The sequence below is a fragment of the Eumetopias jubatus genome, unplaced genomic scaffold (assembly GCF_037043125.1).
Source record: "Eumetopias jubatus isolate StellerSeaLion01/CBP00866 unplaced genomic scaffold, mEumJub1_p1.0 scaffold_2, whole genome shotgun sequence".
Classification (NCBI taxonomy): domain Eukaryota; kingdom Metazoa; phylum Chordata; class Mammalia; order Carnivora; family Otariidae; genus Eumetopias; species Eumetopias jubatus.
The window spans coordinates 199,438,623-199,491,370 of record NW_028274808.1 but is presented as its reverse complement, the minus strand read 5'-3'; the positions used below and the strand labels follow the sequence as shown (position 1 = coordinate 199,491,370).

The 52,748-nt window shown below is 54.4% G+C and overlaps 1 protein-coding gene across 3 annotated transcripts; it reads left to right on the top strand.

Moving 5' to 3' along the window:
* Positions 1 to 9,518: 9,518 nt before the first annotated feature.
* Positions 9,519 to 50,583, top strand: ACOX3 (acyl-CoA oxidase 3, pristanoyl). Of its 3 annotated transcripts, XM_028089097.2 has the most exons (19): positions 9,519 to 9,662; positions 14,768 to 14,925; positions 15,257 to 15,490; positions 16,335 to 16,409; positions 16,824 to 16,913; positions 19,322 to 19,465; positions 23,474 to 23,562; positions 26,063 to 26,159; positions 27,612 to 27,794; positions 29,707 to 29,829; positions 31,358 to 31,478; positions 34,056 to 34,178; positions 34,343 to 34,456; positions 39,675 to 39,790; positions 43,188 to 43,362; positions 45,181 to 45,248; positions 47,211 to 47,297; positions 50,024 to 50,170; positions 50,407 to 50,583. In XM_028089097.2, exons 2-18 carry the CDS (start codon positions 14,782 to 14,784, stop codon positions 50,141 to 50,143), a joined length of 2,103 nt encoding a protein of 700 aa, XP_027944898.2. In that variant the 5' UTR covers positions 9,519 to 9,662; positions 14,768 to 14,781; the 3' UTR covers positions 50,144 to 50,170; positions 50,407 to 50,583. The 3 variants fall into 3 exon arrangements, with proteins under 3 accessions (XP_027944898.2, XP_027944907.2, XP_087877391.1); XM_088021265.1 differs by lacking the exon at positions 9,519 to 9,662 and having other exon boundaries at positions 14,847 to 14,930; XM_028089106.2 differs by lacking the exons at positions 43,188 to 43,362; positions 45,181 to 45,248.
* The last annotated feature ends 2,165 nt before the right edge of the window (positions 50,584 to 52,748 follow it).

Sequence of the window (52,748 nt, the reverse complement as noted above, 5' to 3'; positions counted from 1 at the left end):
AAGGTCTCTGAGCAAAGGGAGTGTATGTCGGGGGTGTGTGTGGGGTGCTGTGTAGCTGGCTCCACTCTTCTGTAGGTTCTGAACCAGTGAGACAGGTGGTCGTGGGCAAGAAAGGAAGAATGGGGATAGAGACAAATGGCCAGAGTGGGAGAGGAAACTTTAGTATTAACAATGTGTTCAAATAATTTTATTTACCGGGGCGCCTGGGTGGCTCAGTTGGTTAAGCGACTGCCTTCGGCTCAGGTCATGATCCCGGGGTCCTGGGATTGAGCCCTGCCTCAGGCTCCCTGCTCGGCTGGAAGCCTGCTTTTCCCTCTCCCACTCCCCCTGCTTGTGTTCCCTCTCAACGCTGTCTCTCTCTCTCTCTGTCAAATAAATAAATAAATAAAATCTTAAAAAAAAACACAAATAATTGTACTTACCAATGATGGTCAATAGAGCAAATGGCTAAAGATGAGCAAGGCATGGGCAGGCCAAATGGGGTGGAGTGAAGAGATATCAAAATGATCAAGAATGGGCGGGTGGGGACTGCAGCAGAAGATGGCCAGCTCCAACAGACACATGAAAAAGTGCTCAACATCGCTTGGCATCAGGGAAATCCAAATCAAAACCTCAATGAGACACCACCTCACACCCGTCAGAATGGCTAAAATGAACAAGTCAGGAAACGACAGATGTTGGCGGGGATGCGGAGAAAGGGGAACCCTCTTACACTGTTGGTGGGAATGCAAGCTGGTGCAGCCACTCTGGAAAACAGTATGGAGGTTCCTCAAACAGTTGAAAATAGAGCTGCCCTATGATCCAGCAATTGCACTACTGGGTATTTACCCCAAAGATACAAATGTAGGGATCTGAAGGGGTACGTGCACCCCAATGTTTATAGCAGCAATGTCCACAATAGCCAAACTGTGGAAAGAGCCAATCTTGGCTCCATCGACAGATGAAAGGATAAAGAAGAAGTGGTATATATACACAATGGAATATTATGCAGCCATCAAAAGGAATGAGATCTTGCCATTTGCAACGACGTGGATGGAACTGGAGGGTGTTATGCTGAGTGAAATAAGTCAATCAGAGAAAGACATGTATCCTATGACCTCACTGATATGAGGAATTCTTAATCTCAGGAAACAAACTGAGGGTTGCTGGATTGGTGGGGGGGTGGGAGGGATGGGGTGGCTGGGTGATAGACAGTGGGGAGGGTATGTGCTGTGGTGAGTGCTGTGAATTGTGCAAGACTGTTGAATCACAGATCTGTACTTCTGAAACAAATAATGCAATATATGTTAAGAAAAAAAAAGAAGAAGATAGCAGGAGGGGAAGAATGAAGGGGAGTAAGTCAGAGGGGGAGACGAATCATGAGAGACGATGGACTCTGAAAAACAAACTGAGGGTTCTAGAGGGGAGGGGGGTGGGGGAATGGGTTAGCCTGGTGATGGGTATTAAAGAGGGCACATTCTGCGTAGAGCACTGGGTGTTACGCATGAACAATGAATCATGGAACACTACATCAAAAACTAATGATGTAATGTAATAAAAAAAATTAAAAAAAAAAAAAAAGAAGAAGACGGCCAGCTCATTGTCAGCCACATCACTGCAAGAGCTCTTGGCCTCCTCTGCTGTTTTTACCAACTTCACCTCCACTCCTGGAAGTCTTACCAGGAACTAGCTCACAAAACCTGCACAAAACCAAAATCGCTTTCTTTCCCCCCAAAGTTGTTCCCCCTATGCTGATCTCAGAGGCGTCTCCATCCACCCAGGTCCCAGCAGGACAACCCAGACTCGTGTGTGACCCCCCTTCCTCTCCCCCTACCTCACCACCATCCAAGAAGTTTCAGGGTCCACCTAGTTCTACCCAGAGATGTCCAAAGCACAGTCCCTGTCAGACTCAGGTCAAGCAGTGTCCTCAGGCCAAGGAGGGGACCGAATGTGGGGTGCTGGAGGGCTGGCAACCAGAGGCCAGAAGGTGGGGTGTGCAGGAAAGCCGGGGTCAGAGCTAGGAACAGTAGTCCTGAACCCAATCACCCGTGCAGGGACCTAGGTGGAGAGATGAAGTAATGAGACCGAAGCTGGCTGCGAGCCAGCCTTGAGCAGCCTGGGGGGATGCAGGTTGCACTGACCTGAGAAGCAGAGGGGTGGAGAGAGAGAGAGAGAGAGAGAGAGAGAGAGAGAGAGGCAGAGAAGGGCGAGGAGCCTGCTGACATTCCAAAGGCTGGGAGCCTCTGCTTCATGCGTGCTCACCACCCCATGAGATATAGAACCAACTGTACAAAGTCATCCCCCACCCCTGCACCAGCTGCCTCTCCCCTGTACCAGTTCACCTGTTCCTCCGTCCTCACTTCTAGCCTGCCCACCAGTACATGCTCTCTCCCTGTCACTCTACACTGGACTCCAATTATTTCCATGTAGAAAGACGTTTATCTGATATCAATAAAACATGTGAACCCAACTTATTTTCCAGTAGTTGTAATTTTGGAAGAAACTGATCTAAACATGTGAATTATTACTCTATATTTTATTACTCTCAAAAATATATCCATTTGCAAAACAGTGGCATGTTTTTTATTAGGCATTAATTTTTATAAAGATTTAGTTACTTATCTGAGAGAGAGAGAGAGAGAGAGAGAATGAGCAGGACGGCAGAGTGAGAGGGACGGCAGAGTGAGAGGGAGAGAAAATCTTGAGCAGACTCTGCGCTGAGCATGGAGCCAGACGTGGGGCTGGATCTCATGACACTGAAATCACAACCCGACCCAAAACCAAGAGTTGGTTGCTCAACCGACTGTGCCACCCAGGTGCCCCTTTATTAGACCTTTATTTTTTATTTGATTTACAGGCACTCCTGGGTGCTTCTGTGGACTCAGGGACCCCTTGTAATGATGCCACAGACCCATGGCTGGAAACATTGCCTGGGTGGAGAATTAATTCTGATGGCTTAGCATGGTAGGTTCAAGGCCCTAGCCAGTCATTCAGACTCCTCCTTCTGCTTTTGTAACAGGAAGAGGGCCCTGATACTGATGTAGGCAGGCTGAGTCTGAGAACACAGGGGATGGTCCTATGGGACCAGCCAAGTGGGTCCTTGTCTTCACGCAGGACAGAAATCAAAGACAAGCCAGAGAAAGTGAAAACAGAGTTTATTGAATAACATGAGTGACAGAGAATAGCAGACGGAGTGTCTGGGAGACTCAGAAAGGAAATAAGAATGAGTCTCTTTCTCACGTCGGGTAAGGGGTTTATATTGGAAAAGGGTATAGGGTACCTGTTCCTCCAGGAATCCAGGGCAGAGTCCAATCAAAGATGAGTGTTGTGTGAACAACAGGTGTAATTCCTTACATTACAGAAGGTGGGAGTATTGATGCCAGCATCGGCTTAAGCTTGTTCAAAGCTAACGTCCTGGGACATGTTTGGGATCTGACTCTTCTTAGATGTTATCAGGTGTTTGGGGGCCTAAGACAAAACTCAGAGAAAGATTCACTTTCTTGCTTCCCCCCTTGAAGTGGGAACATAGCTTTGTTGGCTTATTCAGAGGCAAAATATGGAACGTGAGTAAACAGGGCCTGGCAGAGAAACAGCAGAGAGGAAGCCTTTCTGAAATGGAGTCCCATCAGCTCCCCTACCTCCATATTCCCAAAGATGAGTCTGTTTTCAATGAGAATCACAACTGTGAAAAAGGCAATGTCATGGAAAAAGGAGAAGGTACTTCAGAGTGGAATGGGAGCCAAGAGAGACTTCCCGAATATCAGCTGAGCATCTCCACACAATTCTCCCACCTGGTGTTGAGGGGGCAAAAGGCAAACTGAGGGCAAAGCACAACCTAACACCCCCAAACCTCCCCAGGTGGGAGATGTGTGACATTCCTCAGGTACTCCTCGCTGCCCAAGAACAAAGGAAGAGGAAAAACCCAAATGGTTAACTGATACAGATCACAGTCATGCAGGACATGAGTCTCCATGAGTTTGCAGCTGTCTCAATGATTTACAAGAAAAAAAGCAATCTTTTCCATAGCCAGACCTCCAGAAACCTATAGACTCAATTTCCTGGGACCCTAACATCCCCCTCCCCTCCATAAATCTTATATAATCATCCACTCCTCACAACCCCAGTGCAGCTCTTTCTGCACACAGGTCCTGTGCCCCTGCTTTAATAAAAACACCTTTTTGGGGCACCTAGGTGGCTCAGTTGGTTAAGCGACTGCCTTCGGCTCAGGTCATGATCCTGGAGTCCCTGGATCGAGTCCCGCATCGGGCTCCCTGCTCGGCGGGGAGTCTGCTTCTCCCTCTGACCCTCCCCCCATCTCATGTGCTTTCTCTCTCATTCTCTCTCTCTCTCTCAAATAAATAAATAAAATCTTTAAAAAAATAAAAATAAAAACACCTTTTTGCATCAAAAACATCTCAAGAATTCTTTCTTGACCATTTGCTCCAAACCCCAACTCTCCCAAATTACTTGGCGTACAACATGGGGCTTTGAGTCTTTTCATCTGTACTCTGAGCCAGGGTGCAAACTTGGTGAGTACTTCCTCGGCTCTCCCTTACTCTCATTCCAGGGGCTTTTCAGGGAGTACAGCCTTATTGGAACACTTTCATGTCGATTGCTCAGGCTCCAATCCTCTAGCCCCTGGCTACTCCACGGGGAGGAGAAAGCCTGCCTTTTGGCTGGAAGTTAGTACCTTGGCCAGAATGTTAGTAAGACCCAGAAACTTGATGCCCTCTCTTTATTCCTGTCCTTATACTAAGATGTCTGTCTTGGGCACAGGACAACCACCTAAGTCACCCGGGTGGCTGCTAATCTTAAGACTCCTGTGTGAGGTTTCCTCCTCATTGGTCTAATGTGATCCCCTTCACATCTCTGGTCTAGTTGCTTCTGGCCACGGGACCGCAACTGGGAGCTGGCCAAAACCAGTAATCGATGGAATTAAAACCCAACTGGGACCATTTCCTAGAGAAGCTGACATGTAAGTTGACTACATGTGTTGGAATGTCGCGTAGACCATGATGAATTTCTGTCTTTACTGTTTTCTTTCAATGTCCTCTACTAACTACCTAAATTACAAAAATGGGTAATTTCCCCTTGTAAAACCTTTCTAGGGCTCTCCATGGGTTAACAACAGCAGGTTCTTCAAGGCAAGGCAAAATAAGGCATGGCCTTCAAGACAAGGCATGGAATCTTGATCCAAGCACCAGCACCCATTTTGCAATCTAGGTTGTGATTGGGAACCAGGGGGAGGCTAGCATTCCTCCTCCATGGCCTTTGAAGGCAGGTGGTGATCATAGCCATTTCGTTCGAGGCAGGTCACTTTGACACCAGGAATCTCTGACATATCTTGTGTGGGATGCCACCTCGGAGTCAGGGGGAGGGTTTTCTTGGTAATGGACCTTCTCTCTTCTTCATTTCCCAGGGACTCTCCCTTGGAATGCCTTTTAACACACTGGAAAGATTTCAGTTTGCAAAATTTAAGAGAGGACTGATCTCCTGTAACACTGCATGGCCTCAGTAGGACCTATCCAATAGATCTCTCCTGCAGGGAGGAAACAGGGCAGATGGATGGAGGTATCCCAGGTCCAGGCCTTCAGGGCCCTAACTCAGGACCCCGACCTAAGGGCCTCTTGCAGAACATGTTTGCTCACTTAACCAGGCCAGTAAACTCTCTCCTGACAGACTGGATGATAATTATCGAAATAGGCTTCCTGATAGAACCCAGGTTGGAGGAAACACAGACCATCCCTGAGGAAGGGGATGCTGACTCTCTCACTGTTCCTCCTCCTAATAGATATGGGGGCTTCTCCCTCATCCATCTCCTGGGTTAATGCCTATAACTGGAGCCACATAGAACGAGTTTAGAAGTTTTCCTTCCATTTCTATTTTTTGAAACAGCTTCAGTAAAATAGGTATTATTTCTTCTTTAAATGGTAGAATAAATAAAAAAAATCTGATGGGATGCCATCTGGCCCTCAACTCTCGTTTTTGGGGAGGGTTTTGATTACTGCTTCAATTTCCTTGCTGGTTTTTGGTCTGTTCAGATGTTCTACCTCTTTCTGTTTCAGTCTTGGGAGTTTACAAGTTTCCAGGAATGCATCCATTTCTTCCAGATTGCCTAATTTGTTGATGTATAGCTGCTGCTAATACGTTTTCATGATTGTCTCTATTTCCTTGGTACCAGTCTTGATCTCTCCCCTTTCATTCATGATTGTATTAATTTGGGTCCTTTCTCTTTTGGATCAGTCTGGCCAGAGGTTTATCAAAGCTTATTCTTTCAAAGAACCAGCTTCTACTTTTGTTGATCTGTTCTACTGTTCTTCTGGTTTCTATTTCATTGATTCCTGCTCTAATCTTTATTATTTCTCTTTTTCTGCTTGGTTTAGTCTTTATTTGCTGTTCTTTCTCCATCTCCTTTAGGTGTAAGGTTAGCTTGTGCATTTGGGATTTTTCTAATTTTTTAAGAGAGCCTTGTATGGCTATGTACTTCTCTCTGAGGACCGCCTTTGCAGTATCCCATAGGTTTTGAACTGATGTTTTCATTCTCATTAATTCAGTATGTAAACTAACTTGAGTTTGTTGTTTTAATTAAGATAGACAGGTCTTTAGAGTTATCAGCATTAAATAGGAAACTTTTATTCTACCAAGATTTACTGAAGGTCCAATAAGCTTGTGTTATCTCTGTTGCAATTTGTTAGCAACAAGATGACTTAAAATGGTGGTTAATTTTGTCTGTCTCAAAATTTTCATGGGTCATTGTTAAGATAGCTGTCAATAACTCTGGTAACCTGAAACCTTAAAGTTTTGCTTGGATGATAAAGGAGATTGAATTGTTGGACATCTAGGTCTTTTCTAAATAGGATGGAGTGCTAAAACATTGATTACTGGATGTAGGTTTGTGCTTTTGACTGCTTATTGCAGAGAAGCTGATATTTGGGTCTGTTGGTAAATATGCTTTGTGCCTTATTTAAAAGATTGTACTATGAAAAAACATGTTTTTAAATTATAAAATATATTTATACATTTCAGATCTAAATAATTATGGTGTAACAGACAGTTCACAATTGGTTACTACTTAGTTTTCATGGGAGACTAAGGCTTCTAAGAGTTAAAATTCTGCTAAATGTAAATGAAGAGTGATTTTTTTTTAAAGGGCCTAGGTCAGTATCTGAATAAATAAAAAAGTTGTAGAAGGCTTATGAAGGAAAATCTTTGGAAATGAATTTTATATGTGGTCAGGACTAAGATCGAAATGAATGGATTTTAAAAGTTTACTGGTAGAAGACTGAAATTCTGCTTTTCTCTCTGTTAAAAAGACAAAGTTTTCTTGGATTTTGTCTGTTCTTGATAAGAAAATATAAACAAAGTTTTTTTTTCTCTTCTGTCTGCCCAGAAAACCAAGGTTTCTATATTTTGTCTTTATCAGGTCTTTAATTACTTAATTAAAACTCCTCAATATTAAAGGAGCTGAGTTTTGCTAACAACTATATAACCCAACATATTTGCCTTTGGAATCTCTTGTTGCCACCTTGGTTAAATAGATACTTAAATTTTAAGTTTTATAATGATCTGTTAATCCTATGTAGGATTTTTTTTTTTTTTTGTAACTTTCGGGGGGTTTTAACAAACTCACCCCATTCAGTGCCATAACAGATGATCCTTTCTGCTCAAGGAGACTCCCATATGTTATCAGCTCTAGATAGAGCTGCCTCAGCCTTTCCTAACTCCTCTTAAATTCTCAACTGACCAACCTTGACCCATACGTAGGGACACATCGGCGCCCCTATCCAGCAGGACGCAGTTTCAGAAGATGAGACCTTCCCCGCCTCAGCAACCTTAACGATTTAAGGGTCAAAGTTGTCCAGGAGTGAAAATGATGAGGGACACAAAGGTGAGAGAAATGTAGCTTAAATTAATCTCCTTACAGCTTGCAGCCCACAGATACCTGAAGCCTGCAGGGCATGAGCCTCCCCAAGGAACGCACAGCTGCCTTAGTACCTTCATGTTTATGTCTTATTAAAGACTAAAAGTAACCTGATCTTAACAGCAGCTAGCCTCTCAAGATCCTGAAAGCCTTGCTCCCGAATTCCTTACGCTCTCCCTAACCCCCACTAATTAAAAAGTACATAATGAGCCCGTCCTCATGACCCCAGGGCAGCAGCTCTTTCTGCCCACGGGTCCTGTCCTCATGCCTTAATAAAAACACCTTTTTGCACCAAAGACCCCTCAAGAATTCTCTTAGCTGTTTGTTCACGAACCCTAAACTTCCAAATTTCAAGAGCCATCTTAAACTTCACGCATCTCAAAAACTGAACTTGTCTTCCCGCGACCACAGTGTCCAACTCTCAGTTCCCTTTAAACGGAAACCTTCTGACTTGTCCTTCTTCCTTGGTCTTCACGTGGTAAATTGCCAAATCCAGTTGCTTCTGATGTGGTTTGATGCGATGTGGGGTCCGGGAGCGAGCGGTCGAGAAAGAGTTCTTGAGATGTTTTGGGTTTAAAAAAAAAAAAAGTGGCTTTATTAAAGCACGGGGCTTTAATAAAGCGCGGCCCCGGGGTAGTGAAGAGCGACTGATTATAAAGCTTTAGGTTGGGAGGGGCAGACATGAAGCAAGTTTCCAACAGGATTTTCACATGTGAGAGAAGAGTGTCGGGGGCGCCTGGGTGGCTCAGTCCCTTAAGCGTCTGCCTTCTGCTCAGGTCATGATCCCAGCGTCCTGGGATCGAGTCCCTCATCCAGCTCCTTGCTCAACAGGGAGCCCGCTTCTTCCTCTGCCTGCCGCCGCTCCCCCGTTTGTGCTCTCTCTCTGTCTCTCTTTCTCTGACATTTAAATACATAAAATCTTAAAAAAAAAAAAAAAAGAAGAAGACTGTCGGGGTTCCCCAGGCCGGGCTCTGGTCAAGCTAAGGTTGTTTATCCCTCTAGCAGGCCTTAACCTTAAGATCGGGAGCTCCTGGAGGAAGGTGTACCCTGCCTGCTTCAAGGATCTGCAAGGGGCTGTAGGCGGTTAAGGACGTTTACTTCCACCTACATTTCCTTTGATCTCCGTACATTTCACAGGAGGGGCGCGCTCAGTCTGCAGCACCCCGCCCCCCCAGCCTGAGACAGGGTTTGGGAGCAGGTGTTTAGGTATATGCAGCTGCCCGCGGAGGCGGGAGCGCGGCAGCGGGCAGTTCCTCCAGTCCGGGCTGGACTGCGGGGTCGGTGACTGCCGGGCGGGGGGCGGGGGAGGGCCGGGGCGCTGCCCTGGGGGCCTGGGCGAAACTGGGTAGGAGCCTGGTTCGCAAACCTTACTGAGCACGCGGGGCAGCTGATCAACTGGAAGCTGCCCAGGCTCCGACCCGGGGTTCCGATGCCCTGGCTCTGGAGGGGGCCCCAGGAATCTGCATATTAAGCAAGCATCCCGATACACCGACACACGGTCCTCGCGGAGACCCACCCGGAGGACCAAGGAGGGTTCCCCTCCGGCGCGCCTCGCGTCTCCCAGGCAACGGGCCCGCGGCGCGGGGTGATGACGTCAGGGACGGACGGTGGCCGAGAAGCCGTGCAGAGCTGCCAGCCTGCCTAGAAGGGCTGCGCTGGCCTTTGGCTGTGTGCCGCGCCGCAGAGGACATTGGTTGGGCGCCCGCTGTGTGTGCTGGACGCTGTGGGGCCCCAGCAACCAGGAGGGCCGGCGAAATCCAAGGTCGTGTCCAAGGGGCCGTGGGCGCGGGCGGCGCGGGTGGCGCGGGGACGGAGCACCTGGCAAGAGGGGGGATGGCTTGTGCAAAGGCCCCGGGGCACACCCGTTCCCCGCGCAGAGTTGCTGGGGGCGAGACTGCGAGCGCGGGACCCGCAGGTCATCTGGAGAGGCAGTTTGAGGAGTTTGGACCTTGTCCCCTGAGGTCGCCGCACAGCTGTCTCCTAAAGAGAGAATATCAGTCTGCATTTTAAGGGTCACCTCTCTGCTGCTGAGAGGAAAACTGACAGAAGGCGGCTGTTGCTATTGTAATGATGGCCTGCGGGGGACCACTCCAGTGCCCCCTGTGAATTGCAGCAGCCTAGACACTAGACACTAGACTAGCATTACCATGTGGTCTCACGGAGAGGTGCAGTGACGGGCTAGGTTCACCCAACTCGGAAGTGCTAATGTTGGTGTGTCACGCCAGGCATCTGGCTTCAGAATCCTTGGTCGCCGCAGCTGCACCATCGTGCAGTCTTGTGGGTGAACTCGGGTGGCATGGGGTCCTAGGGATTTCCCTGGGTGCTTAGGATCATGGGATTTGAGGTTGGGTGTGCTAACAGCTGTAGATCTCGGGCGACTTCTTCCCTCTAGAAAGCCTCCGGTTCGCTTACCTGCTGAGAATACTTGGGGTTGCAAGCACCACTCACGTAGTTGCTTAACATTCACCTGCACTCAGGGGTTGCTCGATGACTGGACAGTCTTGTGATCGATTTAGTAGTTGCGGAGAGAAGAAGGGATTTAGTAGGTCTTAAAAGAGCTGCAGTGGGGGTTTGGTAACCAACCAGGTTTTGGGGCAGAGAAGGGAATTCCAGCACGGCACTCAGGCTTGTCACTCCAGTAACTCAGGGGAACTGGCAGTGTGGGCCTGGGCCTGTGGGAGGAAAGGCTGGGCCAGGGAGCCCTGGGTTTGAGCATTCAGAGCTTGAGGACCTCTAGATTGTGAGAGAGGGAGGGATGTCCAGGAAACTGCAGGTCTGCAGGGTCCAGTCTGGGAGCCCTCCACGCATCGGAGACAATTTCAGGTTATGAAGAGTGAGTGTGGCCAAGGCTGAGTCTGCAAGGAGCCAGAGGGGAGCAGGAAGGGATGCACGGTGTGGTGTCCTGGACCGCAGGGAGGGAGCATGAGGAGTGACAGGGATGCATCGAGGGCACACAAGTCCAGAAAGATAAGAGTTCCCCTGAGACGTTATAGTTTGCATTTTTTTCACTTCTAAGTTTTTTTTAAATTTTTTATTTTTATGTTAATCACCGTACATTACATCATTAGTTTTTGATGTAGTGTCCCATGATTCATTGTTTGTGCATAACACCCAGTGTTCCCTGCAGAACGTGCCCTCTTTAATACCCATCACCAGGCTAACCCATCCCCCCCCAAACCCTCAGTTTGTTTCTCAGAGTCCATAGTCTCTCATGGTTCGCCTCCCCCTTCAAGCACTTGGATTCTGCCAAGAGCTGTGGCTTACCTTTAAAAAAAGTCTTGTTTTGTTGAGGTGTAACTCACCATACGATCCATCCACAACCACTGGTGGGTGCAACCACCAGTGCTGTTTATTCCCAGAATGTTTTCATCACTCCGGAAGAAATCTTGGCCCCATTAGGAGTCACTCCCCAGCTGCTGGCAGCTGCCAGTCTACTTTCGATCTCTATGTATTTGCCCACATTGCACATTTCGTGTAAGTAGGATCATGCAACATGTGATCTTTTGTGTCTTGACTTCTGTCACTTAAGGTAACACTGTCAAGGTTCATCCAACGATATTTCACTGTATGGATAGTCTACATTGTGTTTACACATTCATCAGTTGATGGACATATGGGTTGTTTCCACTTTTGGGGGGTTATAAATAATGCCACTATGAACATTCGTGCACACATTTTTGTGTGGATATTTCTTTCCATTTCTCTTGGGTGTATACCTGGGAGTGCAGTTGCCGGGTCACATGGTGGCTGTGTATTTAAACGTTTTAAGAACCATCAGACTTTCCCAAAATGACTGTGCCATTCTGCATTCCCACCAGCAAGGCATGAGGGCATGAGGGTTCCACTCTGCACGTTTAATCAGTGCATGTTATTGTCTGTCAGTTTGATCCTGGCCATCGTAGTGGAGGTATCTCATTGTGGTTTCAGTTTGCACTCCGGATGGCGAATGATGCGGAGCATCTCTTCACCTCCTCCTTGGCCCTCTGCGTATCTTTGGAGAAACCTCTATTTGAGGCTTTTAAATTGGGTTATTTGGCTTTGTTATTAAGATTCTTCACATAGTCCGGGTGCAAGTCCCTTATCAATACGTGATTTGCAAATATCTTCCGTTCTCTGGTTTGCCTTTTCACTCACTCATTGGTGTTCTTTGCAGCAAAAGTTTTTGAGTTTGATGAAGTTGAATTAATCTACTTTTATTGCTTGTGCTTCCGATGCCGTGTCTAGGAAGGCGTGGCCTCACCTAAGGTTGTGAAGGTTTACTCCTACCTTTCCTTCTTCGAGGTTTTAGTGTCAGCTCCTACATCCAGGTCTGTGTCCCTTCTGAATTAAGTGTTTTGTGTGTGTGTGTGTGTGTGTGTGTGTAGAGTGGGCCCTCATTCCATTGCTTGTGGACATCAGGGGGGTGGGGAGCCCGACGCCACTTGAGAAAACTGCTCCTTCCCCAGGATGTTGTCCAGGCACGTTGGCCAAAGGCAGTTGACCCTACATACCAGGGTTTACTGCCGGTCTCTCAGCTCTGTCCCGTCAGTCTACATGCATCTGTCTTCATGTGCTGCCATATCAGTCCCCTTTGCGGCAAGTTTTGAAATCAGGCAGAACAGATTTTCCAACTTTGTTCTTTTTCAAGGTGGTTTTGTCTATCCTGGGTTCCTTACACTTCCAGATAAATTTTAGGATCAGCTTTTTAATTCCTGCAAAAAAAAAAAAAAAAAGCCAGCGGAGATTTTGATGGGGACCACACTGGCTCTGTAGATGAGTTGGCAAATAGCGATATTTTAACAATATTGAGTCCTTCTGACTCGTGAACAAGCGGTGTCTCTCCATTTACTGAGACCTCAGATTTCTTTCAAAAATGCTTTGTAGTTTTCAGAGTGTAAGTTTTGAATTTATTTCTCTATATTTTATTATTTTTGATGCTGTCGTGAATTGAATTTTTCTTCATTTCATTTTTGAGTTGTTCACTGTTAGTGCATAGAAATTCAGTTGAGTTTTGCATATTGATTTTGTACCCTGTAAACTGGCTGAGCTAACTGATTCTAATCGTTTTTTAGTGGATTCCTTAGGATTTTCTATATACATAATCATGTCATCTGCAGATAAGAGATAGGTTTCTGATCAGGATGCCTTTGATTTCATTTTCTTGCGTGACGGCACTGGCTGGAGTGTCCAGTAGTGTGTTGATGAAAAGAGGCCTAGTGGACACCTTTATCTTGTTGCTGGTGTTCGGAGAAGGGCATTCAGTCTTCTCTATTAACGTATGATGAGAGCTGTGGGCATTTCATAGACGCCCTTTATCAGGTGGAGGAAGTTCCCTCCTGTTCCCAGTTTGTTCAGAATTTCTGTCACGAGAGGGTGTGGGATTTTGTCGAATGCTTTTTCTGTATCCGCTGACACGATCATATATTTTTGTCCTTTATCGTGTTGGCATGGCATATTACATTGATTGACTATTTTCTATTCTTTTTTTTGTTTTTTGTTTTTTAGAGAGAGAGGGGGAGAGGTAGAGAACCCCAATCAGACTCCACACTCAGCTGGGGCCCAACATGGGGCTCAATCCCACGACCATAAGATCATGACCTGAGCTGAAATCAAGAGTCAGACGCTTAACCGACTGTACCAGCCAGGCGCCCCCTAATTGACTTTCACATGTTGAGCCGCCCGTAGTTTCCTGCGGGCACGGGTCCCTTGTCCTGGTGTGTGATCTTTCTCCTGTGGGACTGGATTCAGTCTGCAGGACTTACTGAGGAGTTGTTCACCTGTGTTCATAAGGGATGTTGGTCTGTAGCCCTCCTTTCTCGAGATGTCTTTGGTTTGGGATTCAAGGTGCTGCTGGCTTTATGGGACACCCTATGGAGGTGTTCCCTGTGCCTCTGTTTTTTGGGAGACTTTGTGGATAATTGGTATGTTTCTTTAAATGTTTGGTAGACATCACAGTGGAAGCCCCATGGCTTGTCTTTGTGGGCAGTTTGTTGATGTTTACCCAGCGTCCGTGTCCACTGTAGGTCTGTTCAGATTTCCTACCCCCTCCCATTCGCCTGTGGGGGGGGCGTGTCCCCTCCGTGCCTTTCCCCTCTTACACACACACACACACACACACACACACACACACACACACACACACACGTTCTTTTGTCACGAGATCACGCTCCCATTGCTTCTCAGTATTAAGCAGCCATACTCAGAGCCCCGCGTCCTAGACTGTTTCCACACTCAGTGGGTCCATGCTTGGGACCCCACTCTCCTGCTGTTCCTCTAAGTCTGGGTTCACCAACCCCTCCTGTCCTGGGCCTTGATGAGCTGGGGCACCGTGGAAAAGGAGCCAGTCCTCTCAGAAAATTCCAGAATGATTCTTTGATCAAGGGGCTGGGCTGCAGGGTGCCTGCTTTGTTGGTGGGAAGCCATGTGTCTGTTTGCCAAGAGAGTTCAGGACAGAAGTCTGTGTTCAAAGGCTCTCTGGCAGATGTCCCATGTCCAGGCAGGCTTGTAGGACCTTTGGTCCTGTTCTGTGTGGTCAAAGTGGACTGGCCAGTGTTATCCAGACTCCAGAGGGAGGCTTCCTGGGCTGTGAGGCCTGGCTGGGCCTCGGGGGGACGGGCCTGGTGGCCCTGAGAGGGCAAGGTGTCCTTGGGCCAGGCTGTAGCCCACGGAGCCTCTAGCCTCAGCTGCCCAGGGCTGCCCACTGCGATTGGCCGCCTCCTCACCTTGTCTTTGGGGAAGGTAGACATGAGGTCTTGTACGGTCATTCTCTTTTGCCAGCCCTTTGGGAGTCTGTTTGTTTCTCTCCTACTTGCCACACGGCGCGCCCGCACTATGCCTCGGGTGGGTGAATGGGCCAGCTCGCTGGCTCAGGTCGTCTGTCTCCTGCAGGCTGATGCCCAGCAATGGCGCCCGTGTCAGAAGGCGGCACTGATGCCCTGCTCCCGGATCTCCCCAAGGGGCCCCTGCAGGCCTACCGCGCCCGCGCCTCCTTCTGCTGGCGGGAGCTGGTGCTGTTCCTGGAAGGCGAGGACGTGCTGCGCCTGAAGGTGAGGTGAGCCAGCAGTGGGCTGGGCTGAGCCCCGTGGCTATGCTGGGTGTCTGGTTCGTGGGCACTGGCGGGCCGTCTGGCCCCTGAAGGCCCCAGCAAGTGCCCGGTGTGGCCTGGGTCCTGGGAGCCCTCTAGGGGAGCGTCACTGCTGCCCGGGAAGAAGCTCAGGCTGATTCAGCTTCTGAGGCCTTGGGTCCCTGTGCTTGTGACTGGAACGACTTCCGTCTGCCCCTGGGTCTCTGGGCTGGACCGTGCCTCGTGGAGCAGATTGTAGTGAGGGTCCGTCCTTGGCCTCCAAGTGGGCCACTCCCCGTCTCCTCCGTTTCCAGAAGGCCATCTTCTCAGCTTTGGAGAATGACCCGCTCTTTGCTCGTTCGCACGGGGAAGATCTCTCCCTGGAGAAGTACCGAGAGCTGAGCTTCCTTCGCTGCAAGCGGGTCATGGAGTACAGCCTCCTCCCCGTGGAAGAGATGGTGGCCAGGCCTCTGTCGGTCCAGACACTCATCGCCTGCCTGGGCATGTATGACTGGTCCCTGGCTGTCAAGTTCTCGCTGCACATGCTGGTGAGTGGGCAGGGAGGAGGGCGGAGGAGGCGCCGCCCGGGCCCAGGCAGGAGGCCGAGACACGGACGGAGCAGGTCCTCGTTTATGTAAATGACACACAGCCCGTACGATGTAGCCAGGGCCCGCGGGGTGTGCTGCTGGCCAGTGTTTGCTGGCTGGTAGAGTTTTGTGGGGATGCGAGCATTTGGGGAAATGTTTCTTTTTAAGAGAGTGCTGAGAAATAATAGAGGAAGCAAAAACGGAGATGAGAACGCATGGGCAGATCTCGTGATGCCTTAGGGAGAGGTCCCGCTTCTCTCTGCTGTCCGTGCAAATGGGCGCACAGGAGTCCTTGACGAGAGTGCCGTGGAAGTTAGAGCCCCAGAAGAAGAGGAGCTCTGGGACTCTTTTGCTTTACACCAACCCCCTGCCCCCCCCCCAAACCCCACAAAAAGCAAAACCAGCAAGGAAGGGGAAGCAGTTCAGAGGGGACGCTGGGGCTCCCATTGCCGGGACACGGGCAGAGGTGAGGACGTGTCCATGGCCTCGGCAGACACGTGGCCCGCCCCTGGGGCTCTGATGGGAAGCTGGGCTCGCCTGCCCGTCCTGCACCCTCGCCCCTCCGCTCCCCCGTGCTCCCCGTCTGCGCCCCCTGTGCTCCCATCACCCTGCCCATCCGTCCTCTTGGGACTTCCCTCTGGCATCTTAAGTGTGAGGTGCTCCTGCTTAAGTTACATGAACTGCTCGGGCCAGGGATGCGGGTCTCATCCCGGCCATGGGCATTACAGCGCGTGCCGTCCCCAACACCCCGGAATAGCAGGACTCCTTAACTTGTACCTGTTGCATGATGATTTTATATTTCCAGACTTTTGGATCAGCGATTTACAGCTCTGGTTCTGAAAGACATTTAAAATACCTTCCAAAGATCTTCAACATGGACGTGAGTTGAAAGCCCCCGTGAGCTGTGAGCCCACGTTCTTCTCCCCGTGCACCTCAGGGTGCAGGAGGGAGTCCCCAGGGGCCGCACCGAATCCCCAGCACTCGGTGGGTTTAGCATGTGGCCCTCGAAGCCAAGCGTTCAGTTTTCTTCCGCTCCGGGGAGCAGTTCCTGGTTCCGCGCTGCCCTGGCGAGGCTGCTGTCAGCTTGCCTAGCCCTCTGTCCTGCAGGCTGGGGCTGTGGTGTCCAGCATGGCCCCGTGACCCCATAAGACCCCAGCCGGTTGGGTTGGGGGGGGTGGGGATTTGGTGCGTTGGCCTCTAATTTAGTCCTTCTGGAAAGACGGTGGCAGGGCCCCTCCAGGAGCGTGCAGAAAGAACCTTTCTTGCCTTACACCATTTTGTGCTTCGATACTAGATTTTTGGGTGCTTTGCGGTGACTGAACTCAGTCACGGGAGTAATGCCAAGGCCATCCGAACAACTGCTCACTACGACCCCGCCACCGAGGTAGGTATTACGTTCCCGTCGGTCTCGGGGCTTCGAGCATGCGTGATGTGGGGTTCCTACACTCAGAAATCTGTCCTTGTACACGTGTGCTTCTCATGCACACTGAGATCGTCACCCTGCCAAGTGGTAGCTTGGGACATAGAGGGTTTATTTGTTCACCTGGCAGCCTGTTGGTGTTGGGTTCGTAAATGTTCAAGCTGCCCACACTTTCTAAAATGAACAACGTGAAGAAGGTTCTCCTTGACCCTGGTCCCTTTCTAGCTGCCTGCTCCCCATCTGTGGCCAGGCTCTGCCGGCCGGGGGCCTGCCCTGTCCACTCCTGCCCCTGCTTCTGGCCCCTCGGACCACGTGGCTGGTGAGCACCGTTGGCCGCTGCCTTGTGCGTTCCACCAGCACATCCGTGGCGCGGGTGTTGTTCTCAGCACCGGGCACTCAGGGGCTGTGACCTTGCTCTCGAGGAGCAGACGCTCTGGGCTCTAGTCGGGGGAGTCAGATGTCAGCTAATGGAGTCATGAGTTATGGGGTGGTCGGTGCTGTGGAGGGAAGCGAGGGCAGGGAGGGATGGGGCGCACGGGTCAGGCAGCCTCCTCTCTCCGTGACCTCTGTGCCCTGCCGTCCCTGTTGCTGGGGTCAGTCTCCTCTGCTTCTCTGAGGACAGCGCCCTCTGCTGCTCGTTACACGCTGGTCTGGTGATTCAGGACCCCTCCGCCTTCCCCATGCTGGTAGCAGAAAGCGTAACAGAAAGTGAAGCCCTGTGCTCATGTATTTGCTCATCACTCATTTGTTCTCCAACAGCGCGGGCTGAGTGTGCACTGGGCACCTGCGTGCTGCCTGCCAGGAGTGCACAGGGCCACAGCCCTGAGGGGAGCTGCCGGCGGGGCAGAGCGGGGCCGGGGGAGAGGTGGTTGCCGCCCAGCGTGACAGCCGTCCACAGCAGAGTAGGGCGGAGAGAGTGCTGCTCAGCCACGGCCCCCTTTGGCTTTCCAGCCACCAGATACCTTTCTCTGAACCCAGGTTTTTCTGGCCTGGCCTCGTCTCTTTGCTCTGCACTCTGGTGCCATGGGCCCTCCATGCTAGGCGGGGAGGCAGGGTGAAGCCTGGGTGTCCACGGGGCAGCCCAGTTCTGACCCACTGCCTGTTGGCATCTGCACCTAAGTGAAGATCAGAGCATGACGTCAGCTGCTGGGATCGGGAGCCCGGGGCCCCCTGTGGGCTGCTGGTTAGGCGCCCATGTTGACAACAGGTGTTTGTTGACCACCTGGTATGTGCCAGGCACTGCTTTAAGGGACAGGGCACCTAGCAGTGAGCACAACAGATTAGTCTGTGCTCTGGCGGTCGCCTGTGCTGGAGGGGAGACACAGACGGGCGGCAGCAAGGAGATTTGGGTGTGCCAGGGACCGTGGAGACATGGACGGGGTGGGGCGGTGTGCCATGACCCGAGCAGTGGCTGGGTGAGGGACAGTGACAGGTGGTGGCCCCATGGAGAGGTGAGCCAAAGGCAGGACCGGCAGGCCTACCCCTGCCCTCACTTTTCTTTAGTGGGGTCTCGGCATCTGGAAGGTAGTCCCTGGGGCACTCAGAGTTGATAACCCAGTACACACTGCCGGCCTGTGCAGGGACATTCCCCGTGTGCTCGTCTCAGCTTCCCACCCACAGGGAGAAGGAAACCTGCCTAGCATTTGCCCTCAGTGGCCTGCAGGTTACACGGATGACTCACTGTCAGATGCTGGCTCTGCCCAGCTACCCAGCCCTCCCTCCCAACCCTGGGATAGCTCCCATCCTTCCCCTACCCCGCCTTACTCCCAGCCCAGCCCCCAGCCCGGTCCCCCATTGCTCCTCAGCTCGTCTCCTGCCTCACTGAGCACCCGGCGAGCCTCCCAGCACCTCCCTTGATTCGTGGGCTTGTTCACTCCGACGTTTCCAGGGTCTGCCTTGTGCTCCTGGGCACGTGGCCCTCGTGGAGCTCGTAGGTGGGGGACACCATGGAAGGAGAAACAGTACATTGTTGGTTAGCGCCCATGAGGGGAGAGGGAGGAACCCAGCAGAGGAGGGGCTCCGCTTAAAGGCTGTGGCCAGGGAAGGCGCCCCGAGGGGTGAGGCCTCGCAGTAAGCACCACCGGGGCGCTGGCCGGCTGCTGGAATGTTGGGTGTATATTTTATCATCTGACTCAAGTCCTCACTTTCCACAGATGTGTCCTCATTAAGTCATGGGGCCCAGGGATATGCTGTGTTTAAAAACAGGGCTCCCTGTGCCAGACGGGAGCTAAAACGTTCAGGTACTTCTACTCTTCCTCAGGGATTTTGAATAGAACGTCGAATCTATGAAAAAGGGAAAGGAGTTCTGCGTGTGTTTTAGTTGTTAATTATAACTTTGATTATAACTTTATTATTATTATTTTTTTGCGCAGGAATTCATCATACACTCTCCTGACTTCGAAGCTGCCAAATTCTGGGTTGGCAACATGGGCAAGACAGCTACTCACGCCGTGGTGTTCGCTCAGCTGTACACGCCGGGGGGGCAGTGCCACGGCCTGCACTCCTTCGTGGTGCAGGTGAGTGGCTCCTGGCCGGGCGGCTTCAGCGACGGACGCGCAGCATCGTCCAGAAGCGCCTTCATGGCTGCTGGGGGCAGGGGCGCTCCTAGCTTCTAGTGAGCGCAGACCAAAGGAAAGGAGAACCCCCTGGCATGCACAGGACAGCCCACCCGCCCCCGAGAGGGGAAGATCCAGCCCCCAGTGTCAGGGGTGCTGGGGTCGATCAACCCGGTCTAGACCTGGGGTCACCCGAGGGAGAGGCTTTCCATCCCTCTGGTGACCATGTCACCATGTTTTCAGCCGCTCATCACAAACCTGGGCTTCCCAGCCCCACTGTCCTGTGGTTCTGCCCGGCAGGTATGAGGTGGGTTCCGGTGCTGACGTGAAGTCCGACTCGGGGGCCTTGATGTAGCCTGTTCCCGGGTCACAAGCAGGAAGCTACCACCAAGGGGTGCCCGGGGCTGACGGCCAGGCCAGGGCTCCCGGCCTCCCTGGTGGGGCCCGTTTCCTGACTGCTCAGGGCTGCTGCAGTTTCCTTGAACCCCAAGCTTCCGGAAGCTTGCCCAGGGCCTTTCTGCCTTGGCCGACTGGAATGGGAGCCCTGCTTCCCCCCGACCCTGACCCATTCCGGCATTTCTGTTAGGATATTTCTGGTGAGGGGCTCTCATGAGAGAAGAAAGTCAGTCACATCTTTTTTTTTTTTTTTCCTAATTGAGGTGAAATTCATATAACATACAATGAACCATTTTGAAGTGAACAGTTCAGTGGCATTTGGTGCTTTCTTAGTGCTGTCTCTAGTTCACAAACATTCTCATGTCCAGGAGAACACCCCGTACCCACGCTTGCTCCCGACTCCCCTCCCCAGCCCCTGGCAACTGCTAATCTGCTCTCTGTGGGCTTGCCTGCTGGATATCTCACGTGGAAGGAATCCTACAGCATGACCTTTCCTGTCTCGCTACGTTCACGTACTATGGTTTTGAAGTCCACCCATACTATAGCAGGTGCCGGAATTTCCTTACTTTTTAAGGCTGAATAATCCATTGTATGGATTGGACCACAATGTGTGTATCCACTTGCCTCCTGATGGACGTTCAGGTGGTTTTCACCTTTTGGCTGCCATGAACAGTGCTGTGAGCGCTCACGAGCAGGGTCTGTTTGAGCCCCTGTTTCCGTTCTCCTGGGTAGATGCCCAGGAGTGGACTTGCTGAGTCCTATGGTGATGCGGTGCTTAACTTTTTGAAGAATCGCCATACCGCTTTCCACACCTCCCACCAATTTGTATTCCCATCTGCGGTGTATGAGGGTCCCAGGTTCTTTAGACCCTCCCTGATACATATTTTCCTTTTTGTTAAATAAGCACACTGGTGGGCACGAGTTGGTATTTGTTGTGGTTTTAATTTGCATTTTCGTAATGACCTATGACGTTGAGCTTCTCTTCGTGTGCCAGTTGGCCACTCGCGTATTTTCTTTGGAGAAATGTTTGTTCAAGTCCTTTGCCCTGTGGAACTACGCTAAGGCCCACCCCCCACCCCCCACCCAAGGGAAAGGCAAAGGCTGTTTGCCCAGAGCTGGCTGAAGCAGGGAGGCGGCCACCATCCCTCGGGAGGCTGGGGCAGTCCTGAGCCTGGTCAGGGGATTGGGCTGGGCTTTGTCAGGTTGGTCCTAAGCTGGTTAGCGGGACAGAAACAAGGGACGCTGTCAGTCACTGAGCGAGCCCTGGCCCGTTGCCACTGGGAGCTTGCTTGCCTTCCTGCACTGCTTGCTGTGGGCTGTGGCTCACGGTCCTCCCGTCGCGTGGCCAGGCTGTCGTCCATCAGTGCCTCTCTGTCCAGCTCTGAATTGGGTGGTTTGTCTTCTTACTGTTGAGTTCTGAGAGCTCTTCACGTGTCCCGGAGACTCAACCTTCATCCGATAGATGATTTTTCTCTCATTCCATAGGTTGTCTTTCTATTTTCTGGTTTGTGCCCTTCGAGGCGCGAAGGGTTTTAATTTCAGTGAAGTCTGGTTGGTCCCTTTCCCCCTTGTTGCTCATGTCCATATCTTCAGTTCACATTTGAGCCACTGAAGCCCAGATGCCACTTTTCATTACCTCCGGCCGCCATGCACTGCCTCTGTGAGTACAGGCTTGTACCTGAAGTGAACTTCTTGTGGAGACTGGGCTAGCATTCACTTTCTTCAGAGTTTCCGGCCCTTTAGTCGAGAGATCCGTGGTGTTTCACTCTCCGGCAGGACCGTGTCGCCCCTCCATCCAGCAGGACATTTCTGCGTGCCTAATGTACGCCAAGCAAGGGCTTGTGGGTGGCGTGCGTGCCCGTCCTCATCAAGGAAGAGAGCATGGAACAAGGACTCACCAGGCTAGTCAGAGGTGTGATGCATGCCACGGGTCGTAGCCGATCCGGTGGAGGGCTGTGATTTTTCACAGGTTTGTTTGCTCAGGTCAGGTTGGCAGACCTCACAAATTGTAAATGGACACGGTCACATTTATTTGTGATAAGTATGACGTTAACTAGTTCCACTCTGGGCATTGGTCTGCTCCCTTTCCTTGACTGGGAGGTTAGTGTGGGATTTGTGGCAACTGCATGGTCATCGATTTCCATGTGAACTGGGACTTGCCCCCACACTGTTCTTCTCTGCGATTCCTCGAAAAGCACCAACCTGTTTTCTTTTTTTTTTTTTAAGATTTTATTTATTTATTTATTTGAGAGAGAGAATGAGAGAGAGAGAGAGAGGGCATGAGAGGGGGGAGGGTCAGAGGGAGAAGCAGACTCCCTGCTGAGCAGGGAGCCCGATGCAGGACTCGATCCTGGGACTCCGGGATCATGACCTGAGCCAAAGGCAGACGTTTAAATGACTGAGCCACCCAGGCACCCAACCAACCTGTTTTCTTTCAGTGCGTCTTCTCTCCACGTGCACTTCCTTTCCACCTTTGTTTTTTTTTTTTTTTTAATTTCAAAACGTTATGAAAAGTTAGCATCCAAATCTTCACCAGGGCTTACTGAAAGATGAGGAAGGGGAAAAGAGCTTTTATGTTTGGACCTCAGTCTGTTTTTATCTGAAATACCATTATCGTGACATTCAGTCGAAACGAAAGCAAGCAATTCTGCAAATAGCTAAACTCCCAATAGCACAAACTCACTGTTTCCTTAAAGCAGAGTTTCTTGCCCTGTGCCATGGACCTTTGAGCTGGGTGAGCCTCTTGTGGGGCCGAGCCGTGTGCGGTAGGCATGCTCCACCCATGTGCCCACGGTGCCCTCCAGTACAGACAGCCAGAGGGTCTCAGACGGGACACCCGGCCCCGGCGGCGAGGGGCAGTATGGGCTCACACCTGGTTGGGAGTCGCTACCATACCCTGGTGTTCTCGGGTGCAGCCCCCTGTCTGTGGCGTAGCGCTCCCACGGTGAGGAACCATCCACTAGCTACATCTGTAGTGTCTCGGAAAGTATATTCATGGAAACCCGCTTTGGGGGCAGAGATCTACAGGACTAATCTCAGGCTCTGTCTCCTCCCACGTGCATGCGCCCCGGTCCGGCGGCAGCCTGGCGTGTAAATCCGAAGGTAACATCGCTGCTGGCCTCAAGGCTGCAGTACTCCCCCACCCCCATGCTAGCCACCCGGCGCTGCCGCAGCGGCCCAGCACCACAGAGCTGGAGGCCGGGCATCTGACGCCAGTGTGGGCAGCCCCCACCCCCCACCTTGCGCCCCCGGGCTCCAGGGGACAGTCCAGCCCCTGGTGGCCGCCAAGTCACTGGGCCTGTGGCTGCATCTTCTCTGTCTCTTGTAGGACACTTGTCATTGGATTTGGGGCCCACCTGGGTCATTTGGGAGGACCTCATCTCCAGATCCTTCGCTTAATTACAGTTGCGAAGACCCTAGCTCCAAATAAGGTCACGTTTTTGAAGGACAGTTTCCCCCCACAGATACAGGAAGGGAGCCGGGGGCTCAGTCACTGAGGGTTTTTAACACATTCGTTTTAATTTCTGTGAAGTCCTAATGGTTGCCGTTCATTGTTTCCTGTGCGTTGTGCAGATTCGGAACCCCAAGACCCTTCTTCCCATGCCAGGGGTGATGGTTGGCGACATCGGGAAGAAGCTAGGGCTGAATGGTGTGGACAACGGGTGAGTGTATGCCCTGACCTCGTGGTCACAGTGTTTTCTGTGGGGTCGTCACACACTCTGCATCACACACCTGTGTCATAAACACACCCCATGTCACACACACCTGTGTCACACACAACCCGTCTCACACCGTGTCACACATACCCCACATCACACACACTTGTGTGACACACACACCCCTTGTCACAACCCCGTGTCACCCACCCCTGTGTCACCCTCCCTGTGTCTCACGTACATTGTTTCACACATGCCATGTTACCCAAACACATCATGTCACACACCGTGTCTCACACATACCATGTCACACATATACATTGTGTCACACACACCCCGCGTCACACACACACCCACTGGCCTGGCCACCATCTGACTGTTTCTGGAACAGCTTTTGTGGTCTGCATGTGCTCAAAAGAGGTATGTGAAGTTTTGCTCTCAGTTAAACTCGAGGGCATATTTTCACAAGTATAGATATATTCAGACTTGTTCTATCTCCGTGTGGCAAGAATGGGTGAAGATTTTCCATTCCTAAAAAAGGGCACTTTGAGTTTACAGAGTTGTGCTTGAAAAAGCATTCCTCAGCTTTCAAGTAATAAGCTGGAACACTCCAGGGGTGCTGGCACCCAGTCTGTTCTTAAAAAGTGGATATCTGAACTCATTGCCTGGGGGGGGGGGGGCTCCATTGCGTCCAGTTGGAGCGGCCCCACGGAGGCCCAGGCGCAGCGGCCGCTCCTGGGCAGGGCCTCAGATGCTCCCAGCGGGGCCTGCAGAGGAGCTGGTCTATAGCTGACCTTTGTTTCATACTCAGGAGGGCGACCTGCAGAGGTTGGCTTCTTGCCTGGATGCTGGCAGGGGCCTGGCGGCCAGCCGAGCATTCCTCACCTGCAGATCCTCTAGATGCTTTCCAAGGAATTTGGGAGGGGCTACTCCAGCCCGCCTTGTGCCCAGCCCTGGGTCTCTGCTCTTCCCTGGGGGTCCTGGACAGTGCGCTGCATCTTTCCTCCAAGGCTGGCCTGGACCCAGGGTATGGTGGAGAGATCAGCGATACCCAGGGGCCAGTGTCTCACCTGCTCTCCACCCACTGCATGGCTCTTAGTAAGCATCTTCCAGGTGTCAGGCCCAACGGCCCCATTATAAAAGGGTCAATAAGATCTACAGAAACTGCCAAGGAGAAGGAGGTGGCTCAGTGAGAACGTGGACAGTAGGCCGTTGCCACAGAAAGGGGCCACCCTGTAGTGGCGCCGGGGGGCCACCCGTACCTGCTGCAGGCAGAGTGAGAGGAGAATCCTGATGGGCGCCTGAGGAGGTGGCGGCGCTCTGAGGGCTGCCTGTGCAGGGATCACGGGAAAGCCGGGCCTGTTGAGCGTCATGGCAGGTGCCACGTGGCTGGAGGCAGGGAGGAGGGTGGGGCTGGGGGGCCGAAGGGACTTGTGCAGGTGTCACCATTCCAATCAGCAGTTTGGAAAGGCCCGTGCTACTATGCACAGGACGGGCTGAAGAGGTGGGTCTGCAAAGAGCCCAGGGGTGATTGTCGCAGTGAACCGGACCAGAGGAGGTGGGGGCTGAATGAACACGGATGGAGGGGAGGGGGAGTTCAGGACCCTCCTCAGGCAGAGCTGACACCCAGCTTTGATGGAGTGCTTGGCCCCATCTTGGGGGTAACTGCAATTCGAGCAGGAGCTGGTGTGAGCAAAGAGGGGTGCTCCCCTCTCGGGCTTGGTGATGCTGTGCTTTCAACCATGGCCTCCTGTGGGCTAGAAGAACATTCTGGATGACATTGAAAGTGCTCTTGGTAATCAGATAAGTTGCTATGGGAACTGTCAATATTCTAAGATGGTTTGGGGTTTTTGCTCAGTTTATGTAGCATCCATTCCTTTATATAATACCCTTGTCCCTTAGACTGTTGTGAAATAGGTTTTCCCAACCTGACAACCCTAACAAATATCTTCAACTGCTAATGCACAAGAGCTCTATAACGATGTGTGAGTGAGCCTCTAGTCTTCCTAGCTTTTCAAAAGAAACAAGTTTGTGTGCCTTTGGAGCATGCATACAATAACACTGTTCTTTTTTTGGACATGAGAGTTTTCAAACCTTAGTTTGCTAGTTTTTCACATCGTATTGTGGATCCTGGTACGAGACCAAAGGATGAGAACCAGGGATTCTGATCTTTAAAGAAATCAGTTTCCCCCTTTTCTGTTGACTCCCTGCCTTCGTCCCAGCGGCGTAAGGTACCTGGCCCCGTGGTTACCAGTACACGGCCATTTGCTTCTGCACAGAGCCCCGCCACATGCGTGCCATGTTGTTTTCCTGAACCTACTTTTTAGATAGAAAAATGTGTCGAAATTTCCTGTCTCTGGTGTCTTCTTCCATTTTCTTTATTTGGAGGGGATTGTCACCATTTTAGCTTTCCTTTGCTTTTCTTTGCCTGGGTTTCTTGGGGGAGAGGAGAGAAGCCCCAGGGCCAGAGCCCTGTTTAACGAGAAGTCCTGCCGTATCTGCACAGATTTGTCATGTTCCACAAGGTTCGAATTCCTCGCCAAGACCTCCTGAACCGGACTGGAGACGTCACCCCTGAGGGTACCTACGTCACCCCCTTTAAGGTACAGGTATCTCCAGCTGGGGAAGTTCGTGGTAGAAACTGCTGCACAGGACACTCCCTGGGCTTGCATGGAGACCCACCGCCTGTGCTGGGTTGGCCAGTGGCAGACCTTTCTTGGTTCAGGTGCCAGTGCCACCAGCAAGGAAGGTGGCGCTTGGGTCGGCTGCATCCTGGGCATGATGACAAGACGCTGGCCGACAACTGCCCATGGATGTCCACTCCTCTGCCCACCCCCAATTCTCCAGGGTTAGTTAGGGAGGCTGCCCCTTGCTCCTGCTGTTTCCCCCAAAGGGCTTAAGGATGTAGGTTGCATGGTGGACCATCCCAAATGGGGATGACGGTGTTCTCTGTCATCTGGGGCTTACCGCATCCCTAAATTCTTTTGAGGGGTAGACACACACGATGGCCATGGCCCGTGTTGGAGCAGGTCCTGAGCTCACAGCTGTGGTGGCCATGTCCCCAGGAGCACATGAGCCTCAGAGGACTCTGTCAGACGCCATGCACTGCCTGCCTGGAGCCGGAACAGCAGGGTTGCAAGCCAGCGTGCTGGAGACACTAGGGATGAGGAGAGAAGTCAGCAACATGGAGGGCCCGTGGAGCGCATGCTTCAGACACGCTGTAGAGAAATGAAAACATGCCACAGAAAGACATCTGAGACCTTCCAGAGAGGGCATGCGGCTCAGACTCCCTGGGGTGTTCCTCCCTGAGCCTTCAGATTTCCCCAGCGACGATGCAGCACAACGTCATGGCCGTGTGGGGGCGTCAGAATGGCTGTCCGGCCTTCGCAAGGTTGCCGCACAAATACCGCAGGGCATGTAACTTGGGAAGAAGAGTCCAATTAATAAAAGAAATGAAGGCAGGAGAGTCAGCAAGAGGTGAGGGAGGTCAGGATGGCTGGATGGGTTAAGGCAGGCTGCAGCAGGCCACCGCCACCGCGGAAAAGCACGCCCAGGGCCCTGAGGCCGGCAACAGGAGAGTCTCACAGATGCATGTGAGGCCACTGTCCGTTGTGCAAGAACACAGCCAGTGACCGTCACCACCCTCAGGAAGGTGTCTTCCACGGGGAGGGAGGAATTCCGGGGGCACGGAGGTTGCAGGAACAGGATGTGGGCAGCGGCGGCAGCTCCTTGGCCCGGGGTCCCCGTGCACTGAGTGCGGCCAGGCCTGGACTCGTGCAGCCCGGTCCCCTCTGTCCCCTCCATAGCAGAGCCTCCCGCACCCTGGGTGCCTCCTGCCGTCGCCGTCCACAACTCAGACCCCCGCAGCGCTGCAGCTCGGCCTGCCCCACAGCCCTGGCCTGGAGCTCTGGGGTGGGGGGGGCGCCCCGGGGACGGGCCTGGCGGCCGAGCCCTGTGGCCGCTGCAGGAGTGATCCGGCTCCATCTCCCTGTGCTTCCGTCCCCGAGGCCGCCTGGCCGCCTGGCTCACGATCACCACGCACCTTTCTTCGACAGGACGACAGGCAGCGCTTCGGAGCGTCCCTGGGCACCTTGTCCTTTGGCCGGGTCGCCATTGTGGGCATGTCCATCGTGAACTTAAAGCTGGCCCTCTCCATCGCGCTTCGTTTCTCAGCCACTCGGTGTCAGTTTGGGCCCTCGGACGGGGAGGAGGTACCGGTGCTGGAGTATCAGACGCAGGTACGGGTTTGGCACGTCCCGCTGCCGCACTCGTCCACTGGGAGGCGCACGTCTGCAGACCAGCCGCCAGGGCAGCTTGGCAGCCGGGCAGAGGCTTCTCGTCAGTGGGCAGTGGGTCAGTAGCCAAAGTAAGGGCCTTGGAGGAAGCACGTTCTGGTGAGGTGCTCACTCCTGTGTGTGTGAGGACGCTGCGGGCTCCGGCGGTGGCCTCGCACGCCCGCGGCCACACGCTTTGATCACTCAAAATGTCCCTAAGACATGACCCTCGTGGGAATAATCAGCCCCAGCAGCTGGGCCTTCAGGCTGTCCGTTGTGACATCACTCAGAGTAGCAGGAGGGACACTCCGTCCTGCCGGTCCTCAGGGGAGAGGGCCCTAGGATGGCAAAGGGGGAGCCCAGGTGGCAACACCGAAGAGCTGCTTAGCTCCTGGCAAAGGGAGATAAATTTTATCCCAGGGGATGCTCATGGTGCTTGTATGCTACCAGCCTTTCATCCCATGCCTGGCCTTCACACCTCCTGGACGTTAAGACTTCCTGATACTCCTTCCACACCTGCCTGGCCTTCACACTCTTCACACGTTTGGCCTTCAAATTTCCTGACACATCTTGGTCTTCACACTAACTCATATCCTTGGCCTTTATGACTTCCTCACATGCCTTCTTCACACACCTGGCCTTCACCCCTTCCTTCCACACCTAGGCTTTAGGATTTCCTCACACACCCGGCCTTCATACCGCCTCACGCACTTGGCTTCCACCAGGTATGCCGGGGTTGCTGTTCTCAGTTCATGGTGGCGAGGGGGCATTGAGGGTCAAACAGGGGGTTCCTGTCTGAGTTCAGTAGCAAGTCTGACCCGCTTTTGGGCCAAGCTCTGTGTAAGCACAGGTGCGTTCGAGTGAGAACTTGAGGGAATCATAACAGAATCCCAGTTTTTTCTAACATTTCTTACCATGGTTGCCAGCCTGTTTTAATAATAAATGAGAAGCAGAATATCTGGTTCATGACTGTGGGGCACACACTGTCCCCTCCACCACAAATCCCGTGGCCTTTGTGAGGTCAAGGGTGGCCCAGCGGTCAGAGAGCCCCCTGGAGCCACAGTGCTTGGGCTCCTGACCCCGCTCCACCCTCCTGTCTGTGTGCCCTTGGGCAAGGTACTTCACCTCTCTGTGTCCCGGCTATCTTGTTAATAAACTAGAGCTGATAATACCTCCTTATGGGCTGGTTGTGAGGATTAAATACATTCGTCTGTGGAAAGCAGCCTGCAGGGTGTCTGGCCTTCAGCACGCAGTAAGCGATAGGTGGTGGCGGTGGTGGCGGTGGTGGCGGTGGTGGCGGTGACAGCTTCCTGGGCCCTTTCCTGCTTTTTCCTCAACCCCCCTTCCATCCATGCAGTGGTGCATGTGCAAGAGACCGCCTCCCTGCCTTCGGGGGACTCCCAGCTCCCTGCGAGCCTCAGTTTCCCCATCTGGCTGAGGGGTGACTGCCTGAGCCCTGTCAGGCACACGAAGCACAAGCTGTCACCCGTCCAGCCCCGCGTGCCAGCGCAGTAGGCCGGTTTCCTTAGTTGTAGGTGGGCTGATAGGCCCCATTCCAGTAATCCGTGCGCGGAGACGGTGAGCTCGGTGCACAGAAGGCAGCACCCATGGGTGAGACCGGGGGGCGGGAGGGGGAGGACGGACCGGCTGGGTTGGAAGCGCATCGGCATGGAGGGCCTTCCCGTTAAGTGTGGCTGCAGCAGGAGGATCCTGCTGTTCCTGACCTGTTGCCCCTGGTCTCTCCTCTGGGCATCACAGCCAGTGGCCATCTGGAGGGCTTCTCTGCAGGGTGCGGGGAGGGTGTTCTCCGCAAGGGCGGGGTGGCCTTCCCACCAGGATGTGTGATGTGTTAACGCAAGCGTCTTGTTGACTGTAGCAATGGCGCTTGCTTCCCTATCTGGCCGCCGTCTATGCCTTAGACCACTTCTCCAAATCGCTGTACCTGGACTTGGCGGAGCTGCAGCAAGGCCTCATGGGGACAGACCAAGGCGCCAGGCAGGTGAGAGGTGATGCTCTTTTCTCCGCAGGGTTTATTGTTATTAACTCTCACTGCGGTCGAACAGCACTGACTCAGCCTGTCTTTCAAAACAACATCTGTCCATCCGTGGTGGCCCTGTGGGGTTCTGAGACGCTCCTAGCTGTGGCCGCCCGCTCAGGCCTCTTGGAATCCTCACTGGGATTTGGACAGTTTGGGCGCCGTCCGTATTCCCGATTCTCAAGGATGTGCTGACATGACTCTGATTCCAGCCTGTGAGTTCAGCTGTCCTCCTTTTGAGAACATGATGATTTTGCAGAATCCGCATTACCGGCCCCTCAGTAGATTTCATGGCTCTGATCCTTTCATAAACAACCCTGTAAAGGTCTGAATCCAGCTGACGGGATTGGAATTGACGGTCAAGGATTTATGCCAGAAATGAGCGTCCACTGAGCTCAGCCGCTATGTAAAGTCATCCTTGGCCGATATCTGCGTAAACGGTTTATAACCGCCTTTCCATGGTCCCTCACATTGCCTCCTGGGTGTGAGTAAAATGTGAATCACGGGGAACGCATTTGAAAACAGATTAGAAATACTGCAGATCGGTGTTATGCACAACACCCTAAAAAGCCTGTATCAAATTAGCACATTTTGGAATATTCAGCACAAACATCCGGGAGTCGGGAGGTGGTGGCGGGTGTGGAGACGGCCAGCAGGGTGCACTGCTCAGCAAGGCACCGTCCCTGGGAATGCAGGGATTAAACATGTTTTTCCCCAGCGTGAGTCACTGAAACTTTTGCCAGCTGACATTGGAATCGTTCTCCTGTTAATAATGTTATAAAGTGTAAGCATGCTTTATTCTCTCTGAAACTCAGGGGTTTCACTGAAGCACCTAAAAGTGGCCCTTAGTTCAAGTTGAAAACACTGGTAAAAGGGATCATCCTATTTAGCAGACGTGTGTTTGTCTCTTTCTCTTAATTATTTCTATGAAACATTAGGTAGAAGCAAAAGGATATCTATAAGATGCATAAGGCCCAGAGACGCTGGCTGGGGAGAGCCTTGCAGAGTTGACTGGAAATCGCCATCCCCTGCATGTCTTCTGGGAACCAGTGCCCTCCCGCCCCCCCCCCCCCCTGCCTCAGAGGGGAGCCCTGTCTCCACCTCCTTGTGTGGTTTCTTGCTTTTCTTTCTGCCACAGCATACTGCTTGGTTTCGGGTTCAGGAGCATCCCATAAACCGAGTCAAAACGCACCCGTTGCTTCAGGGCTCTGCATCTGCGATCATCCTTACGCCCCTGGTGTTTATTTGCTGCACAGAGCTCAGGTCCATCCGTTTTCATGGCTGTGAAACCATTTGTACCACAGTATATCCCCTCTGAGATGAATCCCCCCTTTTAAGCTAAAATTGGGTTTCTTTCTTTTTCTTGCAGTTGTCGGGTGTCTTGGATTAGACTAGAGGGGACACAAGCCTTTGACGCTGGGGGTGAAGTGACCCCTGACCTCTGGTGTCAGAGCCTCTTTTCACCAGTTCTTGTTGGATTTCCTCTCCCAAGGCAGAGCTTGGACGTGAGATCCACGCCTTGGCGTCAGCGGGCAAGCCCCTGGCCTCATGGACTGCCCAGCGGGGAATTCAGGAATGCCGGGAGGCATGCGGAGGACATGGCTATCTGGCCGGTGGGTATGGAAGTGTGTGATGGTTTTCTGCACGTAGCCCTACTTTTGACTCAAGGGGTCAGCAAGCTACCGCCTGTGGGCCGAAGTTAGCCACAGCTGGTTTTTGCGAATAAAGTTTTATTGGAACATGGCCACACCCATTCGTTCATGAATTTTCTGTGGCCGTGTTTGCATGACACCTGGGTTGAGTCGTCTCTGTCAAGCCTAAAATAGGTTCGCTGGCTGGCCTTTCCCAAAGCAGCTTTGCTGACCCCCTGGCCTAGACAGACACCTCCACTTTTTTTTTTTTAAGATTTTATTTATTTGAGAGAGAGAATGAGATAAAGAGAGAGCACATGAGAGGGGGAGGGTCAGAGGGAGAAGCAGACTCCCCGCTGAGCAGGGAGCCCGACGCGGGACTCGATCCCGGGACTCCGGGATCATGACCTGAGCCGAAGGCAGTCGCTCAACCAACCGAGCCGCCCAGGCGCCCAGATACCTCCGCTTGCTGCTCCCTCCTGTTCCTCGGTCTCCCGAGGTTCCCCACAGGGTAGGCAGCTTCCCTGGAGCGTCCGTCAGTGACCCCCGCGCTGGGGAGCAGTGGGGAGGCTGTGTGAAGGAGCCTGCCAAAACCCCAGCAGAAAGTGGATAATCTGTTCTTTTGAATTGTCACTCTTCGCTTAGTGACTTGGCAGTGATCTGGCACCAAGTTTTGTCCTGGTGAAAAATTCTATATCTTAGAGCAAGAGAGTTGGTTTTTACTGGCATTGGCCTTGTTTGGGCAGCTGGTGTGTGGCTGAGAGAGTGGGCAGCAGACGGCCTGTGACAAGCTTCTGCTCTGATGCCCGCTAGCTGCGCGACTGGGCCAGCTAGCCAGCCTCGCCGGGCCTCAGTTTCCTTATCTGTAAAATGGGGACACTCATAGTGTATGCCAACACAGCTTCCTGCTATGGTCACATGAGTCAGCACAGCATTGGGCGTGTGGCACGTCACGTAGCTAGTGGCTTCTATCTGAAGTTATTGTTGGAGCTTCTAGTATTGTCGTAGTTGCCGCTGTTATTTGTGAGCATCCCATGTGCCGATGTTCAATAACTGGTAAGATCTAGTTAGTCCAAGCGGCCGCACAGGTGCTCCAGACAGCAGAATCGGCAGAAACCTTGTTTTCAGTTGACAGTGCCACAAGCATTTTAGGCTCTTGCCAACTTTGACCATCTCAGTGATGGTCTGTGGATAATTACGTGCTTTCAGTGAGGACCCGCCCCAGGTACTTGTGCGGGCGGCTCCCGCCACGCTGTGCCTCCTCATTACCCACGGACCAGCAGGTGAACGTGGCTGTGCCTAAGTCACTTACACGTCTCGTCCTCTGTGCAACGTTCTGCACTTTCTGTTTGTCACGGCTCAGAGAGACGCTATAAATAGTTCGCTTTGTTGGGCTTTTAAGTAGAATAATGAAATGGAATCGGGCAGCCCTGCAGACAACATGAACAACTGAGTCAGGTGTCGGGTACAAACGCTGGGCTGAAACCAGCAAGGCCAAGCTCAGTGGGGTAGATGTGACGGGCCTGGGCTAGGTTTAATTATTAGTTGTGAGTTGTTTCTTGGTGGTCACGCCCAGCTGTTTCAGTAGAGTGGTCTATAGCAGGGGGCAGCGGGTCGGGGGGGGGTAACGATCAGTGTGTCCCAGGTGACCACAAGCCCTATGGCTGCTGCAGAACGTCTCGCACCCTCTCGGGCTCTGTACCCAGCAGCATGTGAGCATGGGAATCCCACGCCTCTAACCTCTGGCTTGTCCTGTGTCCCACCCAGCCTCACATTGTGGAGAACATTCTCCATCAGAGAAAGGAGACCCAGATGAGAGGGTCTAGAAAGTGTACCTTATAAAACATGTGCAGAAATCAGGTCCCTTCACTGGCAGGAGAGACAACAAAAGAAAACTGAGAGTTGTCTTGAGATAGTTGAAATTTCTTTTCTTTTTTTTTTTAAATATTTATTTATTTATTTTGAGAGCGAGTGAGCAAGAGAGCGTGCACAAGCAGGAGGGGCAGAGGGAGGAGAGAGACAATCCCAAGCGACTCTGCTGAGCGTGGAGCCCAAGGCGGGGCTCGATCTCATAACATGAGATTGTGATCTGAGCTGAAATCCAGAGTCCGATGCTCAACCGATGGCGCCACCCAGGTGCCCTGAGATATTTGAAATTTCTTGTGTTAAAAGATGGGTTCCCCGCAGGGTAGGCAGCTCCCCTGGAGCATCCGTCAGTGACGCCCCACACTGGGGCTCTGGCAGCTGACAGCAGAAGGCTCAGTGTCCGCAGGGGAGAGGGATATGCTAGCAACCCTGGGCATTTCTCTAGCGTTCCTGCTCGCCGGCGCCACGGGTCCCACGGGCTCAACTGCGTGGCTACTCGTGTCCCCTTGAAGACGGAGCAGCTGGATGAGAGGTTGGGAGGACCCAGTCAGGGAGGAGGTGTGGTTGGGCCCGGGCAGCTTGGGAGTGCTGTGTCTCCGTCAAGCCAGCCAGGACATTGGGCTTCCCAGGGAGTGGTGGGGTTCCTGCCCTGCATGCACACTTGAAGTGACAAAGCACGCGGCTTCATTGCAGTGAACCGCCTGGGTGACCTCAGGAACGACAATGACCCAAACTGCACGTTTGAGGGGGACAACAACATCCTGCTGCAGCAGACCAGCAGCTATCTGCTCAGCCTGCTGGCATGCCACGTCCAAGGTGAGGCCCCACCCTGGCTCACGCAGGTGAGCCATCCTGGCCCCGCCGAGAGAGCCCGCCCCTCAAGGCGGCCCCTGCATCTGCAGGAAGGAAATGTGTTACAAAACATGACTGACCAGCTTCCGGGGTTCTCTGGTTACTCCGGGTCCTGGGTGTGCTTGTAGGTGGCGCTCGCTTCGAGAGCCCTCTGAGGACTGTGGACTTCCTGCAAGCCTATCCCGATATCCTTGGCCAGAGGTTCACGTGCCCCAGCGTCGACAGCTGCCTGGACTCCTCAGGTGAGCACGCCGTCTCCCTATTTCCCTCCTGTCGTGATCCCTGGGGCCCGCTGGGCAGCAGGGGTTCATCCAGCACCTCCCTGGGCGTGATGCTGAGTCAGGCACTGACTCTCCCTAAGGATGAAGGGGGAGAGGCTCTGGGTCCTATCCCTGCCTCACTGGGCGGCAGGGCCTGTGACTGAGCTGTCTTCACAGGAACCCGGGGCCCTCCTGCTCAGGGCCTTTGCACGTGCCAGCCTCACTGGCCTCACTTCTGGGGCCCCTGCCCCGCAGCACGTTCACTGTTCGCAGCCCCGAACAGGCTCAGCTTCAGTCAGCACTGGGCTCCATGCTCATCGTGCTTGGCCGTGATTGTTGAGTGCCTAACCCTAACCATGAGATACCCGCTGCCATGCACAGCGGGGAACGGTGGAGACCCCGCTTCTCCCCCACTGGGTCTATCCTCAGAGAAATGAGCGCCGGGCTGTAGGCAGCACATGACAAGCAAATGCATTTTCAGTGCAGAATGTACTCGATCTACAGATGGCATGTGCCCTTGCTGGTCGCCCCTTTGATCTACAAGTGTCTGTGTGCAGCCTGGCTGGGAGGCAAGAGCCCACGAGACCCAGGTTCCTGCTCTCACGCAGCTTTGCAGTCCGAGGGGGGCGGGCCTGGTGCAGGGAGCAGGGGGCTGTGTGGCGGTGGCCCGCTCAGGACAGCCTGTCTGGGGTCTCAGTGACAAGGACACAGTGGCCACGGGGCCGCCGTGGGAGGGATGTGACCACTGAAGTGCACCTGTCATCCAGGGCCATGAGAAACACTTGACTCTGAGCAAGAGAGCTGCTCACTGACTTGGGTCCGTGTTCCTTGTGACGATTCACTCTCAAACATTACTCTGGAGAAAAAGCCGCTCCGGCCACTGTGGGAGCAGAGGGACACGGCAGGAGAGGGTGTCCTGGACTGGGTGGCGGCGGCGGAGGGGGCAGACCAGCGCCTCCAGGACTCGGGTGGAGCGGCTCCAGCAGAGTGGGCTTGCTGAGGCACCAGTCCCGTCTCAGGGTCACCTCCCTCTGCTGCTGCCCCAGCACCCGGGCTCAGGGAGGTCCGGCGGCACGTCCACAGTGCAAGCGCAGAGCCCGGGTTCGGCTGAGCCTGTTGTGCTCCGAAGCTCAGCGCCCTCCCTGACAGCCCCTGGAAGCCTCCTGATGAGCGTGGGGCTGAGACCTGCAGAAGGAGCAGGGACGGAGCTCCTGCCCCAAGCCTGCGTCCCCGCCTCCCCCGAGCACTTGAAGCCACAGCTGAAACGTCACTGATCTCGCCGTCCTCTGACCCGTGAGCACTGAGGCCACGTGCTCCATGCCCCTTGGAGACGGCCCCTGTGGGCACGGATCCTGGGGGGCCAGACAGGAGCTTCCCTTGTGCTGAGCCCCCCAGGGACCTGCTGGGAGAGTGAGGGGGTGCCCCTTCCCTGCCTCGGCCTGCTGGCTGTACCCGCTCCGTCAGGCCCTTGTGGGGACGCGGGAGCTAACACTGTGGAGTGCTTAGCGCCGTGCCTGGTACCAGTGGCCGCCGTCGTACGCACAACCATGCGTGCTGTCCTCTCCATCTTGGGAGTCACCACGAACACGCCCCTTGTTCCACCGAGCGCCTTTGGCATGGGAGGAGGGCACCTGGCCTTGCATCAGGAGACCCCAGAGCGAGTGTCCCCTGGGGCCTGGGGGCTGCCGCCCACCCGCCCATCAGGGACCAAGAGCATCAGCTACTGTGGGTGCTGAGGGCACCCGCCTCACTCTCCGCTCGGCTCCACGGGGCCGCACACACCACTCCCACCTTCCTGAGAAGAGACTGGGCCAGGTGGCACCGACCGGTCCACCTCAGTCCACGCCAGCAGTCGGAGCAAGAGTAGAACCCGGGCTGGGCTGACATCCTGCCCGCTTCCTCCATCATCATCATCATCATCATCATCATTATCATCATCATCCAGGAAGCTTCTGCTCACAAGTGCTTTCTTTCTTGTTGGTCGCCACATTTTGTCATGCCTTTCCTGATGATAACCCACCTGGCAGGTCAAGGTCACTTTGCCTTCGTAAAGTGCCCGTAGGAAGCAGGACACACTTAAAGGTCTATTTCAGATGGTTTCAGAGCACCCCAGCCAACAGTTGCTACAGAAAACACTAGAAAAAGAGCTCATGCTTCTCATAACTTCAACCCAACCAGAATTTTTTTCCCTGAAACCATCACCCATTGTAAACCAAATAGTAAACAAGCGGTCTGGCAGCTTCTGGCCGCGCCGGGCGCTCTGCTCCAGCCCCTCCCTCGTGGACTCCGTGCACGCAGGGCCCCCTGCTGCGCATTGCGCCTCTGCAGCAGGACACATGCCAGGCCCCGTCATCTGTTTTTCCTGTGAGAGCCCTGGTTTTTGCAAGATCCAACAAAGTGAAAACATCTTCTGAAGGAAAAAAATGGAACCAGAATTCATTTGGTGAAAGTGACACTGAGTGCTGACGTCACTGTCCACGCAGAGGAGGGAGCCTGTGGTACGTGGCCGGCCCCTCGGCTCCAGGGCCTGTGGTCTTCCCATCCCACGTGTCGGCCCTGGCCACAGCCGGTGGGATCCGCAGTAAAGATTCCATGAAGTCTTTACGAGCCTCGCTCTCTGTAGGACCAGAGACACGAGACCTCGCAGGACTGAGCGTAGCCTGTCGGGAAGGTCCAAGAGTTTTCCTTCAGGGACAAGTCATTTATCTGGGGGGAGGCCGGCATGGCTTGGGTCCTCGGATGTCTCTCTGCTTCCTCTGATTCACACGCAGGCGTGCGTGCCGAGGACGGGCCTCACAAATGTTCCTGTGCATTTGAGGATCTGCACTGTCACTTTGCAATATGAGGCCCATTTGTTTTTCTCAAGTTGGCTGATTTGCAAAAATATTCAATGATTGTGGCTCAGCGTACGTGGTTCCAACAGCCACATGTGTGTAAAGCAGTGGGCTCACACCACATTCTCTTCTGTGGGGCCCCGTGGTACAGTCACGGGACCTCAGGCTCTGGAGTCGGCGTGACCTAGGGCTGAATACTTCACCTCTCCGAGCCTCAGTTTCCCCTGTAGTACACGGGGGGATGTGGTCATCCCCATGCTGAGCCTAGTAGGTCCTGGGCTGTGTTTCACTCACGCTGGGGGCTGGCTGCCAGGTGCTGGGGGCTGCCACTCTGAGCAGCCCCGTGGGTGCAACACAGCTTAGCTGTTTCCCCAGCAGCCGGCTCCGTGGCGGTCTCGCACCTTTAGAGGAGGTCGTGTGGGGACAGCCAGTCGCACAAGAGCACTGGGGTGTGGGAACACAGACAGCAGGCGACACCCAGACCTGGGCCGTGCCAGCCAGGGAGCTGGGGCCAGTCCTCCACGCCTTGCTTTCTGGGCACACACCAAGGTGAGAGCCCCGCTTCAGAAGGGGAGATCAGCCAGGAGATGGGGACCCAGGCAGAGGCAGCCTGGGAGAGGAGAGTGGCAGGGTGGGAGGCCAGAGAGGTGGTCGGCAGGTGGCTGGCCGGCCTCGAGGGGCTCACTGGATGGACGGCTGGGTGGGAATGAAGCCCCCGGTGGTCCGGGAGAGGTGGGATGCCGCTGAGTTCAGGTGTCCCTCGTGGAGTCGAGTGCCCAGCAGACATGCCCAGGAGCCCCAGGACTAGGAAGTGGGGCAGGAGAGGCAGGTCTAGGGACCGCTGGACGCTGCGGCAGGGCCCCCTGGGGAGTGCGGGCGGGGCCCGAAACAACAGATGGTTTCTCTCTGGCAGGTCTGCACAGAAGGTGTGGGCTGGGCTGGGCTCCCTCAGAGGCCTGGGCGGGACGTTGGGTCAGGGCCCCAGGCGTCCTGGGCTCGTGGGCATGTCGCTCCATCACCCCTGTACCCCGATGGCCTCACCCATATGTGTATTTCTCCTCTGATCCTAGTAGGACACTTGTTGGATTTCGGGCCCACCCACTCCCGGGGATCTCCTCTCTGATTACGTCTGCCTTTTCCCGAGAAAGACGTTCACAGGCTTGGGGCAGGATGTGAGCATGTCTTTGGGGCTCCCATTAGAGCTACCACGCGTGGCAGGACTCTGGACTGAGGACACAGCTGTGAGAGGAGACCTCAGGGAAAGTGCAGTCCATGAGGCGGTTTGTCTGCTTTCACGGACGTCTCGGTTGTGCTGATCCGGTCGAGGGTCCGCGATAGGACCCCGAGAGTGCCGCCTGTCTTCTTCCCGGGAGTGGGCTGTGTGACGCAGGAGCAATCCCAAGGACCCTTCGCCCAGGCTTTGGGCCCAGACCCAGTGTGGCTGGGTCCCCACCGTCCCTCCTGGGAACTCTGAGCCTAGAGCAGCTGCTGAGCAGAAGGGCTCCCCTGTGCCCTGTGGCCTCACCCTGGTGCCCAACTCTGCGCCCGACTCTGTGCCGGGGGCGGGGGCGTGAAAGTGTGGACTCGGGGCCACGTGTCCAGGTCAGCCAACTCCTGCCCACTCCCTCCGTGCCCCAGGTCGTCCTCGGGAGGGTGGTAACAGCTCTGTGTGGCAGGGTGTTCTGGGGAGTTTGGAACCTGCCTGGTCCGTAGGATATGCCGTGTCAGCGTCAGCCCTGGCTGAGATGTGACGAGGAGAGGGGCCCACAGACGTGGCCAGCGCTGGGGGCAGGGACAGGACAGGGGATGGGGGCGCCCTGCAGTCTCTCTGGTGGGTCTTCCTTCGACTCCTTCCAGTGCCGGCCCCTATGTCTGCCCTCTGTCTCCTCCCTCAGAGCACCTTGGGAGGGGCTCCTTGGGAGAGCTGGTGAGAACGCCCAGCTCAGCTGCCCCCCAGCCCCAGGGAGGCCAAGGGCTGGACTGGCCAGGGAACGGGCACCCCTCCCTCCTGCCGCCTGCCTGTCCTCTGCTGCAAAGGTGCCCTGATGTCCCCGCAAATCCGTAGTGACACTGAGGGGATGTACCGTGTCCCGGCAGATGAAGCACGTGAGCCCCAGCCAGAATTTGCAGCCCTCCCAAACAAGGCGCTCACCACAAAGGTGGCTCTGTGGCCCCGTGGCCTGTGGTTGCTGGAACAGTGCGGAACGTGGGGTGCCCTCGCTGTGCCTCGGTGTCCATGTCTCACACACTCGTCCCGAAGATGGCTCGGTGCCGACGAGCTGCCCATCCGCCCGTCCCGGGGGAGGGCTCTGCAGACGGTAGATGCTCTATGGTTACTTTTGGTTTTTCTGTTTCTTGTTTTGAAGTTCCCCTGGCGGCTTACGAGTGGTTGGTTTGTTACCTGCTCCGCGAGAGTTATCAGAAATTAAATCAAGAGAAAAGATCAGGAAGCAATGACTTTGAAGCAAGAAACAACAGTCAGGTATATGTCTGTTTTAAAAAATCGCTTGTTTGATTCACTCCCAATTCCTGCACTGCCGTGGCCTCGGTAAGCTGCCTGTCATGGTGGTGGTGGCGGCCGGGCCCTCCGGCCCCTGTGACCGCGGGAGCATGGCTTCTCTGCACCTTGGTCTGCTGCAGGGACCTTGCTGGACTGTGGGTGTTGTGTTCAAGGTGCCTGGCAGCGTCTGGCTGTGGCTGGAGCTGTTACTGTGGGAGTGGGGACGCTGGGTTGTGGGGCCCCAGCCCTGGTCCCTCTCAGCCAACTGGTGGTGGCTTGGTGACTCACGCAAGGTCACACTTGCTTTCTCTCAGGGCATTACTGCCCTTCTCGGGGAGCCTTGGTGGGAATGGTCCCAGGGTGGCTTTGGTTCTCATGCTTGGACGGGGCTGGCTCCCATGTTCCGGAACCTACCGCACAAAGGCAGCCCACTCTAAAACACCTCCTAGCATCAGGATCTGGCCTGTTGTGACCCATACATCCAGTCCATCTGGGGTGACGGCTGTCATTTGGGAGGCCACGGATAAAGGAAACATAAGAAGTTTCTAGAACTGGTGTCGTTCCTTCTCCTTGGCCTTGTATTTTGTGAGGTTCGTTTCATGTCCTCTGAGAACTCAGCATCTACATCTGCCCATCTCCTCTGAATGAACCCCGACCCCTCCCATTACACTGTGGTGGGCAGCTTCAGTGCTTGGGTGGACGCGGTCAGGAGCAAAGCCAGCGGTGTTCCCAGGGACCTGCTGGACACACCTGCCCCAGGTGTGCAAGTGAGGGAACAGGATGGGGTCTTGCCTGGAAAGACCTGGATGGATAACTGGAACCCAGGGCTTATAGGAATTCAGCAGGTGGCCCCCATTAGTAAACTTGATCTCAGTGCCACGGCGACCAAAGTAGGAGGCATGGCAGGGATCCTTCTGGAACTGCTGGGGCCACAGCAGGCTTAGTCTTTTGGACACTGACGGGGGTGGATTAGCCTGTCCCATGTCACCCCGTTCCCTGCCCATCAGGCTGTCACTCGGAAGAGGAAGTGGAGGGCCTCCCTAAAGTCACAAGCCAAGGCCCCAAAGAGATGGAGAGCATAAGAGGCACCCATTCCCACTGCGTGCGAATCCCGAAGAGCTCCCTGGAGGTGGCTGTGGGTCTCCGTGCTGTCCCTCTGCACGCCTGCCTGCTGGCCCGTGCCCGGCACCCTGACACCAGACCTCAGGCAGAGGGGCTCAGCCGTTTTAGAAATAATTCACCTTTACACCTTCGTTAAAGCACTCCTTGGCAGCATTTCAGTGAGTCACACGGCAGAAAAGGTCGGGAGAGGCCAGCCTAGCCTGGCTCTGATCCCGGAGGCTGTGAAGAGCAAGCCCTGGGTCAGCTCTCACGGCCTGGGCTGGACACTCACGGACGCCCCAGGAGGACACAGCCCCTTACCATACGGTGACCTGAGCAGCAACCAGGCACGAGAGAAAAATTTCAGAGAGAATGCGTGTGTAGCCTTGGCATGGAACACGCCTTCTTGAGACCGGAAACTAGAAGCCATAAAAAAAGAGAAAGTGGTCAGATGTGATTGTGTCAACGCTCACCATTTCTATAAACAAAGTCAGGAGACAGGCTGCAGGCTGGGGACGCACATGCGGCAGGACCAGCAGGGCGTCCCGCTGGGGAAGGGCTCCCCGCTGGCCGGGGAACCAGCACCAGCACAGAAGTCCCCGAGCATGACCCGGGGCTGTGCAGGGGAAGGATGGTGTCCGGCAGGTCGTGGGGGCGGGAGCTGCTCTGCCCTGTTGGGGCAGTTAGTGGCTGCTTTTCCGTGAAAATACAGAGCGTGCTGACTCTGACTTGTGGGGGAAGCGCATTTATCTCGCATCCCCTCCTGCCCCCCCCAAAACAGCTGCCCCTTGCTGTGCACCTACTGCAAGCTGGCCGCACACAGTAGGTTCTTTAAAAAAAAAAAAAAAAGATGCGCTTATTGTCTTTTTTGGCCGAGTAGTACCCTCCCATGGTCAAAGTGAGCACATGTAAAACGGTGGGCGGTGGGGCCCTGTATGCCCAGAGCTGCTGGCCTCCGAAGGCCGATGAGCCATGTTCTCCCCGCCCCACCGCACCCGGGGCTCCTGACACGGGTCGTTTCCTGCCGTCTTTTCTGATGGATCGGGCAATCGGGGCCAAGAGAGATACCCTGGGTCGCCGGGCTCAGCTGTGCTGGCGCTGGCCCGGAACCCGGCGCCATATCCCCAGGGCCTGGCTCTTTGCCCTGAACTGAGGTCTGAACGTGGACAATGAGGAGTTCGTTTTTTGCCTGAAGTGTCCATGATTCGCTCCTGTGCAAATATCCTCAGGAATTAGAGCATAGCAGAAATGAACAGCTGGACCTGATGGTTTAGGGCTTCGTGGGGGTGGGGGCTCGCGGGAGAGGGGGAGGGGCTGGGGGAAGGGGCTGGCCCTCCAGACTCTTCACAAGTGCTGGCCCTGCCCTCGAGCGCTCGCACTCTGCAAGCACTTGTCCTGGGTTCGCTGCTTCGGAGCGACAGCCGACCCCCAGCCACGTTAGACTCCCCGCGGGGACAGTTAAATGACACGGCCCGGGGGGGGGGGGGCGGTCAGCGGACTGTGCAGGAGCTCACGGGCAGAGCTGCGGCCTCACTGCCTGTCCCTGCCTAGTGGAGCTTGGAGCAGAGGCTCCATCCGGACCCATCCACGGACAATTCTTGAGGGGCCTGTCCTGTATGCTGTAGGATGCTCAGCAGCACCCCACCTCTGCCCACAGATGTCAACAGCACCCCTGAGTTTTGACAACCAAAGATGCCAGCCAGGGTCGGGTGTAGACCCGGCTCCTGAGCCTGTGGTGGGAAGGCACCGCATGCTCGTCAGTACAGGTCGGGCCACGTGAGTGCTGTTCTTCTCATTAGAACAGATCTGTTAAAATGACAGTGGAGATGGGAAAAGAAAATCTAATGAAGCTGATGATGCTCAGCGGGCTCTGGGGGTGCTGGTTAAGAAGGACACATTGGGCCAGAAGACCTGCCAAGGCCTCCTGCTCCTGCAAACACAGTGGGCATCAGAACTCCTTTTGCACATGCAGGCCAGCTTAGAGCGGCCACTGGCCTTCCCTAGGTCATGGAGCGCACGGACGCTGGCCTCGGCCTTGGCTTTCTCTTGCCACTGGCCTTCCCGTGGTGTTTGCACACAGGTGATTCTCATGCCGTGCCCCCTCCGTGCACGACTTCATTTGGTGTCACTGTCCCACCCGGGGACGTGCTCTAGAGCTCCCACCCTGGTCTGTGTGCCCAGTGGTTTCTTCCACCACTCCCCCCCCTGCAGGCTGTAACCAGGGCCCCAGCTGCCGGCTCACGGGGGTTGGCGGCCCTGTGTTGTGTTTTGTTTTAAGGTGTACTACTGCCATCCCTTGGCCCTGGCGTTCCTGGAGCTCACGGTGGTGTGGAGGTTCCATGAGTACACGCACCAGCCCCGCGTGCCACCCCCACTGCGGGCCGTGCTGGGGCGGCTCAGTGCCCTCTATGCCCTGTGGTCCCTGAGCCAGCACACGGCCCTGCTCTACCAAGGTGAGGCCCCTGCGGTGGGCACCTGCCCCCCCCATCCTGTTCTGCCCGGTCGTGCCCCGGGATTACAGCCGTGTCCTATCCAGGAGACTTGGCCTTTCTCACGAGGTATTACCTCCATGTGCATTCACTGAGCGTTCCTCACAGGCTGCGGGAGCCCTGTGGGCGGATGAGGAGCCTAGAATCCACAGTAAGAAAAGTGGCATCAGGACAGGACGTTTCCCTTTCGTCCAGGGTCCCTTTGAAGTCTGTTTCCAGTTCAGAGAATATTTCCAGGAGGCCCACGTTAGCTAGGCAGGGAGCTGGTCTATAGTGAGCTGAAGCCCATGCCTCCCGGCCCATGGGGCCCAGATAGACACGAGCCCAGGCTGCTGGGAAGCACTCTTAGGAATGCCCAGCCGGAGGACCCAGGAGGGCTTCTTGGAGGAGGTGGTGTGGGGGCTGATTCCAGAAGATTGGTGAAAATGGGATAAGCCTGAATTTCTCAATCTGTTTTCATTGTTGTCCTTCTAAGGAGCATTTTTAGACCATTTTCTCTGATCTCCCCCGAGACATGTTAATGTATGACATCCTGTGTGTCTGTCCTCACCCTGTGTGTATGTCTTGGCTTTCTGAAGAGTAAGACTGTTTGTCCTGCTCCCCTCGCCAAGAACCAGGTTTTCTCCCTCAGGCCTGGTGTTGCCCCACAGAGGTGGTGAGAGCACGTGGCTAGGCTTATAAGGGGAGAGCGGGCTTCAGACCCAGGGAGTGGCAGGGTGTCGGGCAGGGGACTGTGTGCTAAGACATGACAATTCCAAGGGATGGACAGTTTCTTTCACAAAAATCAAACAAAAGATTCTGCAGCAAATGTGCGTAGCAAATGTGCCTGATGCACAGGCCACGGCCTTGGGCCCGCAAGATGCCATGGCAAGCCCACCATGGTGGTGGTGGTGGTGCAGGTGATGGTTTTGATGATGATGGTGGTGGTGATGGTGGTGATGGTGGTGATGATGATGGTGGTGGTGATGCTGGTGGTGGTGATGATGGTGGTGATGATGGTGATGATGGTGATGATGATGGTGGTGGTGATGGTGGTGGTGATGGTGATGGTGATGATGGTGGTGATGGTGATGGTGGTGGTGGTGGTGGTGATGATGGTGGTCATGATGGTGATGATGATGATGGTGGTGGTGATGGTGATGGTGATGGTGATGCTGGTGGTGATGGTGATGGTGATGATGGTGATGATGATGATGGTGGTGGTGATGGTGGTGGTGATGGTGATGGTGATGATGGTGGTGATGGTGATGATGATGGTGATAATGATGGTGGTGATGGTGATGGTGATGGTGATGATGGTGGTGATGATGGTTTTGATGATGATGGTGGTGGTGATGGTGATGATGGTGGTGATGGTGATGATGATGGTGATGGTGGTGATGGTGATGATGATGGTGGTGATGGTGGTGATGGTGGTGATGGTGATGATGGTGATGATGATGGTGATGATGATGGTGATGGTGGTGGTGGTGGTGAATGGTGATGATGACGATGGTGGTGATGGTGATGATGACGATGGTGATGGTGGTGATGGTGATGATGATGATGGTGGTGATGATAGTAATGGTGGTGGAGGTGGGGTGATCATGGTTGGTGGTGGTCAAGGAGGTCTCCTGGCCTGGCTGTGACCTCCTGGCTCGTGCACAGTGATGGGAAAGGGACACGGGAACCCTGGTCCCGGCCAGCATGTTCCTGCAGCTAGGAGACCTCACATAAAGCACCTGGGGGGCTAATGTGGACGTTGGGTACCAGGCCCCAGCGTAACCAGTGCTGTGCTTACAGGTGGCTACTTTTGTGGTGAGCAAGCAGGTAAAATGATCCAGAACGCCATCCTGGACCTGTGCTCACAGGTGAGCTGCAATCACTCTCGTGTCGTCATGATTCCCCGCGTTATGTGTAACCACTGCATAGTGACACACACCTTTGCTTTGCACACATTCGTGTGTGTGCAACGCTGAGCAAAAACAGGAAGATTACAAGAAAATATGCCTATGTCAGGAATCTTGGGCAAAGAGTAACTTTTAGGGAATGTCTTAGAGTCTGTACTCTGTTATGCACTTTTTACAGCCGCCCTGGTAATTCTCTTAAGCTTTCCAAGGGACTCAGCCTCCAGCTTAAATTCATTTCATGGTATTTTTCTTGTGTTTGGCATTCTTTTACCTTTATCACCCAGAAAGGTCACGTGGGCCAAACCCCCACCCTATGCTCTAGAGGCGCTCTATCCAGTGGGCCTTTCTACGGGGGTGGACGTGTCCAGAGCTATGCCGTCCCATCAGCCACTATAGCCCCACGGCTGTTGGCCATGGAAAGGTGCCCGTGTGACTGAGGTGTTTGTCTTTGATTGTCACCAGCTTACACTTGAAGGGCCACACGTGCTGGTGCCGCTGAACTAGGCAACTGTCCTTAGCAGTGTCGTCTCTTCTCTTGATGGCAGGAAATCATTTTATAATGTGTCTCAAATGACTGGCGACATGCCACTCCATTTCTCCCTCTCAGAGCTCAGAGTCGATGTGGTTCCAGGCAGCACCTCTGATTGGTTTTAAACCTCTCCCCAGACTCAGCTCGCCAGTGGCCATCCCTCAGTCTCTGGAGGTTCTGGATCGGAGTGCATCTGTGACCATACCGCTGTGTGGCCACGTGTACTCTCTGTCCAGTAAAACCAGTGACTAGAGGGTTTCCTGGGTGTGTCCCCCTTGCTCTCAAACAGCTGCGTCCCCTGGGACCCGCACCTGGCAGCTGTGGCCCAGGCGGGCAAGTGGTCACATGCATAGTCATGCAGCCAATACCTCGTCTCCATCCGCCACCAGGGAGGCCCAGGTCCTTGTTGTCACTCCGGGGGGCCTGGGTCAGACAGGTGGAGGGGGCGCCAGCGCCATCCAGCAGTTCACTCGTGCATCATCTGTGGGTGCATTGGTGTGTCCTCGGCAGAGGTGGCCGCTGAGCCAGGCCATTTCCTGCTGTTATATGGCAGGTGTGCTGACCCTTAGCCAGACAAGGGGCCTTGCTGTGCTGATGGTTCCATCTGAAGTGGGCAGACTCGTCCATCTGTGAGCCGAGGGGCAGAGGGTGTGTGGCCATGGAGCAAGGGGGCGGGTACGCTAATGAGCAGCACCTGAACCACGAGGATGTTCTCCTCTCCTCTCTTGTGTGGACTGGGTTATTCCGAGCCGGTCAGTTGCTTTCCGTCTGCGTTGCCGAAACCGTCCCACTCCAGGGCTCTGGTCGGTGCAGCCAATGAACTTCACAATTATTAAAAAAAAAAAATGTTTTTGCATTTCAAGAAAGTTCTTGGGAGTCTTCTCCCATAAATCCCACGTGTCCTATTGAAGAACCACTTGCACGAGGGGACAGGGGCATCATAAAACCTCCGCACACCATACAGCCTTCGTAGGACAGCCTTCCCAGGTGCCCATAAACACCTTCCCTGGCACATTTTTTCTGGACATGTTTTCCACTGCTGGAACGGCGGCTGCCCGGATCGGGCAGGACTCAGACACAAACCTGAGGACGTTTGCCGGTGAGTGAGCTGCTGAGCCGCTTTTACAAGCAGCCCCTACCTTATTGAAAAACAGTTAATGCACTGGAAGTCTTGAGTGATTAGCAACATGGAGAAAATATGCAGACACACACCAAGGGAATCTGTGATGCAGGCCAATGAAAAGATAATGCATTAGTAACCAAGCCACGCACACGCCTGCTGGGGTTACCGTTGCTAGCCGGTTGTAGCAACAAACGGCCAGTGCTCTGTTTCTCAGCGGTCGCCATGGAGATTTCTGGGGGTTGCCAAGTGAATGGACTTTGTTTTCCAACAGCTGAAAGACGATGCCGTTGCCCTGGTGGACGTGATCGCCCCTCCCGACTTTGTCCTGGACTCCCCGATTGGCAGAGCCGACGGCGAGGTGAGGCCCCCCATGGCCGGGTGGGAAATACCGCGCATCCGAGCACCAGTGGGGGCAGCTCTGGGGGTGCTGATGATTGTTGCCGAGCCTGGGCTGATGGCATGGGCCAGGAGCACCCTGGCGCCTTCCGGAACGTGGTCACACTTGGGCAGCAGTGGAGGGAGGGGCCAGGAGAGGTCAGGGTGGTCTGGGGCGAGTTAGCCTCACCCCAGCCTGCCTTCCCGGGGGACGTGGGCTGGCGACACCGCCCTCCTAGGGCCGGGGTGCTGGGATCAGCACGAGCCCCTGCCAAGTGCCAGGCCCTGCGGCGGTGCTCCTGTTCTCACACCCCCAGGGGCCGTTGCCAGTGCTGGGTCTTCCTGACATCTCACAGTGCAGGACCTTGACCCTTTCTGTCCACCGACCGCTCACCCCTGGTACTTTGGCTTCCCAGCAGCCCCCGCTTGGCTCCCGGATCTCCCTTGCCGTGCTATGCTCCAGAATGATTTCTTCAAGTGATCTTGTCAGGTCACTCCTCTGCTGAGTGCTCCACCACCATCCCTCATCCCCAAACCTGCATGTACATCCCTTCCCTCACCCCCGGCGCAGGCAGCCTGACCTCTGTCTGCCTGGTTCTGCAGGGTCATTTTATGCTGTGCTCCTCCTGCCCGCTGGACTCCAGCCTGACTGTCCCCCTCTGTTCTTCTGTTATGCTAGGCTTTCCCACCACAGGGCCTTTGTACCTGCTGTCCCTGCTGCCTGGAGCACTTCCACATATTGCACCTAAGCAGAACGCTGCCTCTCAGCTCTTCTCTGGCCTCCAGCCCAAGTGCCACCCTCAGGCAGGTGCCCCCACTTTGTCCTGCCGTGGGACCCTAGCTTTGCTCGTTCCTGAGCCCACCCCTACCCCTGCGTGCTGCGGGACGCTCACAGGTCTGCTCAGCGCCCTCCAGTAGTGCACACCTGCAGCTTGGTGTTACCGCTTGCCTGAGGTCTCAGAGACCAGGACCCCACCTGACCCCAACCCCCAAGGCCGTGTTCTTTGTGCTGAAACACCTGCTTTCAACTCAGGCTGTTTCAGTGGAGACTGAACATAAGGAGGCAGGAGCCCTCTATGTGTGCTCAGGGGAACAGACTTCTCCAGGGAAGCGAGCAGGTGCCCTGGCCGTGGCCCGGCCCAGCCACACCTGGGGTTGGGATGGTATACTGGGCCCTGGGATGGGCAAGACAGAAGAAGTCCCCAGGCCGGCATGGGGACAGTAACATCTTTAGAGGCCTGCTGCCCTCTAGCCCCCTCCCACACGGTGTCTGTTCACACCCACTTTGCCAGGGAGAAACCCAACATCCAGAGAAGCCAGGTGGCCTGCCCACAGCTGCCCAGCCAGGAAACAGCAGAGCCAGGGTGTGGGTAGAGATTTACCACCTGGAGAGAAGACAGGAGACCGGACCTCGGTGCCCAGTGTGGCCCGGGCCCCAGTGGGCACACGCAGGAGGACGTGCCAATAAGGCCATGGGGGGAGGCTGACCTGCCCATGGGGACACTTACCAGGCATCAGGCTGACATGCACTTGAGGAGGACGTGGACATGGCATCATGCAAGGCCCTGAGTCCCCAGGCGTGTTAGCGGGTGCAGAAGGAGCCAGGGCGGCCGGCTCACTGGAGCCCTGTGCATGTGTGCATGCCCTGCAGAGACAGCCCGGCCCCCGGGCTGAAGAGTGGCCGGTGCGCAGGAGCCTGTCCCTGAGCTGCAGGCTCTTTCTGGCTCCAGATTCCACTGTGGAATCCCGAGGCCTCACCTGACAGGCAGGTGTATACGGCACACATTTTAACCAGGGGCTGCTAGGTGAGAAGTGCATTTTAAGTGAACAGCCCCGGCTGCCAGAGGTTATTGAAGACGATCATTCCATGAAGCATTATGCTCCAAATTGCCATATGTGATCCGTGTGGAGAGAGCGAGGCTGAGTGTCTCTGGGGGAGCAAGCAGAGCAGTTGGAGGGGCCCAGGAGTGCATTCAGCAGGTGCAGGGACACTGGCTTCTTCAAAGTAAGGAGCAGCTGACTGGCTCCGTGGTTGAGCATGCGACTCTCGATCTCAGGTTGTGCGTTCAAGCCCCATGTTGGGTGTGGAGCCTACTTAAAAAAAAAAGTAAAGTTTGTCAAGGCCAGCCCGGTACATAGGAGGCCCCTTCCCTGGCTCTGTGGACTGGAGACCTGTCAGCCTGGGCGCCGTGTTTGGGGTGGATGAAGAACCAGTCAGCAGCTCCTGTGATGTGCATGGCCTTCCTCCAGGACAGACGCTGCTCTGCTTTTCCCACGGGGCAGCCTGGCAGAAAGGGTTTGGTGTGAGCATGCTAGAGGAGGCGGCCCACTGGCCCAGACGTGCAGGCAGACAGGGCAGACGGACGGGGCCCGCGCACAGGCAGCTGTGCAGGGGAGGGGGCACGTGTCAGAGCAGACAGCTAGCGCTCACCTGCAGAACCCCTGCGGGCCTCCCCCTACGAGAGTTCCCAGAGAAAAGGACACGTACAAAGCTGTTGTCAGAAATGTGTTTTAAAGTATTACGTGTTTCCAGTTGTTTTTTGTGAGAAAGAAAGATTGATGTAAATAAAGTCATCTTAGAATTTTCTTAAAAAGTGACCAGAGGATTTTCTGTGTTTTCAACAAAAGTGTATGAGGGGATCTGCGTCGGTCCCCTCGGCTATGTGAGGAACCGTGTTTATTATTCATGTATGTGCTTATTTTTTGTAGCTCTATAAAAACCTCTGGACTGCTGTCCTTTTGGAAAGCAGAGTGCTGGAGAGGCCATCGTGGTGGTCGGAGTTTTCCGTCCATAAACCCCGTATAGGAAGTTTGAAATCAAAGCTGTAGTCACGTGGCACGTTCAGCTGAATCTAGGTAAGCTGGTCCACCTGATGGAGATGGGGACCTCAGATCCTAGTTCCAGACGGTATGGAAATGCTGCCCCTTTCTGAACGCACCTGTGCTCATATACCCGCGCCGGCCTCTCCCCCGGCCTCCCGGGGAGGGCTCCCCCCACAAGGCGCAGGGCAGATGCCTCCGCCAGATTTGCTGTGTGCAAAGAAAATCCGTATGATCACCTCTTCCTGATGGACTCTTTTTTTGATAATTAGGACTTTGCACGTGCTGTGTTCACATGCCAGAGAGGAGGCCGCGTGCTTTCTGGTCTGATGATCTGCATTCTGAGATTTCTTCCAAAGCTCTGCTTCACTGAGTGCTCAGTGATGCCAATCTGATTCTTTGTTAACTGCTTTGACTTTATCATGTAATTAAATCCTATTTTAAGCTTACCTGAATGATGTAATTTGAGATTTCTAAGGAGAAGAAAATCCATTCTGTGTGGAAATCAAAGTTTCCATCAGGGAAATGTTTCCAAAGAAAATAAATGCGTCACATGGGTCTGGTCAGTTTAGGGTGCTGAGCTGCTGGCCTCACGCACATTCCTTCATTCCGGTTTGCAGTACGGATCCAGCTGTTCTGCCATCGGCAGGATGCCCATGCTGCTTGGCAGCTCCCCGCCCAGCCCCGTGGGCGAGTGTGCCTGCCTTCCGGCAGAGACCAGGTCAGAGGGGGGTAGACCCCCAGGTGGTCACTTGTGGGTCCCTGCTCAGCACGACCGGCTCGCGGGTTCCTCTCTGTCATCAGCAGCCGCTCTTTTGCCTTGGAGTGGAGCAGGGAGACATGACCCAGGCACCCAAGGACCACAGGCGGTGCCAGGGGACCAGGGATGGCTTCTTGCTTCCAAATAGCTCTGAGCCTCCGAGCACGGGAAGGGCAGGGCAGGACCTGTTTTTAAAAGACTGAATTTCCAGCTTTGGGAACTGCCAGAGTGGTTCCTTGACTTCTCAAGCCTCAGTTATCATGCCTAGAAAAGGGGAACCCAACCCCACCCTGGGCCCCGAAGGGCGGCCAGGAGCAAGTGACTGGGTAAGAGGAGCTGCTTTTATTGAACACTGTATGCAGGGACTTTGTTGTCACTATTCCTGGACCCTCAGACAGCCGGGTTGAGGGCAGTCGTACTAACATGCCCATTTTACATGTGAGAAAACTGACCCTGGAAGCCTCAGTCACCGCCATGGCCCAAACATGGCCAGGAAGTGGTCTGGCCCAGAGCACACGCGCGACCATCCCGATGTCCTCGGCCCAGCACAGGGCCAGCACAGAGTGGGCCCTTGCTAGTATCAGGGTCATAGTTTTAACTGGGGGAACTCCCACCTGAGTGTAATACCCCTCTGGGTGGGCGGTTTCTACCAACAGCTGCAAGGAGCTGTCCCGGGTCCAGCGTGCTGCGCTGAGGGCCACAGCTCATTCAGCTGTCAGCGTCCCGCGGACAGGTTCTTGGAGGACTTGCTTGCATCGTCGCGCCTGTCTTCTGGGAGTGATGGACAGCAGCTGGCTTGCCCTACAGCCTGCAGACGCCAGCCGTGAAGCCAGCACATGGCCATCGGGCACTATTTCAGGAATGTAGAAAGCGTCAAAGAGGAAAATGCCACAGCTCCACTCTCAGCGATAACCACTGCTTACATGTCATTTCCTTTGGGGCCAGAGGGCACAGAATTGGGTTCATTGTCATTCTGGGTTCGTGCCAGGTTTACCCCATGCCACTCCGGGGCCAGAATGTTGACTGACCTGTCCCCACTGTTTGAGGCCTGGTGGACAGTTCATCCCAACTTCTGGTGGCATGCTGGAGCGCCCCATTCCTGAGGCCCTCTGTGCGTTTGTGCACTCTGTGTGTGTGTGTGTGTGTGTGTGTGTGTGTGTGTGTGTGTGTGATTTTCCTAACAGGGCATGGGGCCATCCTCTAAACTCCTTTTCCTGCTGAAGGGTGTTTCTCAGGCACTTCCCCTGTCGAGCAGCATGAATGTACATGCTTAACAAGCCTCCTGAGGAACGTGGAGAGTTAGTTTCTGCTCGGAGTGTCTCTGTGCACGGGTCAGCTCCTGGAAGCTGGCCTGCTGCGACCAGCACCTTGAGGGCGGGGCTTGTGATACCACCACCGAGTCAGAGGTGGTACAGCCAGCGTGGACAAGCACAGGATGAGAGCCAGGCGGGGCCAGGCGGCGCCCCGGATGAAACGGCACGAACGACTGAATCCGCCTCATTCCACACTTGTCAGCATTGAAATGGGCTAGCGAGGAAAGCACAGCACACAGGCCTGGCCGCAGATGGCCGGTGCTTGAGAGGTCTCCACATTATCACACCGTGCCCAGGAAGGCACCTGCCTTTCCCGCTCTGTTGACCTTCCCAGCGGTGTCCTCTCGGTTCCAGTCTGGGCGGTTAAGGAACACTGGTGTCTCCTGGGCAGATGCACTCTTCCCTGCTCCCTACTGAGGCTGAACATGTCTCCCCAACTATTTATAGACTATCTCTGTGTGCTCTGTGATGATTGCCGCTTCTCGCTTTTTGCCTAATGGAGGCTTTAGTTTTCACAATATTTTGCTGATTTTAAAAATAC

Excerpts from the sequence above, each read along its gene's own strand:
- ACOX3 (XM_028089097.2), top strand. The coding sequence starts at position 14,782 with ATGGCGCCCGTGTCAGAAGGCGGCACTGATGCCCTGCTCCCGGATCTC. Across the intron at positions 34,457-39,674 it reads CAGCTGCCTGGACTCCTCAG|TTCCCCTGGCGGCTTACGAG; the intron begins GTGAGCACGCCG and ends CTTGTTTTGAAG. Across the intron at positions 47,298-50,023 it reads TTGGCAGAGCCGACGGCGAG|CTCTATAAAAACCTCTGGAC; the intron begins GTGAGGCCCCCC and ends TATTTTTTGTAG.